Below are 72,089 nucleotides of genomic sequence, written 5' to 3' on the forward strand. Positions count from 1 at the left end.
GTTGATATTCTTAACGCCTGAATGAGGCGTTGATTCACGTGTCCGCCACACCAGGCGTAGATTATATGTTCGTCCCTTCTCCGAGCGTTAACTATATGAACGCCCCACAACGAGCGTATTCTTTAACAACGCCCCACAACGAGCGTAAACTATATCAACGCCTCTTCGGGACGAAGATTATATGAACGCTCCACATGCAAGCGTTCATTATACTTCCGCTCGACTAAAAATACTCCACTGCCTTAACGTCACACTCCAGACTACTCTCAAATTTGATCGTTTGTTTTGGTCTTTGATCTTTGGTTATGATCGTACCATTGTGGACGCTCTTAGTTACGGCTTACGCTTACCCCTTTCTCTTAAATCCGAGTCTCTCACATCAATACTTTTGGGGACTACTCAAAAAAAGTGGGGGACTACTTTGTGATACAAATGTCTACCCTATACTTATAAGGGATGTCCTAAAATGTGGAAATGACTAACCTACCCTTCACCTATATATAATCACCTCCTCCCATCACCACCACACATATATATATATATATATATATATAACCACCTCCTCCCATCACCACCGCCGCTCACCACCACCCACCTCGAACCACCGCCGCAGCCACCTCTATATATAGCTTAATTTAAATCATTAACAAAACAAAATCAAAATCAAAATTATAACAAACCCATTACTTATCATTTGTTAAAATTATAACATACCCATTCTTTTCAATTCGTTATTTGTTGAACAAATCGACAGAAATCATCAAAACCCATTGAAAATAGCAGTTACAGTAGATATTTCAGTTAGGAGAATTTTTTTTCTAACCCAAGAACTGGTAACCGAACTTCCAAAATAAGAACAGTTCGGTGTGCTCGCAACTCTTAGGCCAATATTTGTTTACCGAACTTACAAAATAAGAACAGTTCGGTTTGCTCGCAAAAAACTTTCTCATAACCGAACTCTATTTTTCCTTTGAAAGAATGAGTTCGGTTTTGTCGATAATTTCACTGGGTAACTGAACTGTTGAAATAGTTTGTAAACAAGTTTGTTCAGGTGAAGAAAAATGGCTACATCGAAATATGTTGTTGGGGCCATAAAATCTGAACAACTCTTGTTTACAAATATGAACAGTTCGGTTATGTAATTTCCAGCAATATATTTGGGCCTTACCGAACTCTGTATTTAGATTTTCTTTGTGAAAGTTCGTCCATGAAACTGAAAAACTCAACACAACCGAACTCAACAGTTCGGTTAGAAATGAATATACATATATTCTGCGACATTACCGAACATAAAGTTTGGTAACAAAGGTATTGATATCGACTAAACCGAACTACGCACTGTAAACTCTATAAAAATAGTTCGGTTACATGTTCTGGGGATTGCATAACCGAACTCTAAAAAACCACCATTAACATGTAGTTCAGTTACCTGCGTCTGCTAAATTTAGTAACCGAACTACACATTAAGAACAGTTCGATTACCTCGCAAGCTAAATTTGGTTACTGAAGTAGGTTGACGTAACCGAAGTTTTTCCAGAAATTTTGAGTTTGGCCAAATTTTTGCACAATTCAACCTACATTAATAAAATATGAGGTTGTGGCTGATAAAATCCATCATATGTTTGGTTAGGTTGAGTTTGGTGCAAAAAGCTTTCATCATCCAACAAATAACTCATTTCCAGATCATTAGAAGTATTGACAAATACACTATGAGGTGAAGGGGGTTCTGATTCTGAGGATGAGGTATCATCACATGAATCACTCAAATCATAGTTACTGAACTCAAAAAAAGATTTTTTGAGTTCACCCATCTTCTTCTTCATATTTCCTTCTTCTTCTTCTTCTTCTTATCTCTCAATAATAATGTTATAACAAAACAATCCCACTAAAACACTTTGTCGAACTAGCGAAACTTAGCTTTAATGGAGTTTTTTCATTCAGAAAAAAGTTCGGTTACCTCATAAAAAAAATTTCCCAGCCGAACTATTAATTCGGTTACGTCGCAACTTTTTTTCTTTTTTTTCCTAGCCGGACTTTTAGTTCGGTTACGTCGCAATTTTTTTTCCTAACCGAACTTTTCTCTGAAAAACTATATATTGAGTTCGGTTACATCGATTTTTTTTTCCCAGTCGAACTTTTAGTTCGGTTAGGTCGCAACTTTTTTCCTAGCCGAACTTTTCTCTGAAAGCAAAACCTCCATTAAAATGGAGTTCGGTTACCTGCGTCTTCTGAACTAAGTAACCGAACTCTACATACAGAACAGTTCGGTTACGTCGCAAGGCAGGTTAGGTAATCGAACCACTTTGACCTAGCCGAAATTTCTTCCTGAAATTTTCGATTTTTCCATTTTTTGCACAATTCAAGCTACATTGACTAAATCTGAGCAATACATGAATACCCATAACTTCATCTTCTGGTTGTGGTTGATAAAATCCATCATTTGGTTTGTCACATTGAGTTTTGGGAAGATTTTTTTGGGTTCTTTGTGCATCTTTTTGTCTTCTTCTTCTTCTTTCTCACAATAACTCTGATTCTAACAAACCTATCATATTATTAACTCACTAATCACTAACTAGTTATTAGACTAACACTAAGAAATCATTACATTAACACTAATTTGAGTTTCAAGGGCTTTTTTGGTATTAACAAAAAAATAGGATAAGGGGTGACCCAACTTTACTTCCACTATCCACCCATAGTAGTCCCCCCACATAAAGGGAGTAGTCCCTAAAAAATCATTCCAAAAAAATGGGCTAAGTGATGAGACCCCAGATTATGGGCCTCGAACCAAGCCTAGGTACTAAAATGTTCGATTCCGGCGTTCCCACATGTTGGCAAAACATTTAATTCTCATTTATCACATGGGGGCAAGACATTTCAATTTTACAGGATAGTTCCAGATTGGAGCAATACTGTGATGCAGAAGTTAATGGCTTTAGCAATTTGCGGCTTTGCTGAGCATTAAAGGTCATTTCATCTCTAGGTTGCCAGATGCTGGGTGCGGTTCACAACAAGAACTCGAGAAAAATTTGATACAGGGTACTATGGCACATAAAAGCCCATAATATCAATTTCCAGGGTAAAAGTTTCCATCTTCCACATACAAGTTACCCGGCGATTCAGATTGAAGTATATCTATTATGAGGTAGCTTCTGAAAAATTGACGCTCAAGGTTCTCCGCTAGGCCTATCGAGCAAATCAGAATTTCAGAAAACAGAATTACATCTGTAGTTATTATTTTCCTGTATATGGACATGGGATGTTAGCATACACTTCAAGTACCCAAACATGCCAAACGTAACAGTAAACAAATTAAAAGATATTGTCCAACTAAACGCAGTTAAATCACTTTGTATGAAAAGCAACACAAGCAAATCCTGTAACTTCACAATTCAAAGAAAACCCTAGCGGAAGAGCATTATTCAGACCCCTCCTATTATAGTTAACTACAGCATCATCACCAGAAACTTAAAAACCTTTACAATCAACCAATACATACATATATATAGATATATAAGTCAGTCAGATATAATACACATCTACTAATATTTACTAATTATTTTACAAGCATTAAGGAGCTACTTACAGGATGACCTTCCCTCCAAGTTGTACCACACATTTTTCAAGGGTATTCAATAGCCCTGTCCCGGGATAATAACAGTTGAACTCTGAGAACTCCTGGCATATGTTATTTTCCTTTCAAATGTCAGAAAGGTGCAAAAGTCATGATGTATTGTACAGTCGCAATTATATTTGCATGCGACTCTGCAAAGCGTTGGTGGTCCACTTGTTATGTTTCAGGCTCTTCAAGTTCTGCATGCCAAACAGAGATATTAGTAAATGAATTCAAAGCGTAAGAAGAGATAATAATAAACCATAGCAGAAAATCTTATTCGCTATGTGTGTGATTTTCTAAAGAAGAGAAACCCACCTTCGCCAAACATTTGTTCAAATCGAAGAACAATGTGTTTTCCGTAAGTGTATTTCTTCAATGCGTGAAGATGACTTCTTACTCGACTAAGCAATATTTCTCTTTGGGTATCCGTACATGTTTCAAGAACCTTCTGGACCACATAATTGGCGAACTGATCCTTCATCATAATCTAAGGAAAAAAAACGGAAAGAGAAGGAAAAATGTCAAAAGAAGAACAGAACTCCAAAGGTGCACCAATTACTATGTCATAAGCCATGCAAATCTAGTGCAGTTCGGGAAACTCCTAAATAGGCATTGGAAGCAGACTTAAGACCATCTACCTACAGAATACTAAAAGAGCTGCTAAATTAATTTTTGCAACTAATTTCGATTAGTAATATCCACAGGATATTTGGAGGACTCACAAACCAACATAAAAGGGATAAAAAGCAGATCAGTAGAGAAATTAAAAGGACAAGACCTAATTCCTTGTTTCGTTTAGTCAGATTAATAGGAACATATGCTCAGGATACAAGATTCAAGCATGACAAATGAGGTTTTTGATATACTATGGCCTTGCTGATAATTAGTAAAGTAAGTAAATCGGTTTGGTAAATTATGAAAGACCTACCAATAAATTGTCATTTCCTTCAGTCTGTCCAACGATCTCCTCAATCAATATATCTCTTTCAGCAGCATCACCATGCTCCAAGCACTTCTCGACAACATTAGACGCAAATTTATGCTGGCTCAGAGTGACAATTTGCCCTGCTAATTTGCTAATAATTTGGCTTCTTTCATGTGGCTTTCCTCTCTCCAGAATATGCTGCAAGTCAAGAGTTGTTTCAGATTTCAGCGTCAACAGAACCAAGATATGCCTGAGAGGATAGAAGAGAAATTCAAGATGATACAAAGGAAAATGATGCGAACCTGGGTGACATAGTTTCCATACTGGTCTTGTGCAAGGGCACAAGCAGATTCCAAAATCTCATCCACTATGATCTGGCTTTGCTGCTCATCAGTACAATGCTCCAGAACCCGCTATCCAAAACAAGAGATATGAAACAATTTCATGAGGACAGAAGAAATAAGACTGTAAAAACACACAGTACTGTTGAAAAGTGATACAGATGGGAAAGATGCGCAAAAGTATTTCGTTTCCACCTGAATAACACGACAACCATAAGGATGTGTAGATAGTGTTGCAACTTGATTACGAAATGCAGAAATTATGAATTCAATTTCGTCTGTTGGAACACACTCGATACATTTCTGTATAACATGATTCCCATTCTGATCACGCACACATCTTAAAACATTTCCATCAAGCTCATAAACAAGCTTAGTTTTTTGATCAAGCTCAATAACTTCAAGTGCCTGCATAATTACATACACCATGATTAATATTCTCATAAAAGATGCAATCGCCCATTGTCTGGCATCTTCAAAGCTAATATAATAACCAAAATCCTCTCCTCAATCGAGAAATATCTTTAGGCATCTGAAACAAGTACTAGTTCCAGATAGTCAGGTAGCAAGGGCCAAGGGGTATAATAATTAGTGTCAAAAACAGTATTCAGTTCAGGAGATCAAACATAGCCTTCACTAGAAAATAGCTGGAGCAATGACTGATGCTTTCGTTTCATGTCGTAATTAATATACAAAAGCGTTTCTGCAATACCAATACTCGTGTACGTACCTTTTGGATTACACGACATCCATACATCTGAAGACTTAAAGGCAAAATGTGCCCAATAAGTTTATTTGCAAGTTCCTTTCTCTGCTCAGCACTTCCATGCTCAAAAAACTGCATAAGTGAATTCCGAACACTATAATCAATAAAGCCCCCTAAAATTTGAAAATACCCATCCATTATGAAACTGAGTGCCTAATCTACTCAAAAAAGGTACCGAAGATACCAAAAGAGTGAACAGAAATTCTTAAAAACAAATGGAGAAAGCTCCAGATTAGCATTTCAGACCTTTTGAATAACATAATTTCCAAACACATCTGTCATTAGTTTAGAAGCATGGGGAAGAACTTCTTGAAAGACTGATGCCTTTTCTTCTGTACCACAGTTTTCTAACTTCTGCTGAATAAACCGACTTCCATGTTGATCAGCACTGCAGGCACCCATGTATGAAGAGTTATTGTGTGTATAAAACAAATGCTCCAACGATGTTATTTCAATGGGAAAAGAAAAACAGAGAAGAAAAGCTTAGGAGCTTGCCTGAACTCAACAATACGACCAGCAATATCAGAGAGCTCAAACTTTCGGGATTTACTGGATTTCAGCTCCTCAAGATAAGAGTATGTTTTGGGGTCATCAAACCTTTCAGCTCCCCTTTGCCCTGGCCAACCAGAAAATACTCCCTGATTTCTACTGGAACTAGGTGAAAACCGCATATCGTTCCTCCGTCCAGCAGGACTCATCCCACCCACTGGAGAACCTGGCATTACAGGACTAGGTAGAGGTGAAGTCGGGAATTGCATGAGAACACCCATGCTTGGAGGACTCCCATAATAATTTGGGCTAATGACCCCACTCTTTCTAGGATCTGGAATGCTTAAACCTCCATTTCTTTGATACAGGTTCTGCTGATCAGCAGTATATGCAGCAGCTGCAGTAGGTCCTCTAAGCGAATGGCTTCCAGTAAGCCCACCCCTGGTTGCCATCTGATCATACTGATCAGATCTTCTATATGCATCCTCAGGAGGATGCTGGATGTAATGCATATAAAGAGGATCACTGAAAGATGGCACTGTTAACCCTAATTGACCATATAACTTGTATGTGTCTTGCAAGTCGACTCCAGGAGCAATGCTTCCCCCTGTTGAACCCCAAGGAGTACGAGTATTAAAACCTGTCCCACCAGTAGTGTCAAAAGCCATAGGCATAGCATTATGCGGAGGGTATCCAGCTAAATATGGAGGGAAAAGTGCAGTGTTCAAAGCATATCCACCAAATGGTGGAGCGAACAAGCCTGAAGGTTGCATGTTTGGGTAAAATGGATTAGGTGAAGCCATGTAAGCTGTTGTAGTCGCATACAGGGATGGGCTAATGCCAGAAGGCTGGAATACAGGCTGGACATCAACAGAAGAGAACTTGGGTTGACCATGATACAGTTGCTCTGCACCATTGTACAGACTGTTCAAGCCCTGAGTTGCTATTTGAGACTGCATCCCTTGAACTTGATAGGAAGTACCACCTTGATGTGAATGATACTGAGGCTGATGCAAACTACTTTGCTGAGTATGCTGCCATCTTTGCTGATTTTTGTGGTCCTCCGCACTGGGTAGGTTAGATATACTAAAACCCTTCATTTCAGATTCAATAGAGCTAACAACTGATCCAATCGGACCACCAACCAACCTATCTTCTTCCGGAGAGGTACTATCTACACTACTAGACTCCCCTTTTGGGGCAGAGTGTGAGCTTCCACTCCTGTCGGGACTTATAGAAGTAGTTGATGTGTCACTAGTTGGTACCAGCCCTACTCCAGTTACACCTAAACTAGCTGAAACTACATCAGTGCCACCAGACTTAACATTCAACTCCACTAACTTAGTCTCAATAGAAGGGTCATGTGAGTCATGATCAGTTGACTCCTCTGTCCCTACAGGACCTGATGAGCGAGAAAGATTATATACAGGAGAAGGAGTACGGGGAAAGTCTTCCTGCAAAATGTGAAACATGATTTCAAATCATGGAGTACAAATTAAAATAGACATGAAGGCACAAGCTACTAGAAAAAGAAATTATGTAGCTCACTTGGTGCATGCGTCTTGCAGACAGGATAAATCTACTAAACCATAAGAAATAAAGTTGAAATGATTAATAGGTAAAACCCTGGCTGGGGTACTACGCGCACATTACGAGGAATAAGAAGACTAGCTTAAGATTAAGGTAAGTACCTGAATGAGATCAACCACGCTTTTATGGCGTGCTGACAAAGAAGTGGCGAACTCCCCTGAGAAGAAATCACTACATGGAGGCGACCTGTCGTCCTCAAGCTCCTCCTCCTTATGAGGAGAAAGTGCTCCTCCCGGTAAATGCAAGGATCCGTTTGCACTGTCATCTAAGGAAGTCAATTTCCGGTTATTTCCATAACCACCGATATGTCGTACTAGACGTCTGTTTTCCCTTGACACGAGAGGTGGAGGAAGTCTTGGATTCAAATTGACATTAGAAAAGTAATATGCCAAGTAAGCTGGATCAGCACGGAATTGTTCCTCCGATTCGAATTGTCCACTAACGTTACTCAAATTCCCCAAGCTTGCATCCAAATTGGGATTCTGCTGATTTATAAGATTCCCTATAGCTGCAAATGAACCCTCCATACTCGGAGGCGCACTTCCACTTCTATTAGGAACTGTTCCCTCCCTCCCATTTCCTCTATGACCTCTCAGAAGCATTCCTAACTCCTCAGCAGCCATATTATGCGATGTTGATGCAAACGAAGCCTCCTTAGACGGCCATTTAGTGTTTTCCACCATTCTCATAGGACTCTCGGTCGCCATACAAATATAAATTCTCTTTTCAATCTATCAACAATATACTGTCACACATTTCCTGAAATAGAAAAAAGGAATTTTATATCAAATTTCTATAAATAAACCTACATTCCACAATCATACTTACTGAAACAATCAACCCCACAATTCAATCACCAAATTACTAATCAGTAATCAATAAAAGAGCAGGAATTTCATACAAACAAACACTGAATTCTTCTCATGTATCATGACAATCACACACCCATAAATCCTACCAAAAATCATCATCAATTACTTACAGCAAACTCAAATTGAGTTAAAATACAAAAACCCAGACCCTAAAACATGATTCTAAACAAAACCCAGTACTTGAAATCAACAAAAACACTGAAAAACACAATCAAATTCAACAAAAGAAGCTCTGTAAAAGTATAAAAATTGAAACTTCATATCGTTTTCTTACCAATTATAGTTAGATGATGAAGATTCCTCTGAGCAGTAGTAGAAGAAGAAAATCGAAACCCTAGGGTCAGATGATGATGATGCAGACAAAGAGAGAAGAGAGTGTTTTGGTTTCTTCGCTCATCAAAGAAAGACTTGTTAAAACCCATTTCCTTGTCTCTCTAGTGTACAGTATTATACGAGCTCCTTAGTTTTGTTTGTTAATGACCGGAATACCCTTTGATTGACTATTTGACATTTCTGGTTTTGTGTAGGGGTAAAATTGTAAAGTTGGAAAATTAATCGGATATTAACTTGCGTGATTAGAGACTAAGAAGAAAGTTCTATAGGATGGGACAAGGGAAAATCCTAATAGTAAAAAGATGTACTGATATCGATGGTTAATTGCTTTTCTAATCAATTTTACTTTATTTATTAGTTAAAGTATTTTAATTTATTTTTTTAATGACATTATTCGTATTTAGAAATTAAAAAAACATAAAATTCGTCAATTTATCCAATAACGATAATTTTTGAGAAAAAAAAACATGTAAAATTTGACACAGTTTAAATGGACAAAAACGTAAAAATAACTAGGATGTAAAAAGTTTTTTTGTTTTTTTTGTATTTTGATAAACAAGGAACCTTTTCATTAATGGGATTTCAAGGTTACAATGAGTTAAGATCGAAAATAAGAGAATACAAAGTAACAAAAACGTACCGTAAGAGTACAATACCGAGAAATCCGACAAGATAAAGAGAAGGATTACCGGAGTAAGACAAATACAAGTATGAATATGATCCGATTAAATCAGAAGAAGAATGGTTTTTCTCGGAATTAAATTCTAACCATTTAGTTTGTTTTTCTTCTTTAGAAAGAAATGCTCCCAAAGTAGGACTGATTTGCTCAAATATCTTACAACTAGTGATGAAGCTTTCGTCGTCAAAAAGACCACCTATGAAGATTTCGTCGCCGGATAAGTTGATGATGAAGATTCCGTCGCCGGATATAATCAAGATGAAGATTTTGTCGTTGATGATGAAGATTCCGTCGCTATTTTTTAAGTTTACAACATGAATCCAGTTTCATTCTTGTTATTTTTTTGGTGTCCATTTGACCCGTACTAATTTTTACTCGTTCATTAGAACCATATCTTAAAAATATTTGGGCAAATAACTCATTTTTCATTAAAAAAAGGTATTTCAAATAATTGGTAGGAATATCCTTATCACCAGCCGAACACCAACACCTTTTTGTACGACAATATCTAATCTGTGAAAAAAAGAAATTACATTTCTTTGCGTTAACATCAAATTTATCTTGCAAAAATCCCTGATCGGGTGAAAAAATGGATCCAATTTTAACCTTTTCTCCCACTCTCATGGGAATTTCTTCCAGCTTTGGGATATGTAGATTTTAGGTTCTTACAACATCTGATTAAGATCAACGGTGGTAACACAGGCATATGCTATTTAATCCGATGAGTAATAATGCACTAACTCGGTGCTTAATTTAACAAACTAAAGTCAAAGTTGGTGAAATAGAATATATCGAGGCATTACGCTTTTAATGAAAATAACATTGACAAAAGTACCCTCACAGGCAAAATGAATTCTTCAGAACTAGAACCAACTTGGTTTGATTTAACCAAAGGGCATATATGTAACTAGAGGTAACAAAAGAGGTCATGATCGGACGGCATGAAACGTTCGTAGAGACACAAAGACAAATGTTTTTGAGGTGACAAGATAATGACCGTTAGATTGCATTGTTTGAACAACAACCAAAAGAACAAAGGAGGACCTCCTATAGGGAAGAAAGTAGGGCCCGGTTGATTACGTGGGAAGTTCTCATATCATCAGAGAAGAGGTGTCAAGAAGAAGAGAGGATTCTTGACGTTTTTAGGGTTCAAAGTTTCAATTTGGGGTTGAGTAGACGGCTGAACCCTAATTTTTGGAACTGAATTTTGTCGTGTACACTTTACGTTTTTTTGTTAGCATGCTACTAAAGCATGTTGCATGCACCAGGGACCATGGTCGGTCGTGATTAAGCATTCTGACATTTTCTGGGCAGGGTTCGAAAAACACAGGGTTGAGCCATTTTAGCTCAAATCGAGTGAGATTGCAACAATTCTTTGAAGGAAACAGATAGAAATTCGTAAAGCTGTAATTGGCCAGCAGGATAACTTTTTGTTTCATTTAATAGACTTAGACTTGGTGGGCTGAATTTAACAACTTAGTGGTCTAAGTTGCAGGATCAACGAACTAAATGCCCGCTAGACCATGGTTTTCATCCTCCGATTCCTCCCTCCCCCTCCAACGAACTAATTTGATAAGTTTTACCTCCTGTTTAAATACTTATTCTTATAGCATCCAATATATTGGGCAAGGCTTCCCTTACTGCCTTCATTTCTCTTTTGAAAGCTTCACATTCCAATTTTATTTCCTCAAACTGTTACTTGACGAGTTTCAAAGACCTTGAGTTATAATTTCCGACTGACGCCACAAAAACGATGAATACACGGTTCCACCAAGAATCCGATGTTTGATCAATGTATTTTCCTAAATCTTCAAAGTGGTTTGTGACTGTCAACCAAGCTCTCGCAATGCCGCAATTCTCTTCAGAAGTGTAGGGAGTAGTCATGGTGTTTCCTTTTTTTTTTCTTTTAGATGATAAATGAATGAGAATGAATGTGAAGGTTGAGAATTACGGTTTTGGTGAAGAAGGGTGAGATATGGGTCTCTATTTATAGAAATTCTAGAACCAACGGTCATTTTTTTTTGAATTTTTAACCGTTACCCGACTCAACCACTTTTGGTGAATTCAAAATTTACATTAACTGCTAAATGGGTCGTTACAAGATATACTAACAAAGTGACGATTCTTGCACATCAAAAAAGTTGTCTTTCTTTTATGTTTATTGGCTGACGACTCAACTCTCAAAGAGTCTCTGTTTTAAGTGACATTTACAGTCGTTAATATGACTTTCACCAAAAATGACGACTCATACCAAATATTTCAAACAAACATTAGAGTCGTTATTGGTATATCTAAAACTCCTGACGACCCTTGTTGGAAATATTTACTGAACAAATATTTGAACTCGTTTTATTGAATTGAAAAAAAACGTACATGTACTATGGAATAAAATAGGAAGAAAAGACATAAAATAGTTCAATACATTGCGCTTGAAAACCTAAACGAGTTTAATTATATGCGGCGAAGAGACTATAGCAGTCCTCGTGCAAATACTCATGACCGTATTTTAGTTCGTATTGGCTGCGACCCAAAGAGTACTGGAAAAACAATTTTTTTTATAAGTTAGTTTTGTTGAATACAAATAACCAAAGAAATAATTTTTGATTCACAAACTTACTCTATCCATTTGAGGTTCGTTGGGAAGAGCTTCAACCCGAGCTTTCAATTCGTCTCTCAACAATATGCATTCATTGTATAAATAATCATACATTTCCCTTATAAACAATACACATTCATTCTCAACAATACTCAAACTCACCCAAATCGAATACGCAAGAAAAAAAATGGTCGCTAAACTCATCGAGGACAAGCAACTCTATCTAAAAATGATCATGGAAGGAGATCCAAAAGTGAAAGAAAGGAAGTTTAAAGAGTTGGTTTCCAACATGAAATGGCGAAAGGGGTCGAAGACGGACGGTTATAAGTTTTGGATGCAAATGCCTGTTGGTTCCCAACTTTTAGCTGACACATTCACTTGTGTTCATGTATTCAGCAAAGGGTTCCCCGGTGACTCTTGTACGTATGTACCCTTAAGAACTAGGTGTGAGCCGGAGCTAAAGAAAAGAAGAATTGTAATGGCACATGTCAACATGAACCATTACATAGGCTTGAAGATAACCGAGGAATGTCCTTTTCCACGGGTGGGTTATGGTGACTGGGGAGAGTTCACAAAGGAGTGGACAAACCAGTACGAGTACGGTATGAACTTGTGGAATGCTTTGGACCCGATGTCGAATTACGTTGACATGTACGATGAAATGAAAGAATGAAGGAGTGTTTAATGGTTTGAACATGTTTATTTTGATCCTTGTATTTTGAAGCATATTTTTGGAAGATGGTTGTATATAGAACATCTACGTTTCTATTTTGAAGAATGCTTAGTGAATACAATGTCATTTATCTTTCCGCACAAATGTGTTTTACTATTTTATTTTTATTTTTGACCAACTGTAGTTATAGTTTAACGGCTAAACCGTAACGACCCAAACCTGCCATTATTTTTCAGTTAGAGTCGTTACTCCCGATACCCATAAACCGTAACGACTCTAAGGGTCCATAATAGGTTCTCTCTTGGATGTTTTTGTCACTTTGGGTCGTCAACTATTTAATCATACCAATAACGACCTAAACCACCAATTATTTTTTCACTAAGGGTTGTTACGGTTGAGATCCAAATACCTTACAACGGTCCATATTAGGTGACTCCTGGATGTTTTTGTCACTTTGGGTCATCAACTATTTAATCATACCAATAACGACCCAAACCACCAATTATTTTGTCAGTAAGGGTCGTTACGGTTGAGACCAAATCCCTTACAACTCAAATGGTCCATATTAGGTGATCTTCTGGATGTTTTTGTCACTTTGGGTCGTCAACTATTTAATCATACAAATAATGACCCACGGCTATTTCTGAATACACTTTTCCTAAAAAATTGAGTCGTTGGGATATTTTCTATATAAATATTCGATCATGAAGTAGGAAATACAACCGAAAACAATCAAAGTAAATCATTTTTTCAATGTCCGGTCCATCATCAAATAACAATTCAATTGAAAACATACTTAGAAGCTGCAAGCGGCCAACCAAATCAATATTGGAAATGGAAGAAGAAATATGCAAAAGAAGCATGCGACCTACTAAAAAACCATCCACTCCATAAACATATCCTATGAAGGAAGATAAAGAGATGCGCGAGGCTGAAAAACGAGGCAAAGAACAAGCACATCTCCGGGAAGTAATCAAGCAATTCGAGGAAGAGACCGAATGGGCTAAAAATTATTATATCGTCAAAGATCTTCCCGAAGAACATCAACATGAAAGCATATTTTTGGCTCAAGTTGGTTTGGGTCCTTTCGTCAATTACAACTAGAAACTACGCTATGATTATGAACCGTCCCACATTCGTGATAGGAGGATTCACGTTATGAGATTATCCACCACTTAGAACGAGTTTCTCGCGAGGAAAAAATGGGATAGGCGTGGGTCCCAGGCTACATATACCAAATAGAGAGGGGAGACATTTTATCACATCGAAGCCGTAGTGGTGATTCAATCTCGCTCCAGGAAAGTGAATAAAATGTAACTTGTTGAGTAAGATTTATGTTAGAATTGATGTATTGTAGTTTCAACTAAATAGAGTTTAAATTTACTCTGACTAAAGGAATTTTCTTTTTATTCTGAAAAAAGAGTCTTCAACATGTGTATTTATACAATAACTATCCTTGTTGTGGATTTCAAAAATTCCGACCGTTGGGGTTTCCTTCTACAAAATAAAACCCCCTCCTCTTGAGAAAATGGCCCAAAACATTCCATTTTCTACCAAAATACTAAAACTTTTAGTGGCAATGACGGAATGGGAACCGTATGAAGATTTGTGTCTCGTTAAGTCGTTTGTTAATATATTTCGTGAACGTCCGAATGAAATCTATTCCATGTTTTGGAAGAGATTTAAAGAGTTCTTTAACGGGGGAACCGGGAATCCCAATAATCGCAAGTGGAGAGACTTGGATTTTTGATTCAACTACATGAAAAGTTCAATGCGAGAGTATGTTAAAGTTGGGAATATGGTGTACGAACATCATCCACAAGCTCCTCTTAGGGAAAAAGTAAGTAATCCGATAATATTCATCGTTAAAAGTTTGCTTCGTTTCATTGAATATGATGTACAAACATCATACTAAAGTTTAATAATCCATTGAATTGCAGCTTGAACGTTTCAATGGGCTATGGAGAATTAGTAACGGGGAAATTAAGTTCATTTACCACGAAGAATATACCACGTTGTACCGACATGCTAGGAAGTTCATCGACGAACATTTGATGTGTCAAATTCTAGAATACCCATATTAACTCTTATGTAATACGAGATTGATGCAATGTTATTTTCTTGATGAAATCAAAGTCCATTCTCGTTCCAATTTAAAGTTTCAAAACTGAGTCGTCCACCTATATAATACATCGAATAACGACTTTATCCACCACACTAGAAGAGTCGTTACTCATCTCTATAATTAACTTAACGACTCCAAAAAAATTGGTTCACCTCCTGGATGTTTTTGTTACTTAGGGTCGTCATTCTTTTCCATATCACAGATAACACCTCTAGATACCCAAAAATGCAATTTACTGGATTTAATACACATATAGAGTCGTTAATCTACTATATGATCGACTTAACGACTCCATTATAGAAATTTTTGGTTCATCTACCGGATATTTTTGATACTTAGGGTCGTCCATGTTCTCCATATAAACATTAACGACTCTAACAAGGAAAATTAATATGTTTTCTCTGTATTTATTTTGGTCGTTAATATGCTATTTCACTTACATAACGACTCTAGAGGAGAAAAACTGGTTTGATCTTCTGGATATTTTGGTTCAATAGTGTTGTCACCTTTCTCCGTATAAAGAGTAACGACTCATTTTAAGAAAAATAATAAAAGACTCTCTGGGTAATTTTGAATGAGGGTCGTTAGTATGTTATATTAATAAGATGACGACACCTATGCTGGATCAATTGTGTGAAGATATATTATTTGATAACAATGACACAAATTGTTTAAAAAAAAACTACTAACATATTGAATAAAGAGACGATGTTTTAACAAACCATTCAATTAAGCAGTAAATAGTTGTATCAAACCATAACCAAACAAACAAACGTAAGTTGAAGTCTACAATAACTAAAGTCGTCCATCAACACATTAGAAGAACATATCCTCACTCAAGAATACGACCTCCACCTCGGCCTCGACCTCCACCTCGGCTTCGACCTCCACTCCGGCCTCGACCTCCATCTCGCCCTCCCTAACTTCCCTGACTTCCTTCACTAGATGATGTCCGGATTCTCTTACGATGTCCTTGAATTGCACCAGCTATTTGGGTATCAAAATCTTCTCTTTCCTCCGGGATTTCCTCACCTTGGCTTGCTTCACCCTGTTGAGCACGTTGTTGTCTCATTTGTTCTAGGGTTTTCTTGGGCCTCTTACTTTTCTTAGCCAATTCAGCAAACATTTTCTTCGCTTGTGGATTTTCAATGTGACTGCAATAATCAGCGTACTTAGGATGTCCCTCAGGTTCTACCATTTCTTCTTTGTCGGCCGAGCAACAAAATGCCTTGATAAAAATCTTCATTCGTTCCCTCTATTTGCATTCAAATACCAATTCTTATTAAATAACTTATATTTTTATGTTTATGAATAACACAATACTAAGAATAAATACTTACCACAAGCTTAAGAATGGTGGAATCATCTCTGGAGTCAGATGTAGAAGCCGATGAAGATGCCTTGTTGCTCCTTCGAGTGCCAGGAGGATCTATCCGGATGACCCGAGGGTAAGAGAAGCGTTCATACCATTCCAAGTAATCTTTTATGGACTCGTGACCTTCATTCACATGCTCCCAATAAGTGACATTTATCTTGCTATCATGCTTGTTCCCATCATCCCAATGCTCGTTCTTAGGTTCAGGTTCGTAAACAACCCTAAGTCTGATTCGTCAGACTCACATTTGTCTAACTTTTGCTTGAATCGAGGTTCATAATCCGGTACAGGTAAATTTTGAATATACCCAAGCTGACGCATGATTCTCATCGGATTATACATTGAAAAGCCGTAAGGGTAAAACATAGGGCCATTGCAATACACGACATCTTCCATTGCGCTCACCCTATCATTCTTATAAGGATCAAAGATTCCCTCTTCATCTGTGATGTTGTCCAATTTTTGGCGCATTTCTAACAAAGCATTTTGTTCCTTATCTTGACAGCCAGTGTACAAGTATCGAGTCCCTCTTGGTTTAGTTTTGTTGCATTCTAGGTTTATTTTGACGTCGGGATTCTCTTTGATCAATGAAGGGAAACGATCGTAAATCCACACCTATATTGACACCAAATAAAATAAAATAAAACAATCCGATATATATAAAAATATTCAAAGAACAAAAAAAAAATACAGACAAGTTTGTTTAATCCAATTACCTGGAGTAGAGCCGTATTGCCATGAACTTGAGAAGATCGTTTACGAGATGCAATTGATAACTGGAAATTCAAATGTGCTACCATGGCAGTCCCTCAAGAGTACTTGTTCACATCATCCAAAGGATCCAATAGCTGAAGAAGGTTGACACTCACCCGGTTACCCTTGCTTTCGAGAAATATAACCGACGCAAGTACGTACAAAAATACCCAGCCGCCGCATAACGACATTCCATATCAGAGAGACCATCAACTTTTTCTTTGATTAGTGTTCCGACAAACATCTCCCTAATATCAACGAGTTTGAATTCTTTCTTCGGGTATTTCTTGCCCTTCACGAAAAGGACATATGTCGTGTCTTGATCCAATCAAACAATTTCTCAGTCAATGCATAAATTTCTTCCCAAGTAAGCCTTTTCTTGAACTTGTCATTGGTGTATTTTCCTTCAACCAACAACCCTAATATATGATTTGCATCATCGTGTGTCAATGCCATTTCACCAAAAAGGAATTGGAATGTATGGGTTTCGTCGTAAAAGCTCTCACAGAAACTTGATACTGCAACCTTGTCATATGCAATCATAGAGTTCACAACAGTAGTATACATAACAGAGTTTTCAATAATCTCCTCGACTCTTTCACATTCATCTTTTAGATCCCACAAGGACAATTTCACATAAGAAGATTGCCGCCTGAAAAGACGTACAACATTCTTATGATCCTACAAAATAAAAAACAAGTAAATATAAAAAATAACGCGTAAAAAAGAACAGAACAATAAAAATAAGAAATGAAACCTCAAAAATAAAAATAGACCTCAAAAAAATCTAAATACAAGTCCCCTGCAGCGGCGCCAAAAATTGATGTAGTTTTACAGTGGTAAATAAAGTTGTCGTTCAATCAAACTTGTAAAATTCGTTTTAGACTTATATATAAAGGATTTTCACAAAATATCGAGAGAACTGGGACTCGGGTTTCCACCATTAATCACATTCAATTGGTTCGTATATTGATTCATAACGCTACTAGCACTTTATGGACTCTAATTCTTTGCCAAAGGTAGATTTTGCAAAGATTAATTGTAAATCATAAGCATGACGCATCAATAGCTATAAGTCTAAGCATATGTCGTCATACAAAATAACAACTAATTAATAAAAATCATAAATCAATGCAAAAAGTCATGAAGAATCTTTATAGTTACCAAGCAATTGTGAAACGTGGCTTCCTCCGTCGTCCCACTGTTGGGGTTTAGCTCATCATGCTCAAAACACACTTATAAGATAGAAGCATGGCTCAAAAGGTGTTTCTATTGAAGAGAAATAATAATACAGCGAATCTGCAACACTTGAGATCGTTACAGAAGACACCGTTACAAAAGGATAAGACTGCAGAAAGAACGATAGTCCGTTATTAAAGCAGAATCTGCGACTGTCTGTGTGCGTCCATGTTCTTCAGCTTCATCTTCTTCCTGCTGCTGCTGCAACTCCTTCGGCAGCTTGAATTTTCAGATCTGCAGCATCACAAAAACTTCCTCAAAACTCTCGACTGACCCTCCTGTAACTCCCACCAACATATATATACACCACAGGCGGAAAATATCACCGGAATATCTCTCTTTTCCTCCCTCGTAAGTTCGGACTTTTCTTCCCTTTTTTATCTTGTTTACGCGTCAACTGATTTGTATGAGACCCTGTCCGAAAATATAATAGAAATCCTAAGAGAATATTGTGAACACATAAATCACGAATCCATCTACGTGTTCACAAACAATATTCGCACACGTTCTAATTCTAAGATTGTGCGTCGTAAACGTAAAGGGGATGATTATATCGATTCATCGAATCAAAGCCTTCGAGCTTGTCATTGTCTAGTCGAGTATTATCATAAATAATGTTCGTATGAAGGAATAAACAGAGAATCAAGTATAAATGTAAAGCACGTGAAGTTCAACGATGAATGTAAAGTTCTGAAATGTAAATAAGACAAAGATTTATGTGGTTCGGCACCAAGGCCTACATCCACGGGACTGGTGTTTCACTATGTATTGAATGATTACAAAGATAGTCGAATGACTTTAGAGTATCCATAGGTCTGCGGGAGTAGGGAGATTACTTACTCTTCCTATTTCTCTCTCCTATATTTTCCTATAATTGCTCTCGATTGGTCGACCCCTTCTCTCTTAGTGGAGAGGGGTATTTATAGGGTTGGAACGTGGGTCCTACTTCTGAGGTGCCGTTGTAATCTTATCTTCTTGTGCTTTGTGCCCATTACGCAGAGGTCTTCGGCATATGCTGCGGCCTGAGCTTGAATACGAAGGGTTATCCTCGCCTCTTCCACGAGCTGATTGACACGTGTATATCTCTTTGGTATTTAATGCGGGTAGATGGATGTCTGCTCGTGTCAGAAAAGTGTCTCTTTGTCTGGTCACATCTGTGTCAGCCAGACTTCCTCTCAGCCGTTGATCTGGGATCTTCCTCGGGATTGGGTGTATTAACACCCAAGGGGTATTATCTGGTGCTCCTCTGGGCCATCATATCTCTGTGATCCTCTGTCCCTGACCGTCGGATCTGCTGACCGGTGGCATCTTCTGATGAGATGCTTGCTATCATGTTTTGATATCTTGTTGCATGCCTTCCACGTGTCTCTTTCTGTACACGTGGTGGATGATGAAAGGTGTACATACAAATATATCCTCTCTTTGTGCGCGCAACTTCCATATTCAGAATCAACCGCATCCCGAGACTTTCTAACCTCCGTTTTGCCGGGGATATATATATACTCCTTCTTTTCCCGAATCCAAGCTCCTTACCATTCCTGACTTGTCCCAACAGGTTAGTATAAATTCGTTCCCATGAAAAAATTCAATGATATCTCGCTGAATCCTTGTCCAAAGCCGATCCAAAATTCCGAGTACTCCCTTTCCTTGTTCGTCATGAACCGATTATCCAGCCAAATGTAGTCGATCCAAACACATGTACCATCCCTGTTTGATCAACTTGAGTCCAACCCAACACAAATCCGAGATTGAATCTCGTTAAATCTCTGCCAAATTCGAACCCTATATTATGCCCGTGAACTGTGAACTTTTCCCGCCAAAACTCAAAGTTCAAATGAAGAAGATGGGTTCCCCCTATCCGACAGTAGAGTCCCTTCACCAATTGGGGGCGGAAACAATAATTTCTGGGGTGCAAATAGCCATGGGGTGACTCTTATCAATTGGGTACCCCTTATCCAAACTGAGAGTCCGAATAGTATGTGTCCTCCGGGGTGCTTTTATCAACTTTTCGAGCCGATTTCTCCAAAAACGTTTATTGTCCATAAATACCTACAAAGACACAAAATACCAAAAGAAGTACAAAAATGGGTACTAACAATATATATAATTGAGAACAAAATAGACACATAAATGCGTTTATCACCTACAAAAGAAAAAACAAGTAAATATATAAAAAAAAAAGATAACATCAACAGATCAAATATAAAAGCAAAGTTGAGATTGTTACAATTGTTTCATAAATGGTACGAGCCCAGTTGCCCTTATATCCAAATATAACTTCGCAGCCATCTCTAGGTTCTCCTCTGGATTTACCACCACGAAGACGTTCCAGTAGCAAATGTGTGGCGGAAATGTGTCTCGCGCTCTCTGCAACTGGCTTTCCATCATTCCGTCTCAACGGTTTCGCCTGCTCTTCCACTATCTCCTCATCATCACCACCAACACCCTTACCATCATTACCTTCATCATCCTCTTTCTCCTCCTCCTCATCATCAACACCACCAACACCCTTACCATCATTAACTTCATCCTCCTCCTCCTCATCATTATCATCATCATCACCACCACTACCACTACCACCACCACAACCTAGGCCAGAACTACCATTACCACCACCATTACCATCGTCACTATCGTCATCATCATCATGAATCTCTTCTTGTTCCTTAATTTCTTCTCAATCGCTTCCGAAAACAGATACAACGGGGGTGAAAGAAGGTGACGAATACGATGAATCATTATTTGGGTCTCTTGGTTTGTTGATAGACAAGGGTACCTCATTCGGCTTTTTTCCTCAGAATGGACCGGCATTTAAGTATCTTGTGTGTCGGGGAGGTCTGGAAGGAGGAGTAGGAATGTGTTTCTTGTCTTTCTTTTTACTACAATGGTATATACACAAAAAAAAAACAAATAAGTTAAGTATTTCATGCTATCAGAACAAGGGTCGTCACCCTATTCTTTAAAACAAAAACAACTCTCATAGAGAATATGACGACTCTAACAAATAATATGACGACCCTTTCAATATTTTGGATAGTGAGTATTTTTGTTTTGCAACTAGGGTCGTCATCTGTTACTATATATGGGTAACGACTCTAATATAAACCAAAAGAGTTCAATGACGACTCGAATAGATATATTGACGACACTTCCAATAATTAAGGCAGGGAGACTGTTCATAACAGAATTAGGGTCGTCAATAGATTCGATTATAGAGGTAACGACCCAAATTTAGGGTAAAATTTTGTAGTAGCAAAATTAGGGTCGTTATCTAAAACTTCATATAGCTTAATGATTTTTCATACAGTATACATGCATATGAAGAATCGTTAGGGTTTAAGAAAACACAGAGTAACGACCCATTCACTGAAACTGAAAAAATTCGGTTCCAAAACTCAATTTCACAATCAAAACCTAAGAATAAATCAAAACAAAGGTGGGTCTTAGTTCACTTACTTTCTAATCGGCACCATTTCTTCTTCTAATTCCTCCCGGCTTGATACTGCAACCTTGGTTTTGAGATTAATCTTCAATTTGGGTTTCTCTACCAATTTAGGGTTAACAAACTTTCCTTTGTACTCATTGGTTCGAGCCATGTTTGTAGAAGAAGTTAATCGTCGATTAAAGTTTTTCATATCGACGATTACGACGATGAATCTACGGAGATTTTTTTTTCTTTTTTGTGTCGTTAATGGAGGAGATGGAGAGAAGTCGTGTGGGAGAGGAAGGGGAAGGGAGGAGTTTTCTGATTTTGGTTTTAATGAATTGGAGGCCTAATGTTTAGGGTTTATAGGTTTTAAAGCAGAAAGGGTAAAATGATATTTTCACCATCTTTTGGACCCCCAATATTTTTTGGTGTGGGTATAAATTGGCCAGGGCCCCTAATTGTTTTTTGGGACCCCAATTAAACGATGTTTTGGAAGTGTAGAAATGAAGTGAAATCAAATCCATGTACCAGAGTCCAGACATTGGGCCCTATTCAATTTGTTTTCCGTATCTTATACGCACTGCTTTACACTGTTGTGGTACACAACATGTTGCCAACATTTGAAACACTAGTACTATTTTTGTTGAGGTTTTAACTGTACATGAGAAGAAAATAAAAAAATTGGACCAACTTAAGTTTTGTTGTTTGTTCAACTCGATAACAATAAAAATTGCATTCCATGCACCGCTATAGCTGTTTATTTTGCAATATTACTGTGGTACACTGGTAAAAATGTTGGGCAATAATAACAACGAGCGGAGTTATTCGAAACTCATCACCATGAGGTAACTCATCATTGGAACGAGAGATTTTTTTTCTTCTTTCTTTTCCAAGCTAACTCAGCTTGTAGATAGTAATCTTTGATAAATGTTTTCGGGATTTAAGCCTTGCGAAAAAAAAATGGGATATACGAAGATGTACCCTATTGAAATATCCCAAAGATAAACGTACCCAGTTTTTTTGACATTTACAAATTTATCCACGTCATCAACTTTTCTTCCATTTTGGTTAAGTTCCACTATAATTTACTTATTTACCCTTTACTCGTTGCCATGTTAAGCTTCACATTATTTTTTGGGTTCGTCCTGCTCGGTTTAAGATCGTTTCACCATTTTCAGGTTCGCTACAATATAACCCAAAGAGGTTCATCATTTCCAAGTTTAGGTTTAGCATTTTTAGTTCAGGGTTCATCATTCTCAAATTCAGGGTCATGGTAGGTTCAGGGTTCATCATTCCCAAATTCAGGGTTTAAGGGTTTGCGTTTTCCATTTCCAAGTTCAGGGTTCGTGGATTTTATTTCAGGGTTTATCGTTGCCAAATTCAGGGTTCAAGGTTTTTAGTTCAGGGTTCATGGCTTTTAGTTCGAGGTTCAGGGTTTTTAGTTGGTGAAAAATCGACCTTGTACAAAAGAGATGTGGTTCATAGTAAAGAAGATTTCTTTAATGTTTGATAGGTGAGATAACTGCCACCTTGCACTTAACTAGATGAAATCCGTTTTTTCCCAAAATAAATAAATAATGAGACCATTTGTAAAGTTCAAAAAACAGGGTACATTTGAAAAGCCAAAAAAAAACAAGGATACATCTGAATTTCACACTAGAAAAAAATGCATAACATACCTTGCATAATGTTTATCAAAATTGCACCGCATGTGGAACTATAACTTTGACAAAGATGTCTTATTGCAGTATTCTGGTGGTAAAACTGTGCAGGCACTCTTCATGAACTCAATATCATTTTCTAAGACTCGCAATATCTCAAAAGGCAGGCAAATGTTGATAGTTATAATCCTTTCAAACTGGACCGGGATCGGTTGTAATCTTCCCCTCGTACTTGAGGTTGCTCCCTGATCGACTTGCGAGTGGTGGACCCCAGCCGAAATGGGTGCCATAGAGATCAAATCTTGTCGAGCCAAGCACTGACAAGTTAGTTGGTGATATCAAGTCAAAAATTGACGGCAGCACAGGATTTTGCACCCATGACTCCCAACCACGTCTAATCTCAACATTGTTGCAAGTCTCAACCGCTTGTTTCAGTAACAAAGCTCCAAATTTTGGACCTTTCTCAAGCAAGTCTCCTGCCTTAACAGTTGCAACCGCAATCTCAATTGAGTTGCCAAAGTAACCATTGCGTAAAGGTGGATCTATTCTATGCCTGGTACTAATTGCGAGCTGCTGAGACTAGTATGATTTTCCGAACATGAGCCAATACAGCTTGTACCGCTGAAACACTAGTATGATTTTCGGAGTTTGACGTCGGCTTTGGGTTTTGCAATTTTCTCTGGTGTGAAATGAAATAATCTTTGCCTTAATAGTGGATCTGGAACATACCTTTCTACAAAAAGTTTGTCAATGGATGAAAAGGGTAGATGAATGGGGAAATTGGTATTTTTGGGCAACCAACGAGGCTCTGCATTAATTGGAGGAAGTGAGCTGATATGACCAGTTATGCGTCTAGAAATCTGAGACCATAAATTGATGAGATACCAATTTACGTCTCTAAGCAACCAGAGATCACTTGGGTTTAATTCTATCCTTTGGTCAGTTGTATCCTTCTTCTGTGTTGCTGGTAGGATGGTGCTTGTCGAAAAATGGCGAACCTTGTTGGATGTAATATTCATTCTCGGTTCAACTGTACACCGGGACATATATCTACTCACAACCTGTTATGTATTGGATTATGAGTACATGAAAGTGATACAAAATGCAACACTTATGTTATGACTTATGATATTGATTAGAGTCATTTAACATTGAAATCACCAATTAATCAAACAATTTGCCATCAAAATATTCAACTTATGACTCCAAAATTTCCATATCAGTGACTTATTTGAAGGAGCATGCAGGCTGCAGCCGTCTGGATGTATGTCTCATTAGCTAGTTGATTGCGGAAGTTGGATATGGTTAATGATTTGACAAGTAATGCCAAAAGTTGATTAGCTAGTTGTTTGTGAGAATGATTCGAATTGTGCAGTTTTTAGATTTTAGTATCAATGAATAACTCGGTGACTTATTCCATTAAAAAAAAAAGAATAAAAGGGAAGCATTTGCGAATTGCAAATTAAAGAGGTTAGGTAGTATAATTCCACTTCCAACTTTATAAAGATCTTTAGTTAAAGTGATTTGACTGAAAATCAAGGGCTGTTAGGGCTCTCTTCAACCTGCTCATGACTAGATTGATCGGTTTCGGGTCAAATAGGAAGAACTATAAAATTAACCTACACCTAATAGCTTAAGCTGCTCTCCCCATTTTTTCGCTGACTCATCATGCAAAAGGTACGTCGTTAGAGGGTGAACTGACAAGAACTAGATTGTAGTCAGGAAATTCTACAACACATCCCTATTAATATGATGATAATAATTTCCAGATCTAATCATTTTTATCACCTAATCAATAATGTAAATTTTAAAAATGTAAATAGACACAAGAATTTTTAACATGATCCGATCAATGTGATTTACATCCATAGTTCTTCATTATGATTGTTGGAATTACATGAGTGTTATATTTAGAATCTCCATTAATGGGTTTTTGGGTAGAGTTCTAGATCTAGTTTTGGGTGATGAGGGAAGAAGATGAATACCAAAGTTAAGGTTTACCTCCCTTTGCAAATGTGTCCTTCCTTTCCTTTCTCCTGACTTTCTCTTTATATATGTATTTACATAGTGGATGACAACTAATAAAGCCCTTATTTTCGGATCTGACATGCGTCAACGACGCACACTCATATTGATATTTCTCGCACGTGTTCTTCATTTCTGCACGACTCTTTATGCTTTTAGTGTGACTTTGTGACGTCATCTTTGATAACCTTTGTGCGATCGGCTTCGCTTGACGGTGAAATGACTATTTCGCTTAATAACAAGGTGTGCGACATTTTGTCCCTACATAGATATCTTTAACTTCCCATATCTTTGCGGTGGTTTTGAAAGTGAAAAATGAAGAGAAGTCAAATAAATGTTCCAGACATTGGACCCTATTCAAGATGTTTTTTCTATCTTTGCACATTGCTTGTAGTACAAACCTTGTTGCTAGCTTTTGAAACACTGGTGCTGTATTGAAAAATAGTGGAATAGGGCAATGAATTGGATTAGGTATTTTATTTCTTGAAAATTTTAAAACAGCAGCGATAAACAGAATTAGAGCTTCAGTCTTTCAGAAAGACATTTGAGGAAGTTAACTGCAACGTACATAGTAGACGGAATATAAAGATATGATCTTGAAATATAAAGTTAACTGTAAAGTACATACTAAGACGAAATAGAAAAATCTGATTTGCTGATCATCATTTCAAGACCTTGCCGAAACCTGTAAAGATTCTGCTTTTGCTATGATCCAATCCTTTCGACCTTCCAGAAACACTGTCAATTCATCGCGGTTCGGAAGGCTTTCTTTGATGACAGGAACTTCCAAAAACTTACATTTCCATGAGTGCAAGCGAGGAAATGTTTCGGCATCAAAAATCTTCAGTTTCGCAATGTCTTCAATAATTTCCAACCAGTACGCTAACACTCCAAATGCTATATCTGTTAATCCAATATTGTCGCCACCGAAGAATGCGTTGTCCCCAATATTGCTTTGTTCTTCTAATGTCTTCAACATATTGTGGCAATCTTCCTTGGCTTTTTCTTGTCCTTTGCCTCCAAATAGCAGCCACATGCATAAGCTCTGTATATTGAGAGACTAATTAATCAGTGAAATTTCAATGAACAACTTATGTGCATGAAAATTTTAAGGGAAAAAAAGGATGAAATCATGAAATTTATGTTATTACCTTTTCCTCAACAAATTTAGTCCAAAACCGAGCAACGGATCTCTCGTAAGGATCATTCGGACGCAACGGGTTGATCTCTGGCCACGTCTCATCGATGTATTCAAGAATGATCATCGACTCTGAAATAGGTTTTCCTCCATGAACAAGAACTGGGATTCTCTTGTGAACTGGGTTGGATTGTAAGAGTAAATCACTCTTGTTTGAGAGATCTTCTCTTATGAATTCATATTTTATGCCCTTGAGTTTCAGAGCAATTTCTACTCTTGAATTGAACGGACTTGGTGATGCTCCGATGAACTTTACTTCTATTTCCATGGTTAGAGAGAGAGATATTTTGGATGGATGCTGTTCACTCATTGGATTTTATAATAATGATTCGCTTGGGCACCAAGGTGTATAATTTGTTGGACTTTTGTTAGATACTTTCGCTTGGGCACCAAGCTGTGAAATGTTGACCGACTTTTTGAACCACGTCCTTTGACCAAAAATTTGTCTAGTGTAACTAGGGCTGTCAATGGGTACCCATTACCCTGATCCGGAACCGGACTTGGTATATTAGGGTCCGGTTCCGGATCCTAAAATTGGACCCATTAGCTACTTAGGATCCAGCGGGTAATTATCCGATTGGACCCGAATTTAAACGGGTCCAAACAGGTAATACCCATTAGGTACCCGCGGGTATCGGGTACCCGTTTATTCATTCTTTTATTCATGTTTTTAGCAAAATTATAAGTATTTTTTTCTAGTTTTAGCTTTGATATTTTACTCATTTAAATTTTTTCTCTTACATTTAATCTTTATTTAGTACATTCATAAGAAATAATAATATTTTTTTTATAAAAATTACTTAAATCCAAGCTAAAAAGAGAAATATATTAAGTTTTTGAGATTTTTTAAATAGTTTTCTTTAGACCCAATGGGTACCCGGAACGGACGAGTACCCGGATATTTAAACGGGTCCGGTTCTGGATCCACAAATTTAGGAACCGGATCCGACCTTTATAGGTAGGGTCCGGGTCCTGGTCTAGTGATACCTGGGAGGATCCGAACCCGTTGACACCCCTAAGTGTAACCCATTGAATCAAAGGTCCCATGTATGTGACCTATAATATAAATCCGCATCATTATGGTCCGAATTTGTAACCTGATTTACCTTTATTTGATCACCCAAAATTCACTGTGGTCGCGGGAAATTTTTTCACCAAGTTCCAAAACTTACAAATGTATGACCAAAATTTTGGTACGGGGGATCGTGATCCTATTTGCTTGGTTGATCAAAATCTAACTTATTGTCATGTCATCCAAAATTCCTACCTGATAAAAAATCTGTCTTTGGACCAAAATCTACCATGTGTCAAAACATGCATAGTTCCTTGAAATTTACATATGACATTGAGTTTATCATTATGACGAAAAATAAAAAAAATAAAGTCGAGTATATATCATGATAGTGTGACCAAAATGCATGCCTTTGGGCCCAAAATCTATATAAACCCTATTTTATATCATGTAAAGTACAAATTGTCATGGCTGCTAATTGAGTTACTATTTCGTTTGGGGTATATCAATCCCTTATTAATCTGTTTACGCTGGGGGAGGAGGTGAATTCGAGTATGGAGAATTTATATTTTCCGAAAATCACAGAGGTGGAAAGATTGTGGCTTGAACGTCAGTTTACTGAAGATTAAGTTTTGGAGGCGGTTAGGAAAATGGGGTGTAACAAAGCACCCGGGCCAGATGGATTTACTGTTGAATTTTTCAAGAGTTGCTGGAGCACTTTAAAGGAAGAATTCATGGGGTTAGTTAACGACTTCCACGGGCTTGGCTCAATAGACTGGCGTTTTAATTGTTCTTTTATCACACTTATTCCAAAAAAGGAGGACTCTTGCACTCCTAAAGATTATAGGCCTCTAAATCTTATTGGTATGGTGTATAAGATTATTTCAAAAATTCTCGCAGTTCGTTTGAAGACGGTGATGCCAGGGATGGTATCTGATTTCCAGGGGGATTTTATTCATGGTAAACAAATTCTAGATGGTGTTTTAATTGCGAATGAATGTGTTGATAGCAGGTTAAAGGCAAGGAAACCTGGAATTCTGTGTAAGATTGATATGGAGAAAGTTTTCGATAATGTTAATTGGAATGCCTTGTTCACAATCCTACAGAAGCATGAATTTGGAGGTAAGTGGATTTCTTGGATTAAATGGTGTGTAACTACTACTCATCTTTCTGTCCTCGTGAATGGTGGCTCTACAGAAAAATGACACTTTCAAGTTTGTCGATCCAAGCCTTATTTGGAGTAATTGGGATACTCTAATGTGTATGTAATTGACCTTGGTTTTGGTCTTTCTTTTTTAATATAACTTTCTCTTTCAAAAAAAATAAAAAATAAAAATCCCTTATCACATCAACCATGGCTAGGTTCTTCTGTAAGTGAAGACCACTACAAATTGGTACCAGAGCTATTGCAATCCTGTGAAAAAAATTTCTTTCTTCTTTAATTTTCTAATAGCTAATAGAGAGAGCTGGTTAGACGAAATATCTAAACGTCTGGATGAACTCATTCTCAAATAGATTGAATCTTCAACCAACCAAGCAAATTTTTATTTGAAACAAGATGAACTAGTAAACCAGTAGAAAGAACTCATTACGCAACAAAAAGACTTAGTTCAATCGATTGTCACCTTAGATCAAAAATACAAAGATCTTTTACAACAAGTTACCGAAAACCACAAACAACCAATTGAAGAATATTTACAGAGGATGTCTTTTTTGTTCAGTGGAATTCCAAGGTGAACATCGTATAGATCCAAATACAGGAATATTGGGGTCAGTTCCTGTTGGTTCTTTTCGCACTCCTCCCGTTCACTACCATGGAAAAACCAGTGGGTTTCAACGGTATTCCTAATAGTTAGTATTGTTCCAAACCAAAGATAGAGTTTCCAAGATTCAACGACGATAGACCACGAGCGTGGATCGGAAAATGTAAAAAGTATTTTCATATGCACACCATGGATGACGAACAAAAGGTAAACTTAGCTTCTATTATGGTAGCCTAATTTCGTCACTTTCCTAAAGATTATTTTACTTCTAGTTTTATTACTGGCCTTAAAGAAGAATTACGGATGCATGTTCAGATGTTTTCAACCACAACATTGGATCAAGCTATATATCTAGCTCGTATGTAAGAAGCATTATTGGCAAAAACTGGTAAGAAGAAAAAAAATCCTTTAAAACCCGCCCCTTTATTTGTGACTTCATCCACCAACAATAAAACCTCGTCTTCTTCTGTCAATCCAAATCTCAATATTAAACCCGTCACTCCCACCAATTCACATAATCAAAAAATTATCATATGCTGACATGAGAACTTGTAGGGAGAAAGGATTATGTTATAACTGCGTTGAATTTTATACTACTGGTCATAAATATACTCGACAACGACTATTCATGTTGGTTGCTGATGAGGAGGATGTCATTATCCCAGAAGAAAGTTCTCCAGAAAATTCACCAACAAACCTCAACACTGAGGAGGAGATTGAAATCTTTTTACATGCTCTGGCTGGTAACGTATCTCATACCACTATTAAAATTCATGGGGTCATCAAGAAGAGACCCATTACTATTCTCATCGATAGTGGTAGCACCGACATTTTTTTGGAACCTGAGGTATCCAAGCGGTGTGGTTGTGTCATTGAGCCAACAACTCCACTTCAAGTGGCTGTAACTAATGGTCATAAATTATTAAGTCATGAAAGATACCCATCTCTACTATGACACATGTTGGGCAAATTTTTTTAATTTAATGTGGAAATACTTGCTCTAGGTGGTTGTAACATGGTACTTGGGTGGATTGGATGAAAGAGATAAGTCCAGTCATGTTTTATTTTAATATAAAATTACATTATCTTTCACTAGCAAGCGTGACAACATTATACTTCAGGATCACACTGACACTGCTAAAGCCTCCATGATGTCAGTCAGTGTTGCTCACAATTTTTTAAGAATAATAAGCATTGGATGATAGGTCAGTTCTTCTCTATCTATATTACTCCTCTTACCATTACTACTCCTCCACAAATAACTATACTTCTGTTTTTACTGAACTCACCTCTCTACCCCCTTCAACAGCACATGACCACCACATCCCACTTAAACCACTTTCAACACCACCTAACCAAAGGCCATACAAAATCCATTATATTCAAAAATAAGTTGTTGAAACACTAGTGCAAGAAATGCTAGTCTCAGGGGTTATCCAACCTAGCAACAATCCTTTTCCATCACCAATTCCTTTAGTTAATTAAAAAGAAAGATGGCAGTTGGAGATTTTGTGTAGATTATAGGAAGTTGAATGCTCTAATAATAAAAGAAAAATTTCCCATACCACTTATAGAAGTTATTGGATGAACTCAATGGAGCTAAATTCTTTACAAAGATTGATCTAAGAGCATGATATCATCAAATTAGAGTTTTTCCTGCTGATACTCATAAAACTGCTTTTAAGACACGTCTAGGTCATTTTGAATTCTTAGTAATTCCCTTTGGTTTAACTAATGCACCAGCCTTTTTTCAGGCACTTTATGAATGATTTTTTTAAAACTTATTTGAGGAATTTCATTCTGGATTTCTTTGATGATATCCTTATATATAGTCTTGATATACAATCTCACTTATAACACCTGGAGTTTACTCTTCAACTTCTCCAACAACACTCTTTATTTGCAAATCTTAGAAAATGTTCTTTTGTACAAATTCAGATTGAGTATTTGGGTCACATTATCACTAGGGATAGAATCCCTGCTGATCCAAAAAAGATTGCATGCATGTTAAAATGACCAGTTCCAACTACACTCAAAGCCTTAAGGGGATTTCTAGGTCCTACTGGTTATTACACAATATTCATTCAAAATTATGGCCTTATCTCCAAGCCCTTTACTGAGCTCTTAAAGAAGAATAAATTCCAATGGACCTCTGCAACACAAACAACATTTGATCAATTAAAAGTAGTTGTCACTACTACTTCTGTCTTAATATTTCCTGACTTCTCACAATATTTTGAGCTTGAAATTGATGCATGTGATAATGGGGTTGAAGAAGATCTTATGAAGAATAAAAGACCAATTGCTTACTTTAACAAAGGCAGGATGGTTAGGTTTGCTGCTCTTTCCACTTATGAAAAAGAATTATTGGTTGTGGTCATGGCAGATTCCAAGTGGAGACCTTATCTTTTAAGTAGTAAGTTCACAATTTCCACTGACCACCAAAGTCTCAAGTATTTCATGGAGCAAAAACTACATTCTTTTTTACCAAAAAAAAATGGTTATCTAAGATACTTGGTTATGATTATGAAGTATGTTACAAGAAGGGAAGTAAAAATAGGGTGGTTGATGTAGTCTCTAGAGGTCAACTTCTCATTGCCTCATGCAATGCTATCTCTCAACTGCAACCAGCTTGAATTCAGGAGGTCATATAGAGCTATATTTATGACACTTTAGCGCTTTATATAATTCCCAAGTTACTTCTTACTCCCACAACAGTTCCTTCTTATACACTGGAATAAGGGGTGCTTAAATACAATGGCAGAATTTATATTGGCTCTACTGGAATTTGAGAACTCAAATATTGGAAACCATTCATTCCTCATCTATAGGTGGGCACTCTGGCACTCAAGATAGTTATGAGATGGCTAAACTGTATTTTTATTGGGTGGGTCTCAAAAAAGAATTATTCCGGTACATCAAAGAATATGACATTTGTGAGCAACATAAGAGCTCAAACTCTCTTTCATGGTGGTCTTTTCCAACCATTACATGTTCCAGACCAGGCATGGAAACACATAAGCATGGATTTCATTATTGGACTCCCAAAATCTGAGGGCAGGTGGTAATATTGGTTATAGTGGATAGATTCATTAAATATAATCATTTTCTACCATTGAGTCATCCATTTACTGCTTCATCCGTGGCTAAGTTATTCTTGGAAAACATCTATAAACTACATGGCCTTCCTATCTCCCTTTTATCAGATAGGGATAACATTTTCCTCAATAATTTTTGGCAGGAATTGTTCAACTAGTTGGGCACAACGCTACATTTAAGTACTCATCTCACCCACAGTTTGATGCGCAAACAAAAAGAGTTAATGCTTGTGTGGAAAACTATCTGAGGTGCATGACTAGCTACAGACCATCCAAATGGGCCACTTGGATTCCACTTGCAGAATGGTTGTTCAACTCGACTTATCATACCAGTCTAAAGGTTACACCTTTTGAGGCCTTATATGGATATCCACCACCTCAGTTTGGGATATCTATTTCACACACTATGTATAGCTTTTCTGCTGAAGAGTATCTACTGAAGAGACAGTTTTTGAGTGATTTACTGAAATATGCATTGGTGGAAGCTCAACATAGGATGAAACAACAAGATGACAAGAAAAGAGTGGAAAGATCGTTTCAAGTAAGGGATTAGGTATATCTCAGATTGCAGCCTTACATGCAAACCTCAGTCCGACTTAGAAGAAACCTCTAGTTAGCAGCAAAAAATTTTGGACCACTCCAGGTGGTAGAGATGATTGGAAGTGTATATTATAAACTGTAATTGCCACCCAATTCAAGGATTCATCATGTTTTTCATGTATCTCAATTAAATCTCAAGTTGGGTGCTGGCATTCTTCCTCAAACTTCCCTGCCATCCACTGATAAAGAAGTTTATCTGAAGGTTACTCCATTGCAGGTGCTAGATACAAGAAAACTCATGAAGTACAACCAACCTATTGACCATGTTTTGGTTCATTAGGCATAATCCACACCAGATGAAGCTACTTGGGAAGATACGCTGACTCTACAACACCAATTTCCTATGCTGATTCTTGTGGACAAGAATCTTGTGGAGTAATGGGAAGTTGTTATGTCCCTTCATGGGGCACCTTTTTTTTAGCCCTTAGTTTAGCCATGGTGTTTTTTTTTTTTTTTTGTTAATTCTTCTGCACGTTTCTGTCCTTTTATTCTCTCCTGGTTGTTGTTTTGTGGCATGAATTACTGAGTAAAGCTTTTATTCTTTCCTTCTGTCAATCTGTCTATAACCTTATCTGTTCTTCCTACTCTCATCTCAACCCCTAATCCTTCTCTTCAGTTGCTCCTATGATCCTTTTATTTTCATCTCTTCTCTTTCTTTCACGTGAACCATTGGTAGGACCTTTTGTCAGCGAAGACCACTACAGTCTCCTAAAAAGAATATGGAAGTTTGGACATGAAAAATAAACCAAATCACAAACAAAATGCAATTTGAAAATAAAAATGGGTATGCGAGAAGAAAAAAAGGTGAGCACACGGATTTCGAACAAAATGGGCATGGTAGTAATTTCGAGCAGTGCTATTCCGGACAACTTTAGCTTCGAAACCGTTAGATCATTATGTCCCACGTCTAAACCTAGATCGGGAAACCTTGAACCCTAGGGAAATATGGTGGGTCCTGAACTGAATGGGTGTGTTATATGGTGGTCCCGGGAAAGCGTATAAAATTGAAGCGAAATGAAACGGGCCTACAGTAATACCGCAAGTGCACGGTCGTCAGTTGTAGCTCGTGCAAGTACGGGTCGATCCACAGAGACTGGGTGTGTTTTGGAGTTTTCAAGCTATTTTGGGCTCCTAAATTGTTGTTGGTTAACTATGAAGCCTTTTGGGCTTTGGGTACCTTTGGATTATAGGCTTGTTTGACAATGAAGTGAACTGAGCTTGGGCTCAGTTGGTCTTGAAGTGCACTAGCCTTGGCCTTTGAAGTGCACTGGGCTTTGAGTGTCAATGGGAATGAACTGGGCTTTAGCTTTAGCCTATCAGTAAACTAGGCTTTGGAGAGAACTGTAGACTGGGCTCAATGATCTTGAAGTGCTCTTGGGCTCAGTGGTTTTGAAATGAATTAAACTGGGGTTTTGATGTGAGCTAAGCTTTGATTGAGTTGGGCTTTCACAGTGAACTGGGCCTGTCTTTAACCTTAAGAGTTTACAGTGGGCTTAAAGCAGAAGAGAAGTGACAGAGCTGAGAGCAAAGTGGGCAGTAACAAGAGAGCAGTGAACAAGAATGGTAAAGAAAGACAGTGAGCAAACAGAAAGTGACAGTGAGGAAGTAACAAAGTGAAACAATGTATGTACAAGGCCAACATGAGAGGGTATTTACAGGGTAATGACAAGAGAGGACTGGTACCGTGGACAGCACAGGCAAAGGAAGAGAGGCACAACAGCAGCAGTAGGGTAATGCAGGCTGGGCAGGGAAGCAAAACAGGGCAGAACAAGGAAAAACAGGGAAATATATCAAAGGGAAAGTGGACAATGGCAATGGAGATAGTGTCATTATATACAATGTGGCAATATATACAATGATAAAACAACAGTGATCTACATGTGCATATTAACAATGGCATGGCAGTGATAAATCAAAGGCAATGGCCAAGGTCCAAAGGCAAAGGAAGAACAAGGCACAAAACAGTTATAAAAAACAGCTACAAAAACAGTGATAAGAAGCCACAAAAACAGATAGATAACAAAGAAGAACAGGAAAGATGCTAAGCAGTGGCTATTTTTGGTTAAATCCTTGTCCCTAATGGAGCTAGGTGGAGGTTCTAGCCTGCCTATGTTCCAGGGCATACATAAATGGAATGGAAGGAGAAGAAGCTTGTCCAACTGTTTTACTCCTAGCATTGACTGTCTTTTAACAGCATAATCAATCACAAGCAACAGTGGACACTAAATTCCTCCATTTCTCAATCAGCTCAATTTACATGAATTCTAACCTAAACTTCCACCACTAACAGTGAACAACAAGTGATAAGAAAGGCACAAAACAGCAAACAACAAAGGAGATAAACAGTGAAGCAAAGACAATAAAATGACAGTGTAATAAACCAAGGCCTAAGCCAAGGGCAGTGATGTGAAGAAAACAGTGAAGTAGAAATAAGAAAACAATGAAGACAAGAGGATGATCACTAGGACATTGAATCCACCATTAACCTAAGGGATATTCTAATCACAGCTAAAATAATTACCAAAGTGCTAATTGTCTGATTAAAGCACAACTAGTCTAAGGGCTTAGCAACACTGAACATGAGCTGCACATGATGAAGACTATCTCAGCTGGTTCATAATTTCATCTAGTCCTAGCATTTGGGATTCAGAACATACATAACAAAAACAGTACAGAACATTACATCAAATGGAGAAACTGAACAATACACAGAACATGGAAAAATATGGATAGCAAAACATGGATAGCAAAACATGAATTGAAACAAGATAAACTAAAACTGAATTTGGAATTAAAATTGAAAATTAAAATTAAATCTACAAATACAAAACAGGGAAGAAAAATCTACCCAAGAGGAACTGGCTAGTCCAGCCCTCATGGGGATACACTGGCCAGTCCAGAGATATCCTTCATCCTCTACACCATGATCTATTTATACTTCAAAAGCCCCAATAATTTACAAACCCTAAAATTAAAATTAGGTATTTTCAATTCCGAAATTGCTCACCAAATCCGCTGAATTGGTGGTGACCCATGCCTCTTCTCTTCTCTCTCGATCATTCTCTGCCCTCAATTTCAATCTATAGCCTCATCTATTTCATCAACTCTTCACGCCTAGGGTTCCAGCGAGAAAAAGGGGTGATGGGATGATGTAATAGATGGCTAGAGAGTAGGGGGATGTATATGTGATTGAGACAGAGGAGTTGGTGGTAGAGATGGTGGTGACAGGAGCGATGGATGATGGAGTTGCACTCGGGAAAGGTGGTAGCAGGTCGGGAGAAAGAAGAAGAAAGAAGGAGGAGAAATGATTTGGGTTAGGGTTCTCTCTTTTGGGGTATAGGGTAATTAATGTTTGGGTGTGAGGCAGTTTCATCAAATTTCGATGTCTTGCGATGCTTAGCCGTGGGGTGTGGAGATGAATATTGATCTAACGGCTAAAAGTGAAGAAGCTGGCAGCGACCGTTGGATGCAGATATACAACGAAACTAACGGCGCCAGATGGAGTTAGGTGCTGTAGTGTTAGACAGGAGCTTCCGATTTCAATGAACGACGATGAAGCGACCATTGGATGATGAGATGGATCCAATCCGACGGCTGAAGATGGAGGCGGGTTTGGATATAGGAAATGGGTTTGGGTGAGGGTTTTGGGCCTTGGGTATGCCAAGCCCATATCTTCTTTAAGAACAATTCTTCCTTCTTGAGCCCATTCCTAGCTTTTTGGACTTGTGCGCACCATTCTTTGCGGCTTCCTTGCGTAATTTCTCCCGGCTTTTCACTACTTTTCTGCTCTTTTCGCTCCGCTATTCATCCAAACTTTATTTATTACCTAAAAATGCAAAATTAATTAATAAAAATATTTATTCTTGAAAACAATGAAAATACAGAATATGGGATAAAATGTAGAATTAATGCCACGAGCAGAGAGACTAACGGCTCTGAAAGAGAGAAAGACCCATCCTGGGATTGGGACAAAAGATGAGTTAAATGCCAAGAAAAATATATAGAAATATGCACTTTTTAGCACTCATCAAATACCCCCAAACCTGAATTTTACTTGTCCTCAAGTAAAACAAAACTAAGGAAATCCTAACTATACCACTGTCGCTGGTCTCTCGAATGCATTTAGCATATGCACTAAGCCTTTTAAACCACTAAGTGTCCCTAGTGGACGAGTGAAGTCTCGTGAAGGTTTCCTTAGAACGTACCTACAAAGTTCTAGGTCAAAATATAAGCTCAGATTCCATCAAATGTGACATGTGCAAGACAGTTTAAGCTCACAACAAAATGGAGATGTCAATCTAGCTATCTAAGGCACAATCCTAGCACTGATAACAAAAAAAGACATGTGATAAGAGTGTAAAGTGTATCTACACATGTGTCTAGAATGACCTGAAGTTATGATTACTAATCACCAAGAGATAGTTTTTAGGCTAAGAACCGAATTCTAAGCCAAGCTAGCTATCCGGCTTTACGAGAATTGTGAATGTTCACCCAATGAGTTGGTGATATTTCAGTTTACCCGCGTTATACATCGATGGCGCACCCTCCTTTCTTATTACAAGACTATTTACAACAAAAAGATGACTCTTTACATGACTCTTATTTACATTGATTACTCTCTTTTATTTTTGGAACAAGAGAGAATATTGTCTTTAACATGACAAAACATGGAATAAATAAATACTTGATTTTTTTTTTTTTTGATAGAAATAACTTTGATCTTTACAACATAGTGACACTTTTGATACATGAACAAAAAGAAAAACATAATTACATGACTCTTAGCAAGAGGTGGCCCTTATCGAATGCATCCGGTCAAATTCTATGGTTGCTTTTCTTAACGTATCCTCCAACTTCTATCCCAGCCAACCAAAGAACAAGCTAGTCAAGTCTCATTCAGTATTTTAAAGTGATTGGCAATCTAACTTCCTATAAAGCACCTTGAAGATCGAGGCTATACATGTATTGGTAGATCGTGCGCGTGTAAATTTCTTATCACTATGTGAATTGTGCTAGAATCAGGGTGCCTAAATATCTAGACTAAGACTCCTAATAATTACATATTTGCACAAGAGTCAACATTTCAAGGTAAATGAGCTCCATTTTTTATGATTTTTTAATTAATTAATTAATTTTTTTTTTTTCAATTTTTTTAATTTTTTTCAAAAAGAAGGAGTTCTTGTTTTCAATTATGGCATATTATCGTGGTATCTACTCTATACCCCCAAACCTAAACTAAACATTGTCCTCAATGTTTCAAAAGATGTAAAGAATTATAATACCACATATGGAGAGGATTATGCTGAGTAGAGAAAAAGGAAAGAGAATACCCGATTTCGGCGAAAGCAAAATTAAAACTCCGTTATCCAAGGCAAAACTCCAACATATTCAGAGTCACAATGGATGAGCACAAAATATATACAAAAGGAAATTTAACTAACACATTATCTACAAGAAAATTTGGTTTTTAATGGGATTGGACTTTTTGGGAAAAATTTGGTTTTGTCGGGAGACATTTGGTTTTGATGGGAAAAAGAAAAATTTTGGTTTTTAGGGAAACATTTGGAAAACTTTGGTTTTTATGGGAGAAAAACATTTGGTTTTTAATGGGATAAGGAGACCAAGCCCACTGTTGGGTTTTGCGAAGCCCAGCTGCGTTTTTGAAAAACAGGCCCACTGCTGGTGAGTAAAGCTCACTGTTGGTTTTGTGTTTGCTTTGGCTCAGCTGGTTTGAAAACGTTTGGTGAAACTGAGTCCAAAATCTCGGCCTAGAATTTGGGTACCCGGCCCACTAACGAGTTAACCTAGCGTGATCGGTTACAAGCTCAGCTGGGTTTAAAAACCCAGAATACAAAATATCAGTCCAAATTAAACAAGCTCACAAAAATTAAATACAAGCCCACAAATTAAACAAACAAGCCCACAAAAATTAATTACAAACCCAACAGAAAATAAAAAGCCCAAAAATTGGCTTTAATATTACAAGCGCACAATTAAAAATTGGAAGCCCACAATTCGGGTTCTCTTAAATGGGTTACCTTTTAAGCACAGCCCAACTGCTCTGATATTGTTGCAAAAACCCAGTTGGGCTTTGGTTCTTTTCCTTGGTGGCGTCCCAGCAGAGGAAAAACTGGTTCAGAACAGCAGGTCCAACAGCAAATGAAGTGAAGCAGATGCAGATGCAAATGCTATGCAGTGAAATGCAAAAATAGCTAATAAAACTACTAGAGAAACAAACCCGAGTCCCCGGCAGCGGCGCCAAAAACTTGGTGGGCCCGGGAAAGCGTATAAAATTGAAGCGAAATGAAACGGGCCTACAGTAATACCGCAAGTGCACGGTCGTCAGTTGTAGCTCGTGCAAGTACGGGTCGATCCACAGAGACTGGGTGTGTTTTGGAGTTTTCTAGCTATTTTGGGCTCCTAAATTGTTGTTGGTTAACTATGAAGCCTTTTGGGCTTTGGGTACCTTTGGATTATAGGCTTGTTTGACAATGAAGTGAACTGAGCTTGGGCTCAGTTGGTCTTGAAGTGCACTAACCTTGGCCTTTGAAGTGCACTGGGCTTTGAGTGTCAATGGGAATGAACTGGGCTTTAGCTTTAGCCTATCAGTAAACTAGGCTTTGAAGAGAACTGTAGACTGGGCTCAATGATCTTGAAGTGCTCTTGGGCTCAGTGGTTTTGAAATGAATTAAACTGGGGTTTTGATGTGAGCTAAGCTTTGATTGAGTTGGGCTTTCACAGTGAACTGGGCCTGTCTTTAACCTTAAGAGTTTACAGTGGGCTTAAAGCAGAAGAGAAGTGACAGATCTGAGAGCAAAGTGGGCAGTAACAAGAGAGCAGTGAACAAGAATGGTAAAGAAAGACAGTGAGCAAACAGAAAGTGACAGTGAGGAAGTAACAAAGTGAAACAATGTATGTACAAGGCCAACATGAGAGGGTATTTACAGGGTAATGACAAGAGAGGACAACGTACTCTCTTGTCATTACCCTGTAAATACCAAAGGAAGAGAGTCACAACAGCAGCAGTAGGGTAATGCAGGCTGGGCAGGGAAGCAAAACAGGGCAGAACAAGGCAAAACAGGGCAATATATCAAAGGGAAAGTGGACAATGGCAATGGAGATAGTGTCATTATATACAATGTGGCAATATATACAATGATAAAACAACAGTGATCTACATGTGCATATTAACAATGGCATGGCAGTGATAAATCAAAGGCAATGGCCAAGGGCCAAAGGCAAAGGAAGAACAAGGCACAAAACAGTTATAAAAAACAGCTATAAAAACAGTGATAAGAAGCCACAAAAACAGATAGATAACAAAGAAGAACAGGAAAGATGCTAAGCAGTGGCTGTTTTTGGTTAAATCCTTGTCCCTAATGGATCTAGGTGGAGGTTCTAGCCTGCCTATGTTCCAGGGCATACATAAATGGAATGTAAGGAGAAGAAGCTTGTCCAACTGTTTTACTCCTAGCATTGACTGTCTTTTAATAGCACAATCAATCACAAGCAACAGTGGACACTAAATTCCTCCATTTCTCAATCAGCTCAATTTACATGAATTCTAACCTAAACTTCCACCACTAACAGTGAACAACAAGTGATAAGAAAAGCACAAAACAGCAAACAACAAAGGAGATAAACAGTGAAGCAAAGACAATAAAATGACAGTGTAATAAACAAAGGCCTAAGCCAAGGGCAGTGATGTGAAGAAAACAGTGAAGTAGAAATAAGAAAACAATGAAGACAAGAGGATGATCACTAGGACGTTGAATCCACCATTAACCTAAGGGATATTCTAATCACGGCTAAAATAATTGCCAAAGTGCTAATTGGCTGATTAAAGCACAACTAGTCTAAGAGCTTAGCAACACTGAACATGAGCTGCACATGATGAAGACTATCTCAGCTGGTTCATAATTTCATCTAGTCCTAGCATTTGGGATTCAGAACATACATAACAGAAACAGTACAGAACATTACATCAAATGGAGAAACTGAACAATACACAGAACATGGAAAAATATGGATAGCAAAACATGGATAGCAAACACATGAATTGAAACAAGATAAACTAAAACTGAATTTGGAATTAAAATTGAAAATTAAAATTAAATCTACAAATACAAAACAGGGAAGAAAAATCTACCCAAGAGGAACTGGCTAGTCCATCCCTCATGGGGATACACTGGCTAGTCCAGAGATATCCTTCATCCTCTACACCATGAGCTATTTATACTTCAAAAGCCCCAATAATTTACAAACCCTAAAATTAAAATTAGGTATTTTCAATTCCGAAATTGCTCACCAAATCCGCTGAATTGGTGGTGACCCATGCCTTTTCTCTTCTCTCTCGATCATTCTCTGCCCTCAATTTCAATCTATAGCCTCATCTATTTCATCAACTCTTCACGCCTAGGGTTCCAGCGAGAAAAAGGGGTGATGGGCTGATGTAATAGATGGCTAGAGAGTAGGGGGATGTATAGGTGATTGAGACAAAGGAGTTGGTGGTAGAGATGGTGGTGACAGGAGCGATGGATGATGGAGTTGCAGTCGGGAAAGGTGGTAGCAGGTCGGGAGAAAGAAGAAGAAAGAAGGAGGAGAAATGATTTGGGTTAGGGTTCTCTCTTTTGGGGTATAGGGTAATTAATGTTTGGGTGTGAGGCAGTTTCATCAAATTTCGATGTCTTGCGATGCTTAGCCGTGGGGTGTAGAGATGAATATTGATCTAACGACTAAAAGTGAAGAGGCTGGCAGCGACCGTTGGATGCAGATATACAACGAAACTAACGGCGCCAGATGGAGTTAGGTGCTGTAGTGTTAGACAGGAGCTTCCGATTTCGATGAACGACGATGAAGCGACCATTGGATGATGAGATGGATCCAATCCGACGGCTGAAGATGGAGGCGGGTTTGGATATAGGAAATGGGTTTGGGTGAGGGTTTTGGGCCTTGGGTATGCCAAGCCCATATCTTCTTTAAGAACAATTCTTCCTTCTTGAGCCCATTCCTAGCTTTTTGGACTTGTGCGCACCATTCTTTGCGGCTTCCTTGCGTAATTTCTCCCGGCTTTTCACTACTTTTCTGCTCTTTTCGCTCCGCTATTCATCCAAACTTTATTTATTACCTAAAAATGCAAAATTAATTAATAAAAATATTTATTCTTGAAAACAATGAAAATACAGAATATAGGATAAAATGTAGAATTAATGCACAAAAGATGAGTTAAATGCCAAGAAAAATATATACAAATATGCACTTTTTAGCACTCATCATTATATACCGAATCTAACCTATTTATTTGATCATCCAACACCTTAAAAGTCACTTGAGCCGGAAGTCATCCCGCACGATTGTAGCATTTCCGCTAAACCGAACCAGTGCTGACCATGCTCAGGCCTAAGCACGCGACTCAAAATAAATCCGTATTTGAATCGAGAACCCAAGCCCAATTTCAATCAAAATCCAGAACCTTTCTTCTTCTTCTTTCTGTGCAAGTCATACAGTAGTGTCATAAAACAAAACCCTAGTTCTCCTTCTTTCTACCTCAAAATCAATGGCAGAAGACAAAGAAGCTCTAGTTCTAGTTGCAAGGAAACCTAGTTTTGGGCTTCCGACTGGTTGTCCATCATGTTTACCTGCTTACTTTTATCTTCGATTTGCACAAGTTAATTTCCAGCTTCAATCCAATCTTACTTATCCCGATTCAGGTATGAAATCCTTACAAATTCCACTTTCTTCATTGATTTGATAGTTATATTCACATTATAATTGATGAAATAAGTACCTAATTAGGATTATTTGGATTGATTGTCTAATGGGTTTTTGTTTTTGCTCATTTAAACTGTAAACTGAACTGAGTTTTTCCAAAATTAGGGTTTTTGAGAATTAGCTTAATAGTAGATAAACGATAGAAAGTTATGATTTCGAATTTAGGGTAATTGATTAGCCAAGATGTATATGAGGGTAATTTAGTAGTATGAGGAAGGAATTGATTAGCCAAGATGTGTATGGGGGCAGTGGCGGGGAGCTTCTGCCCTGATAGCTCCACCACTTTGTATGGCTCAATTTGAAGAATGGATTGAAAGTTATTAGCAGCTAGGAATTGCATCGAACTTCGTAGTAGTAGAAATCTGACATTCTTGATGATATTGCAATGCCATCTCGTTACGAGCTTCACTGCTGCTGTTTAATGCTAGCTATTGTGCCTTTTCAAGTTGTTGAATATTTTAAAGAAAAAAAATGGCATTCAATGTATCCTAAAGAAATATTCAAAACGATGGTTGGGTTGATTTTGGTGTTTTGCTTAACAGTCTTTTCCTAGGTTGTGTGATTTTAGTGTCGTGTCTGGCTTCTTGTTCGCTCAATGATGTGATGCTGATTTTTAAATTTTTGTAGATCAAATACCTTATGTTGAATGTGGGGATTATGTGGCCTTCAACAATGAGAAAGGTGGAGTTATTGAAAGTTTAAAGGAGGATGGTGTTGTTGATTTAGATTCAGGACTTCCCAGCCACAGTGTGCCAGAATGGTTGGCAATGAAAGCAATGATTAGCACATGGCTTGCAGATGCTGTTAGTTTTGAGCTTTGGGCAGGATCCGATAGAAATTCCGCGGATACAATATATTACTCTGATCTTCCCTGGCCTATCGGAAAGGTTCTCCACTTAATACAAACCTCTAAGGCAAAGCAGCTACTTGAAATTACAAAGGCTAATGCTGAAAGAAGAGAAACTGAGGTACCTTTCACTCTGCTGCTCTCTTCATTAAATTTCTGCAACCATATTGAATTAGATACTTAAATTGTTCGTAAGGTGTTAGAAACAAGCCCCATTATCTAACAGAGCTATGTGACAGATCTATAGGAAAGCCACCCTTGCATATCAAGCACTATCAACACTACTAGGCGAGCAAACTTTTTTCTTTGAGAACAGGTGATGCTCCATTCTGGGTCAGTTTTCTTATTATGAAATGTTCGATTAGTGGATTTCCTTACAGAAGTCTATTGCTAGTAGCTACTGTGAACATTTCATTATTGACCTGTTTTGTCGTCTGTGTACAGGCCAACAAGCCTGGATGCTGTTTTCCTTGGGCATGCACTTTTCACTCTTCAAGCTTTACCAGTGAGTTCTACTTCTATTTTAATATTCTGGTGATATCATGGTTGTGCATTCTGACAATGTACTGTCAAGCTGTGCATTTGGAGTGTTTTCAAGCATTTTTTTTTCCCTTTCAAGTCAATAAGAGTAAGAGATAGCTAGTTTGGGAGTTTCCCAACGTAGCTCCTCTGAGAAATTTTGGACTTCAGCTTTGGTCTAAATTTCCTTCGAGTTGGAGAATAATATTTGCAACTTGTCTGAGATGAAGCCTGTTTTCTCATTGCCCCAGAAATAAGTTTCTGGCTATTGTAATATATAACTTCTGGCTTTAATGATCTTAATTGCCTGTTATTCTGTCTGTCTTTCTTGATTGACTGGATTTGGTCAAACACTTAAAGTACCATGCTTGATTTTGATGTACTCTCTTATGTATGTATGTCTCTGTGACAATAGGAGACATCTTTTTTGAGAAGCAAGCTCTTGGAGCATAGGAATCTTGTAAGATACTGCGAGGATCTAAAGGGGAAGTATTTGAAAGCAGGCCCATCATCTTCTTCAACTATCCCTAAGTCCCCTTTTGAAACATCATCATCTTCGACGCCAAAAAGAGGAACCCGATCAAATTGGAGTAAGAGATACATTATTTGATTTATTTCTCCTTTTATTTTATTTTTATATTAACCGGATAATATTCAGATAAATCTGCATTAGATATCAACTTTTTTAACACCATTATGGTTATAACCTTCAGTTACTTATATTTTCTGAATATTGTATTTTGCCAGGTGCAAAGCCAAAAAGCAAACCCAAGAAAGAAAAGACAGAAGAAGAGAAAACATTCAGAAGAAGAGCCAAATACTTCCTCGCAACTCAATTTGTTGCTGTTCTGGTCTTTCTGTCTCTCCTTGGTCCTGGTGGTTCTGAATCTGAGATGGATGGTGATGATATGGAGTATGACGACTAAAAGCAATTACAGTTTTCCACCATACCAACCTTGTTGTGACAGAAACCAGTTTTTCCTTTTGATTTACCTGTCACTGAGTAAAAGCTTTACTACCAGTTTTGATATTTTTCAGTGAGATGAAACTCATGTATGGTCTTGAGTTGTGGATGCAGGCATTCACTGTCTAACCCTGCATTTCTTCATAGACATGGTGAAATTTTTGATATAACATTTTAGTACAAATTCCAGTTTGGTCTGTCAATAAATAAAAACACAATTACAAAATTTATGTATTTACTTTAGAATGTGTTTAATCTGACAGCATGGTTGCAGTCTTGCAGGATATTAAGGTTTCCGTTCGGTGATCGAGTTCACTGAATGATGAATTCCAGTGCACTCGAATGCCAAGAAAGACTGAGAAACAAAGTGCAAACTAGGCTGAAATCACCAGTTAAATTGATCTTGACTTTGATGCTAACTATAAATCACATTTACAGTAATTGATAATTTAACTAAGCAGCTAAAAGAAGATAAAAATTTTTTTAGCCCCGGTGAATTAAACCCCAATACTTCTTGTTCCTTGCTGATTAGTTTTTGCAACAATCTCCCATTGGTTAACCAGCTCGGCATATCCATCTGCTGAGCAAATGGCAAATTCTGACAAAGAACTGATTGCAACAGACATACCAGCACATAACACATTCATGGCTACCTCAGCTGTCCTTTCCGCAGTCATAAAAACTTCTTCTTCTTCTTCTCCACCTACTTCCATAATCTCCAGATCTCTACACGAGTCGGGCAAGAACCCAACGCCACCAAATCGTTTTGATCCTACTGGAGTCCCGATACCGACATATCGCTTAGATCCTCCTGGAGTCCCGGCATATCGTTTTGATCCTCCCGGAGTCCCGACACCGACAAATCTTTTTGATCCTCCTGAACCTGGACTCCGTCTGAAATCATCCTTTAATTGCTGTGTATATAATGATCCCATCCCTGCTGCAAAGAGATCTATTCCACGATTCGCACCTACCACAGCCTGCACTGGGCCTTCCTGCATAGCATCTAGGAATCTAGACCACTGAATGCAGATTCCAAATATTGCTGGTGCCCCACTTGAACGACGAGGAGAGATTGGTAGCTTTGATGTATCAGTATCACACTGCATACATCGTAGTAGCCAGTCTTTTAGTGCATTGACGTAGGATCGCTGAGCAGTGACCCATGACTCAAAGCTAGCTTTCCAGTTAAGGAGTTCTATCTCCAGATTTACAGCAGATTGCGCGAGTCGGTGTGGCTCATTAAATATGTCTCTTGGCTTACGTGATGTAAGTTTTGACGGCGAACTGGCTAACAATAGTTTGGCTTCATCAAGCGTTCGTTTTTGTGCTTGGTGACATGCGGCCATTACTTTCCACATCCTCGCTAACCTGTAAAGCGTTGTACCCTGTTAGTTTACAGCTCAGGTTCAGACGATAAGCTCGAAATGTTCAATTAGAGGTGGATATAAAACCATATTATTTGTTATGTTTGAGAGCGTTCTTGAACGGAAAATATCTGATTTGTAAAACAGAAAATAAAATGATAGATATACTGATAAAAGTAAACGAATTGAAAACTTACCCTTGTACCAATTCTACAAGTTGTGGTTGCAGTTCTTCATCCCTTAAGGTTTCGATCCTTTTTGCTACTGCTTCAACCGAATGTATTGAAACCTTGATTTGGGTATGAAGATCTCTAATGGCTGCTCTTGTTTTGTCACATACATTAGGATCTTCTCCTTTCACATCTTGGCTCCTTAGTTGCATACATTTTTTCTCGTATGCTATCCGTATACGTTCACCTGACTGATCAATAGGCAAAAACCCAAAAAACAACATCAGATTGACTGTGTCCTGCTGCACTCTATGAATCCAAAACCTTACCTATTTTTATAAGAAACCTTAGGAGAACATGAATGTACCTTGACTTCACCATAGAGTTTCTTCTCCCAAGCATACAATCTGTCTAACGTTGACTGGTGACTCCCCGATATCATACAGGACTCTTCTGAGAATTCACTACTACTATCACAACCGTCATCCCTTGAGCTTGAAGAACTAAGGAAGAATCTTGAAGATGATGAGCGAGATGAGGAAGCAGAACGTATCAACGCTACAGGATTCAACATTTTCATAGCTACACACCAACACGAAACAAAGATGATATAAGGTTTCACACAATAACACACATGATGAACAAGCATAAAAACACAAATGCAATTTAGTTGGGATCAAATACCTGTCACCTCATTAGATGTTGAAGCGTACTGAACTTTGCTAGCCTCCAACATGGTCGAAAGTTCAGTCATGGAATTGCAGACTATCATAAATTGACTTTCTATATCCTTGATTACCTCTGCCATACTAGTAGGAGGTCTTCTATTCACGTAGACAGTATAACCCGGTGTTTCTTCATTCGTTTCTCGACTGCCCACAGCATTATCTTTATTTCCACTTCCAACTCCTACTGCACTCTGAGCTTCCTCTCCTCCAACACTCTTGGTGAACTGAGATGTTAGTCCTTTTACTTCTTCATGGTCACAACATATATCAGTATCGGCTTCACTGTCAGATTCATCATCGTCACAATCTTCAATGACAATTGTCTCATCAACATTATTCAAATCAATCTTAATTTTTTCGCCTCTAATTTCAAACTCTTCACCTTCATCTTCAGCTCCCTCTTCTTCTAAATCCGGAATACCTTCTTCTTCTCGCACTTGTCTAATACCTGAAATCTCATCATCCATGGCAGAATGGTCTAAACTCTCCCGAGTTGGGTATCCATAAGTATCTAAAGATGTAAATGGGTTCCAAAAAAAGTCCCATTGTGAATTCTGAGGTGATTGAGGAGGAAAACTAGGCCTTCTATTAGGAGACGGAGTATAATATGAAGACACATTCATGTCTGGAGGAGATTGCATAGAAAAGAACCCATCGATTCCGTAATGATTCATCGGTGGAAAAGACTCAATTCTCACAGTCTCAGGTGAATGAGGTCTTTCCTCTACAGAAACTGCTGAATTCCCACCTGATCTAAAGTAATTCACTCTAAACGTCGTATTAGTCTCCGACCCAATTTCGGCTCTTGAATAAGATTTTGAAGGCATTGAGATGATACCAGGGCTGCTACTTTTCTTTACCGGAGTAGTAAACGAATCAATAAAAAGCTCACGAGGCTCGTCACCTTCTACATAATTCCTAAGTGCAGCTGACACCCGTTTCAAAGACTGAATATATGCATTATGACCTGATGCAAACTTAATCCTTTGTTCTACTGCTTGTTGTATAAATTTTCTTCTATCTTTACATAACTTAACCGCTTCTTCGTTCTCTAATTTCGACGATGCACATCCCATTGCGCTCGTATATAAATATACCTCTATATATCAATTCTTTTTCTCTATGAACCTATTAAGATGTCTTAAGGCTTAACTCAAAACTGAAATAACTTACTGAAAAGTGTGAATTCCTTACCACCAACGCCGCCACAACCACCGCCACCACCACTACATTCATAAAACTACTGTGAACCGGTTCAAAACAGAAACAAAGGAAAGCATTAACTCATGAACAGTAAAAGTAGAATTGCTGAATCATGTGAATAATTACAAGTACAAAAAAAAATAAAAAGATGCTGTTTCTAGTTTCTTTGAGGCATTATACCAAACATCTAGCGTGAGCTAAGAAATTCTTCAGTGTTCTTTTCTTTGTTCTCAAGTCTATTAAAAGTAATGGAGAATCTTTTCAGTTTCAATCAAAAATTCTCCCAAAAATAAAACAAATCTAATTATAGAAAGTTCACTGTGTTTTGGATCAAATCAGAACTGTACACCAAAAACCCATGTTATTAAACCCGGAATTTTACAGTAATTAGTTCTGGAAACCAGCAAAAATAAAAAAACAGAGAATTTTCCAGAAAGAGGAAGCTGGAAGAAAAAGACACAGATTAGATTTAAAAACCAAAACCCAGCTTCTAAAACACAGTAAATTTCGTATTTTTGACAGATTATCAGAAATATAGTAAGAACAATCATAGGAAAAACAAGAGAATTCTAAGAACAGAGGTGAGACCTTGTTTGAGATAATCAAAGAGAAACAATACATGTTCATGAAAATGGTTTTCTTAATTGTGTCAATTAGAGGGAGAGTAAGAAGGAGAACTGACCTGTGATGGTAGGCAAGAAGCTTAAGCTGAAGAAGGAGAAAATGGAGATTGATGAGAGAGAGACGATGGAGAAAAAGAAGCAACGGTCAAAATCTTTAAGGCGGAGGAGGAAGAAGGAGAAAAAAACAATAAAGTTTAAAAAGTGAGAAATTAATGGAAGAAGAATGTGAATATAATATTGTTTTGGTCGTTATTTTGTTTGACCTGAAATTTTTATTTAATATCGTGAATGCCATTGGGTTCTTTCTAGCGGCCCAGTTTTAAAATGACCGAAAAACCCTCATTTGAGGTATACAGGAACAGGATAATTTTGGGGCATACATAATAAGATAAAAAGTGGGTTGGAAATAGTATTTCTAGGGTATTCCTTATCCAACCTATCTTCATATATGTGAAAATACCCTTATGTGATTAGTGTTAAATTAGTGTTAATTTGATTAATTAGTTATTAATGACTATAGTTTGTTTAGTGTTAATTTAGGATAATAATTTTCTTTTTAAAGATAGTTAGTGATTTATTTTAGAAAAAGAAGAAGGAGGAAAGAAGAAGAAGAGGAGGAAAAAAACCTTTTTTTTTCTTTGTGATCTTTGTGATTATTGAGAGATGTGTGTACAAATTCGAGTGAGGAAGGTGAATCTTCATCACGTAAATCTAAGAAAATACATATCAATTACGATGGAGATCCAGACATGGGTCATTTGTTGGATTATGAAAACGATATTACCCAAACTCAACTTTTTTCTCAAGCTCAAGATGATGCCTTTATGGAGCCAAATCCCGAAGATGAGTACATGGATGAGGAACCCAATGCTAATAATACACAGGTATGGTTGTAGACATTGTTTAATTTCCGTTTTGTAGCTTGATTTCACCAAAAGTTATGATTTTTGCAACTAGTTCGGCGCAACAGAGTTAAGTTCGGCAGATAATATGTATCCCGAACCATAATAAATAAGAACAGTTCGATTTCCGCGATTGAGATATATATACGCCGAATTGTCATTCAATTATTTTCGCGCCAAATAATATTTAGGGTTCGGCTTAAATATGATGTGGTAATATAAGTCGAACCTTATACAAAACAAATATATGAGTTACAGTGTAATGTTCGGCTTACACGTGATCCAGCCGAACATTAATTTTTGTTTTCATAAATTTCAAGTCTTGTGGTTCGGCTTATAATATTAGTGCCCAATAAGCCGAATCCATGTTTGACAAGTAGTTCATCTTTCTAGGTAAAGCACGAATTAGCCGAACCTGTAGCTCGGATTTCATAGAGTACTTCTTGTGAGCCGAACCTGACCCAAAACCTGTGTGATATTGTTGTAGATTGTTCCTGAAATGGAAACTATGGAGGATCAACCACCGCCCGTTGATGTCATTCATGAAGATACTAAAGATCACTTCCAAACTGACTTGGTAAGTAACGTAGTTTATGTTTTTATTAATTTTCAAGTATGTTGTATGCAAAATCATTAATAAAACTTAAGTTTTGTACTTGTGGACATGTAGACGTGGAAAACTAAAGAAGAAGTTGTTAAATGGGTTGAGGAACATGCTTGGAAAATCAATTGCGTCCTAGTTAAAGGTAGATAAAGTCGAAAGAAGCGGGTTGAGATGATTTGTGAGAGGGGTGGGAAGAAAGTAAGCAAGAAGAAAAAAGGTGAGCCATATGTTGGGAAGACCGGGAAGAAATATAAGACTAAAACAAGAAAGATAAATTGTCCCTTCAAGATCGTCTTAAATTGGAACATAAATGAAAGAGTTTTCACAATGAATAAAGATATGGATTGCCGTCATAATCACCACGTCCAAAGGATCTTCATGGACATTATACAGTCGGAAGACTCAAAGCTCATGAATATGCGGAGGTAGATAAAATGACACGAGCACGAATGTCACCCTCTAAAATTCTTAGCAAATTGAAGGCGGATGATAATAATAACAAGACTACGTTGCAACAAATCTATAACGCGAGAAGTACTTTGAGAAGAAAGGATTTGCAAGGCAAGTTGTTGATGCAACAATTATTGTGGTTGGCGCAAAAGAAGAACTATGCATGCCAAAAGAAATTGGATGATTTCGTCCATGTGATGCACCTTTTTATTGCCCATCCGGAATTCTTAAAGTTTTTGTTATGCTTCCCACAAGTTCTCATATTGGATTGCACTTATAAGACCAATAAGTATGAGATGCCCTTGATGAACGTTGTTGGTCATACGTCAACCAAGTCAACTTTCACCGTTGCTTTTTGTTTTTTGGATGATGAGTTGAAATAAAGCTATGTTTGGGAATTGGAACAAATGAAGTTAATCTTCCGGGAGGATGCTCTTCCAAAGGTCATGGTAACCGACCAAGAGGCGGTATTGATGTTTTCTATAAGGAAGGTATTTCCGAACGCGCAAAACTTTCTTTGTACCTTTCATGTATGGAATAATGTTAGGAAGAAATGCCAAGGGATAATCCAACCACCCAAGCTGAAAGAGCTAGAAAAGATTGTTGCATTACCGGATGGAGAACGAGAAGTGAAGAATAAATAATTCAAGAAAGCATATGAGGCTAATGAAAGGATGTGGGCATGTTTCTCCAATGAATGGGATGCTTTGACTTGATCTATCACCGAAGAAGTGTATGAAGAAAATGTTGCAAAACTCATTGCGAATTGGGGCGTCAAATACCCGGAACTCATTATATATTTACGCAAGCAATTCTTGGATACCAGCGCACATATATTTGTTAGTGCATTTAAAAACCACCACAAGCACTTCGACAACCAAGCTACAAGTATGGTAGAGTCGTCTCACTATCGTTTGAAGAGGAATCTATTTGGGTACGTGGACACGTTCGTCACGGTGTTTGACGCAATTTAAGACTATTTCATGAGTGATGTTATACGAATTAGAACGTTATTCGAAAAAAGTCTAATGATGAAGCATGATGATTTACCGGATGATAAGTGGCTCCGGGGACTAACCCATAGGGTCTCTCATTTTTGCATCAAACTTATAATGAAGGAAGTGGATTTGATGGACAAAATGGATGCTAACTCCCAAGAAGAGTGTGTTTGTAAAATGAGGGAAAGCATGGGATTTCCGTGTCGGCATGAACTACTTCTGTACAAGGATTGTCTTATACCTTTTGAGGATATTGATCCTCATTGGAAACAATTGAGTTGTGATCCTATGCCCGACGAGGACGGTGATGTAGATATTTGGGACACACCTTATGGCAAAAGGTTGGACGAAATGTATCGTGGGATGTTGCGACCTCAAAAAAAAATCTTATGGCACAACATGATGCCAATCCTCTATCCCCACACCCAACAAGGTATATTAGAACCGGAAAAGGGGACACAAAAAGGTAGGCCACCCACGAAAGAAACCCAAAACGTGCAGAGAGAAAAAGCTTATGCTCTTTCCAAAAAACCCACACCTACCACAAGGGATCTATGCGGGGTCGAGTACCATGATGCAAAGTACGAAGAAGATAAGAAGGCAATAGAGAAGTTAGACAATATGGATGAATTGAAGCTATCAAAGAAACGTGGTCGACCGAGCAAGGATAAAGGTGAAACAAGTAACAAAGAAGTTAAGAATAGTGGTCCTCTATGTCCTCCCCCATTGGAAGGAGACGTAAATCTTAAGGGTAAGATGTTTCCATCTCAACAAATGGAAACAACAAAGACCACTCCGGTGCCCAAGCAAAAGGAGAAAAAAACCATATATGCGGAAGGGAAATGAAGGGTCCTAAAAAACATAGTTTGGGGAAGTATTTGAGACCTTCTAATATGATTTACAAAAACTACTTGGAGAACCTACCCGAAGCCATTCATGAGTTTATTACATCCATGGACGATGTCGAAGGGGATGGAAATTGTGGTTTCCATGTCACCACGGAAAAACTAGGACCTTTTAATGATGGGAACCAACAGGTTTCCCAAGGGGACGAAGTAAATTATATTCGTTAAAGATTGTTACAAACTCTACGCCGAAACAGGGACTTCTACAAGTCAATGATGCGAGGTGGCGGAGACCATGGGTTCGCACAAGAGTTCATTAGTTTTGAACGGCGTTTACATGGGTATGCCGTCATCACAAGTGATCAGTGGATGCAAATTTCGATATGTGGGTTTTTAATCGCGGAAACATTTAATTGGTTGTTCATTCTTTTGCGAGGGCCGGAAGTTGTTACACCTACGCGCCGCCAAAAAAGCCTTGCAATGAGAGTGTGAAACATAGAAGACTTGTTATTGCATTTGTTCAAGGCTGTCATTATATCATTCTTAAGCTTAGACCCGGTTTCCCAGTACCTCCATTGTGTCCTTTAGCCGTTTGACCTGTTTTTAAAGAAAATTACTCAATGGATTGGTGTGCAAATTACTCTACGGTTATGGAGCTTTGGAGAAGTTTGCATCCATCTCTTCCATATGGACTAGTGTGTCAAATGGATGATGAGGATGATGAAGAAGATTATTTTGAGGATGATGAAGAAGATGTTTTTGAAGATAACGAAGAAAATGTTGTAAGGTTAGGATCACCCTAGTACTTAATCTAATACATAGGGTGGATATATATATATATATATATATAATTTTTTTCATTTTGTTTTCATTGGATGCCTAGGTTGATATGAGATTATGAATGCTACATAATGTATCCTAAAGCGCATCTTATGAATTGAATATATTTTGTGGTTTTTTAACTTGTTTCTTGGTGCAAAGATTTGAAGAAAATGAACTTTTAGTGTATGGTTCGGCTAACCCGTAAAATATATTTGAGCCGATCCTTTCATATAAAAAAATTAATTCCCAAGTGTCAAGGTTCGGCTTAAATAAGACCATTATTGTGAGCCGAACTAAAATGAAGAACATTTTGGCAACATACAGTGTAATGTTCGGCTTATTAGGGAGTATAACTAATAAGTCGATCCTGTATAGGCACCCCAGGTGTCATGGTTCGGCTTACATATGAGGATTTTTTTGTGCCGAATTAGAATGTTGATAATTATCCCAACACACAGTGTAAGGTTCGGTTTATCCGTTATATTCAATAATAAGCCGTTCCTGAGAAGATTTCAAAAATGTTACGGTTCGGCTTATATGTAATTTAATTATACAGCCGAACCATATTAGTTGAACCTGCAAATGAGATTAAATTACCTAAATTGTTTGAAATCATAAAATCACCATTACAAATTAACCATTATAAAATCACTAACCATAACAAAGTAACAATTACAAGAATTTATTAACCAAAACGATTTATGACAAACTTCCCAAGGATGTTGTAGTGAGCTTGGTATTTGAATTTTTTTCCTTTCCATCTTCGTCATTCCTCTAGAGCTCGAACAACAATCTCATCATTTGTTTCACCTTTAAGCCGATATCGATTGAAAATCCGAACCATAGCTATGAAGTCCCTAACTTTATTTTTAATTGTTTCGATTCGACAAAACAATGATGCCTTATCCCGGTTGTTAGGATTATCTGTTTCATTGGTGAAGGATTCATGAATTCTGACCAAGTAGTACATACTCATTAGACCCTCTACCCATCGCTCGACAACCTTCTCCCGATAGTATGTTACATAATGTTTGAAAAGACATAAATCTTCTTCTAGAGTATATTTAGGACTAGACGCTGCCATTTTGTGCTTTGATAATGAGAAATCCTATGTGGCTATGTATATGCTTGAAGGATTGTACTATTTGTAACGGCTATATTTTCAAATGTTGTTTAAATATATCTGGTTCAGCTAATACGAACCTTTTATATTACAAGCCTTACTGCACTTAACATACCATCTCCAACGACTAGTTTTTAAAATTTGAATTACATTGGTGTTCGGCAGACATACATTTTCATTTAAAAGCCGAACCTGCAAAGTTTTCAACCATCTAGTGTATCTCGGCGCAAAGGTCTCTAATAAATCTCGGAATTCTTCTCTTCATCCATTTGTAACATATTCCGAGCTCGTATCTTCTCCTCCATGACGTATATCCCAAAGGCTTTGCATTCTAGCTTCCTAAATAAAAAAGATTGAGAAGTTAGTTTTATAAAAAGAAAACTAAACAACTCTATAATGAAACATTAAGCTTTTGGATTACTCACTTTTCTTCATTAGTTTCGCTGGGATGATGTTGATTAACCCATACTAATACTCTGATGTAATCTTTCATCATATAACGGATTTGTCAGAATCTTTCGGCTAATTCGGAATACGTACGATGTTTAGGATTTACATCTAACCGAAAATAGAATTCTTTCACTTTTTTCCAAAACATTGAATAATGCACATCAGGATGTTCACCATAAATACGATAAGTCCAAATGAAAGCTCTAACAAACAACTTATCATCTTCTACGGTGAATGGTTCCATGAATTAGTTTAGACGGAAACAATGAGTTATGCATACCCAATGCTACGAATAGAACACTATATATAGAAAAAGGCACAACGGATATATTTTTTTGGAAAAAGCAAGAAAAACGCCGTTGTATTTTACAGAAATCAGTGTAATGTTCGGCTCAAATTAACGATTTCCTTATGAACCGAACCTGTTGAATTAAAATTTCGGCTTATTCGTGTTTAGTATAATGAGCCGAAGCAACTGCGTAAACCAAAATTGTTGCAAGGCAACGAGTTCGGAAACTACGAAAATTGTAATTTGGGCCGAACCATATTCCTTTAAGTTGTTTCGAACCAAACATATAAAACCATTGAAAATTACATTAAAACATTTGATTCAAGGTACTAAACCAAACAAGTGTATTTAACAAAACATAACAAACTAAATGTACTTCACGACTCATAACAAAGAATGTGTGCTTAACGACTCATAACAAAACATAAAAAACTAAGTGTACTTCAAGACACATCCAAACTTATAGTTCACTGACCACGATCTCTTTTCCCTTTGTACACTCGTCCTCTTCACCAGTTGGACCGCCCCTAGCATCTTGACTTGAGCCTTCACCTTCTTGCCGTGGCCTCTTGCCCGTTGGCCTTTTTCCTGGTTTATTCGGTCACTTTCCTTTGTTTATGACTGCAACACACTGGTTGTACCAATCCTATTGCTCCTCCACTGTCATTTTAGTTTTGCAAGAAATTATTTTATTCAAATTTCTCAACAACTCCTTACTCGCCGCAACCTGGTTCCACTTAAAGGTCAAAGAACTTTAATATTTAAGAAGTAACACTTAAACAAGTAAAAAATTGAAGACATCGCTTACCATTGTTTTATATGCCTTTTGAATGTCAACGACCTTGGACTTCTTTTTGGAAATCTTTGCCTTCTCTCTGTCATCTACAACTTGACTTTCTCTATTGATAATAAACGGATGTAAAATTTCATTATACCAATCCATATAGCCTGGCTCAACTTGTGGAGGACCATCACCCAAAATATGCAAGTGGTTCTTATTTAACTTGTTGGCATCCAACTTTCTCTAGTACTCTAAGGTTGGTTCTGGATTATATTGGGGGCACCACGAAGAGGTGGTGCTTTTAGTCCCATTGGACCCAATGGCAACAACGTGAACTTATCGTTAACCACATGGAGCGTTTGGACAGATCCTAATTGACGTAGTACGCGACGAGGATCATATATTACAAAACCACCTGGATAAAATAAAGGTCCATAGTACATACCTATCGGCACACGATTATCTTGAACAACATAATATTCTTGGACATCTGTCAAATATGGGTCAAATACGACATCACTCCCATCCAAAGTATCTAATTTCCCTCTCAGATTAATAAACACATCTCTATTATTTCTTTTCTTGGTTTCCTCAAAATCATATCTATTCGTTGTTGGCGTTGTTTTATCCAAACTTTCATGTACTCTGGCCAATTTCAATTCTGGGTAATGGTCATATACCCACACCTACATAAATAATTCAAAATTTCTCAAAATATCCTCAAACAAAGAAACTGAATTCCTATTGTACATAAATAATTCAAGATTTCTAAATATTTCTCAAAATATCATCTAAACTACGAAAGTTCGGCACACAATGAAAACTTCAACAACAGAAAGATCGGCTTACAAATATGCATTGTTTTAACCCGAACTTTACACTGAACAACCAAATTTTTTTTTTTGAAATAAGAAAAAGTTGAACAACAAATTCAAATTTAATGAAGATTATTACCTGAAGCATAGTGAAATTTCCTCCAATGTTTGTACTTGCCAACCTAGATGCTTGTGCGAGTTGATTGAGTAGGTAGGAAAGTGACGCTGTCCCCCAAGCATAACTATTAACCGAGTGAACATCCTTAAAAAATTGGAGATATTGAACACTCACCTTGTTCCCAAAAAGGCCTGGAAAAATATCTCTTCCAAGAGTGTACAACATATATGTTGTTGAAGTTTGAATCACTAACTCCTCAGTCATCACCAACTTTCCATCTTTAACGTCTCCGCTGTTTTCTCAAAATAGGTTTTCAACCTCAACAACTTGAACTTCTTGTTTTTCTTGTTTTTCTTGTTGGGTGCACCTTTATCATCATGGGTAGAAGTAACATCTCTCACAGAACAACAAAACTCTAGTTCTGTTTTTGATCTTGGCCCACCTAGAGTTTCCTTCGCCAACTTATACAACTCATCCAAACTCATATTATAAAACGCTGCATCCACGCTTTCGTCTGTGACACTAAGGCCCGTAATCTTATACGCGTCGTCAGGAGTGATTGTCATCTCGCCAAAGGTGAGATGAAATGTGTAAGTCTCAGGACAAAATCTCTCGACAAAGGCGGAGGCTATCACTCTATCACATTCCTGATGACCATATCGAATGGAAGGTCATAAACCAGAGGCTTGCACTACAGCAATCACCTCAGGAACCTCTTTAAAAAAATACCAATGTGCAGCCCTTAGATGTCTCAAAAATCTAACCGCATGACAATGGTCAGGAGTCTCATATATCCTCTTAGCGCAAGACTCTTTGTAACCAATCAAGACTTTACCTCCATCGGCTGGAAGACCGTGTGGTAAACCATCCTCTCGTGCATCTATTACATCATCATCATAAGGAATGTGAAACCCAACAACACGAGGTGTAACATCTTTCTTCTCTGGTTGTTGTTGTTCTTCCACTTCAGGTTGATCTTCCACATCTGGTTGATCTTCCCGATTTTCATTTTACCCTTTTGGTTCCTATACATAGTACAAAAACATAAATAAGTATAATCCTACAGAATACACATCATATCCTTAAAAAAAAGGTTACAGAACCAAGTTCGGCTTATACGAACGCCAAACGTATCTGCCGAACCTACGAAATTCAAAGATCGGCGATGATTTAAATTAGTCGAACTGTTCTTCAGTTAAAAGTTCGGCAGCTAGTAAATTACACCCTATGAGCCGAACCTTCCTATGTGTTCTGAAAAAACCTAGGTTTTTTGAATTAAACTTAATCTAACAATACAGTAAAATGCTTTAATCAACAAATTAAATGGTTGGGTTTGTATGAAATACCTTCTAATCCTTATTTCCGGGGTTTCTTCTTCACTTGATTCAACTTCTTTGTCAATTTCAGTTTGAACTCCTTTTAACGGTTGGTTGTCTTCAATTGACGGATTAGAAGAAGATTTGGACCGCCTACCAATTTCTTTTTGTTTTCCACTAGCGATTTTATAGTTGTCTTTAATCAACGATCAAATTTTTATGAATCGACGATTAATTTCGGCGGTGAAATATGATTTTAACCGTTTTTCTCAGACTTGGTTTGAATAGAGAAGAGGAGAAGAACCGAACATGTTATTTTGATGTTCCTTATGGTTTGACCCTAATGAGAATTTTTTGCTTTTATATCAACTTAAGGGTAGTATAGTAATTTACAAGTTTCTAGAATATTCTAATACTTTCCAAATAGTTAGGCTCTTGATAAATTCTCATTTTTAGCCGAACATGATTCCTTGGGTAATTATCGAGTGCCAGCAATCTGCTTCGGCTCTATACTAAGATGTAACTTAGTGTCGAACTTATTACTAAGAGAACTGACGAATTCACCAACGTAGTTCGGCTATTACGCGTTAAACACTTATAATCCGAGCTTTTTACTTAGAACATTTAGGAATGTCAGAAAATGGTTCGGCTAATACGTATTACATAGTTATAAGCCGAACCTTATACTGTAACTTACGTATCGCAGTGCACTCAAAGCATAACATTTCACTTAAACATAAAACCATAACATTGTAGTTAAACATCGAAAGATTGTACCAAAAACCAAACACATAACATTGTTTTCTTCAAGTAAATAAAATTGTGCGAAATTCAAAGATTACTTAAAAACCAAACCATAAAAACCTAGTGTACTTCAACTTGCACCAGCACGACCTTTTTTACCACTACTTCCACTCGCACCTTCACCTTTGTTGATTACTCCATCCCAACGGCTGTACACATATTCTTGCTTATCCACCGCCATCTCCACTTTGCAATCAATTTTCTTCTTAATAGTCTTCAACACGTCATTACCCCAGCCACCTAATAAAATTGAACATAAAATTTAGTTACAACATATAAGCAAACACGTACAAAAATATTGAAAACAACTTTAAAAGTATGCACTCAATATAGCATAGTTCGGTAAGACTTCGAAACATCTTCAACCATGCTCTTTGTGTTCTTCCTCGTCTTCGGCTCCACTTCCTTTTGTGTTTGCTTTCCCCTATTACCATCTACCAAAGCTTGACCCTCCCAATTAATGATTAAGGGATGTGAAATTTGGTTATACAAATCTATATAAGCCGGGTCAACTTCACAAGGATCGTCACGCAACTCTTCTAAGTCAACCCAACTTAATTTGTTATCTTCCAATTTATCCCAAAAATCAATGGTAGGATCGGGATCATATTCGGCATTCCATGAACTTTCCGTACTCTTTGTACCCTTAGAACCCTTGGGCAACAACTTGAACTTTGATTCCTCTAGTACCAGAATCGTTTGGATATATCCGTATTGACGGAGTACTCGACGGGTATCAAACACTGTGAAACCTTCGGGGTAAAACAATGGCCCATAATACATCCCCAATAGCATTTCTTCATCCTCAACAACTTCATCATCTTCTTCGTCCTTTTTGTATGGTTGAAATACAACTTGTTCAGCAGTCAAAGAGTCTAACTTTTCTCTCAAAACTATCAATATTTCCTTTTTATTCCTCTTCTTATTTTCCTTGAAACTCCATTTGTACGAGGTAGGGAATGTATCTACCCACTTGTCATCTTCCTTGGAAAGATTCAATTCCGGGAAATGGTCATATATCCATACTTACACCAACAATATTAAAAAAAAAACCCAAAACTTATTTATTAGGATCAGTAGAATTGGATAATGAAGGTTGCCAACTTTGGGAAACAGAAGCAAGTTCGGCTTATGTTTAAATATGAGTTAAAAGCCGAACCACCCAGTTCGGCTTATTAAATTAAAAATGGAACAGCCAAACCTTTTGAAAAGCAGGTCTGGCATAAAATAAAATCAAAAAATGTAAGCCGATTTTGTCTTAAAAATGGAAATACAATGTGTAAACTTACCTGAAGCATTGTGAAATAACCTACAATGTTTTTACTTGTTAACCTAGACGCAGTTCCAAGTTGCTCGAATAGGAAAGAAAGGGCCGCGGTTCCCCAACAGTACTTGTGGAAGCTTTTCAAATCCTTATCAATTGAAGGTATTGAGCATTACACTTGTTTCCACTGTTATCGGGAAATATAACACTTCCTGAAGTATACAACAAATACGCGGTAGCAGTGCGCGTAGATGTGACCTCGTCCATAACCAAGTTTCCGCTTGAAATTTTCTCTTTCATGTCTCCAAAATACTTTTTCAAAGTGGTGAACTTGATTTTCTTCAACTTCTTTGTGCTAGAATCCACAAACTTCACCTCTTTAGCAGCGCAGGCAAACTCCAATTATGTCTTGTCTTTTGTCCAACCAAGAGTTTCCTCAGCCAGTACATACAACTCATCCCAAGTCATTTCATAAAACGCTGAGTTCACATTTTTCCCATGGACTCTAAGACCACTAATCTTCTGTGCATCATCTGGAGTAATTGACATCTCGTCAAAGGGGAGATGAAATGTGCAAGTCTCCGGATTAAATCTCTCACAAAAGGCTTAGTTTTTAACTGCATCAAATTCCTCTTGTGCATAGAAAATAGCAGGCCATAAACCAGAGCCTTATACTAAATCCACCACCTCAGGAGCCTCTTTGAAAATATCCCAATGTGCGGCGATTTGGTGTCTAAGTACGCGAACTGCATCCCTGTGATCCGGAGTCTCATAATTATCTTCGCCCATGACTCCTTGTAGCCAATCAACACTCTTCTACCATCTTCAGGGAGACCATGGGGCAAACCATCCCTGCGAGGACGTATCATATTATCTGGACGAGGAATGTGCTTACATGTCTCCCTTGATGTTATAACTCTCTTGTTCTTGTTCTAGTTCTTCTTCTTCTTGACCTTCCTCACCAACGTCTTCCTCATTGTCATCCTCTTGTTCTACAGGAAAAGAGCAAGTCGTGTCAATTCCCCTTTTCCCTGCATGTAAGTTCTTTGTGCTACCACCTCGAGGTTTGGGGGTTTTTGAGTTAGAAGGAGTCACTTCCATTGTTCTCATTTTAAGCTTGGCTTTGAATTTTCCCGGATGGGTGCTAAAAAAAATGACAAACCTTAATTAGTTTTCCAAATTAAATATATATGATTTTACTACATAATGTGATAACTCACCTATAAGTGGACAAGTTTACATGAAACTATTGGCCATACACAGAGTAAAGTTCGGCACATTCGATATTTATCAAAATGAGCCGAACAATGTTCTCAATAGTGTTAGCCATGGTCAGAGAAAAGTTTGGCACATTCGATATTTATCAAAATGAGCCGAATAATGTGCTCAACAGTGTTAGCCATGGTCAGAGCAAAGTTCGGCACATTCGATATTTATCACCATGAGCCAAAAAATGCACCCAACAGTGATACATCGGTTATTAAATAATATAATTCAAGTTCGGCTGATTATCATAAAAAAATTATAAGCCGAAGTTGGTGGTTCGGCTCATTCGATATTTAAAATATAACAAGTTTGTAGCTGAACTGTTCTTTGTCTGTAGAAAAAAAAAAGTTTGGCGGCTAAATTGCAGCCGAACTCTACATTGGAACTACCAAATCCTAGAGGAATCATCGATTACATGTCATAAATCAACGAAATACGCAAAAACAAGCAATGGGTTTGTGTTAAATACCTTTCTATGTGCAATTTTAAAGAATCAGCCTCTATTTATCCCTCTCAAACACCAATCGATCCACTATCCTCTACATCTCCATCTTTTCCAAAAACCCTAGATTGTGATGCTACAGATGAAAAACCAGGATTCAACACCGTATTTCTAGGGCATCGCTTAACACGAGGTGTCATTGATGTGTTTAATCTATAACTTAATCGAACAAAGAAACTTTCAGATTTTTTTTTCCAGTTTTTGGAGAAGAAGATGGGAAGAAGAGGGAGCAAGAGAAGTGTTTTTGGTTTTAAAAAATTTTAATTTCTTTTTCAAGTAACCGTTATTAGGGTTAATTAGTGGGTAATAATTAATTAGTGGGTGGGTAGTTAATTAGGGGATGGGTTAATTAGTGAGAGAATTTTATGATTAGAATTTAATTTAGTGGAAGGGTATTAATATAAATTTAAACTATGCAGGGGTATTATAGTAGCTTAAGTATCATTAGGACACCCCTTATAAACTATCATTGGACGGAATAATAAGTCTGTATGCCCCAAAATTATCTTGTATGCCCCAAATGAGGGTTCTTCATAAAAGAGGATAACTCCTCAAACTTATACAGTTAACAAAAACGTCTTCTTCTGATGAAGTCGTTTGTGTTCATGACATTTACATTCCAATTTTGGATGTCTAAATAGTTCATAATGGCTAAGAGACTTTCACCTTTCCAACTATTTTGGATAGTGAATCTATTACAAAAACTGACAACAGCGCTGCCCAAATGATATTGAATCTACTTGTTAATACAAAAACCATAGCTTTAAAATTTATATCAAAGTTTGAGTTGTTTCTAAAGTCCGAACTTTGTTTGAATCTTCTTTCTCTAGCTTTAGCATATATTCCTATCAGCAACTGGAGAGTGGGTTACGAATCACTTTGAAAAATGATATGGTAGCCACTCATTTCCACTTCCCATTGAAAAATCGCCTCCGCCCCTGCTACTTCTAACTGTTCTCTAGTGGTACAATTTCTCCAACTACCCCTAGCTTCGATAGTTCTTCCTGCAAAATCAATCATTGTTAGTCCAACTCCTGAACTAGTCATAGGTTCATGCATGGATAAAGCTACGTTTATTTTTATTGCCATGTAATCTAAGTTTCCATGGGGTTGGAAGCTAGTAACAATCAATGAGTCATCATTTAGCGGATTATAATACAAATTTTGCATGATGTCGTATTCTTTTCTATTAACCCACATATAACTATTTATGAATTTAACTATCTTCCTTGTTGTTAAAGTACTATTTTGAATTTCCTTTTTGAATACACGATTACATCTTGCTTTCCAAACATGCGATGTTACAATACTACAAAAAACCTTCCGTTCAATTACATTGTTTTCTCGATCTACTTGAGTAAACCAACCATTTAACCAATCATGAAAAGTATTAGCATTTTGCATTACATTGTCAATATCAAAATTTAGATGCACCCATACATGTTTTGTGAAATTGCATTTCATGAATAAATGAGTAAGAGATTCATTCTCTACATTACAAAGTTTGCAACAAACATCTATTTATGGTATTATGGCAGCAACTCTCACACTATTTGGGAGTATAGAGTGTGCTACCTTCCAGATAAAGGTTTTGATTGAAGGAGTTATTTTCATTTCCCAAATTCTGTTCCACTGAATGTTAGTTTCTCCTTTACAATTAATATTGATATATAAAAACTTAACGGTAAAGATACATGTGTTGCTTAGCGTACAGCGAGGAATATCTGGTAAACCATTGTTCGGAATTTGTATCTTGCTTATCTTGTCTACAGTAATTCTGTCGAAACAGCCTGCTAGTTTTGTCATATCCCAAGTTTTATTTGCTGTAATCAAATGGCATACTTTAGTGGTACCTACATTCCCTGTCCTAGTACTGTTAGTGGTTGGTTTAACATCTGGGATCCAATAGTCGTCCCATATATCTATATTTTCTCCATTTCCCAACTCCCAAAAACAATGTTTCTTTAAGTAAGATACTCCTAATAGTATACCTTTCCATATCCAGCTATCACTTTGGTTTGGAACAATGTTTATATGAAAAATATCACACAAAGGATAGTACTTAGCTTTAAGACTTTTAGCCATTAGAGAATCAATATTTTCATGCAGTCTCCATCCTATCTTAGCAAGCATTATTATATCAAAAATTTCCATGTTTGGGAAGCCTAAACCTCCTTCCTCCAAATATTTGCACATATTATTCCAACCTATAAGACAAATACCTTTTTTACCTTTATCATTCAGTTCATTTTCATCTCTCCCCCACCAATAGTTTCTTTGCAACTTATTTATATCATTACAAATCTTAACAGGTATTCAAAAACAATTCATTTGGTAAACACAAATAGAAGAAGAAACATTTTTTTATCATTACACCTCTACCAGTAGGGTTTAGAAGCGTACCTTTCCATCCTATCAATCTGTTTTTCATTTTTTCCGTTAGGGGTTCAAAACATTTTATTTTTGAAGTATAAGTAAATAAATGTGATCCTAGGTATTTATCATTTATAGGTATTTCATTTACTCCTAGTATCTGCATCACACTATTCTTGAGAGTAGGATCAGTTTTAGAGCTAAAAAAGACCCCTGATTTAGCTAGATTGATTAACTGACCGGAGGTCTCCCCAAAATCCTTAAACAATTTAACAAGATTATTACTTGACAGATTATCAGCTTCACAAAATATAATACATAAGTGACAAATTGAGGGAGCAATGTTTGTTATTTTTATTCCTTTTATTAAGCCTTGGTCTTCGGCATGTATAAGGGTTCTAGAAAGTGCCTCCATGCAAAACAGAAAAAGGTATGGAGATAAAAGTTGCTTTTATTAAGCTGCTTTTTGACTCCCGACAGCGGAAAATCAAAAGATAAAAGTTAGTTTGGGTACACAATTCTGGGAAAATTTCTCGAAACACAAAGGTCAACTTTTTATGAAGCAAAAATATTTTGATTCTCACTTTTTATTTTTTGTAGATCTTTTTTGAATGTTTTCTCTTTCGTTTTATTGAATTTTTTCTCTTTCGTCTTTATTACCAAGAGGTAAATGGTCTACCGCTTGGGTTCGTTTTATTACCCAATAACAAAAGATTTGTCATTTAATCATCCTTTTCGCACCTTCGGATAAATGAGTGTTTGTATGAGTTATGGGAGCCTTCTACATTCTCTTAATAACATCAGAATTTTTCATTTTTTTGTGCTAGACTATATCATTTTAAGTGAGTGTCTCGAGTCATAGCCCTTGATTTTAGGCCAGGCACTATGGTTACTGTCACAACTTTAAGTGTTCCAAGCAATTTTTCGCTAAAATATAATCCGGCAATACAGTGGTTCAATGATTTCTTATCACCCACTCGTATTTCAGCCTTATAAGTTTGCACCTATGCAAACAGCCAACTTCACTGAGTTATGCAACAGAAGATTTAACTTAGATATTCTCTACCAGCAATGTATCTCATACTATAAAGAGGTTCCTTCCCTGTTTATGCTTCACATAATTAGGAAGTAGTTTCGAATCAACAGAATACCAAGGAAAACATATAATCCAACAAACTCACTTTTATTATCTTAATGGGAAGTTACAAAAATTTTCCAACTAATGGACTTACAATCTTATTCTCTAAACCTAACAAAAAATTACTCTCTACCGCAATGTGTTTCCTCAACACTTTAACAACTCTCATTCGCAAGGGTTATCTGGCTATTTATAATGCCAATAACCAAGGACAATCCGTAGGCAACATAGTTGCACGCCCTATGAACATCCATCTGTCCATAGGAAGTTCCCTAACCGACATAGTTCACTTTTTAACTGCTAACTTTAGTGCTGGCGTATAGAATGACGCCACACTTGTCTCAAACGGTTAGGTTATGCCAAACTCGGTATAAAGTGGTTTTATAACCGTCTCTAACTTGCGATTCACTTTGGCATGCGTGTGATGCACACACACTCGCAACTGACAGCTTGAACTCAAATCTGACAATCATTGTGCTGCGCTGAACTTTGACCCGTGCCAATGTTCGACAATAATTGTGATTTACTCACTCTTGGCCTACGCCCAGTATCCGGAAATGGTTGCGCTTCATTCAACTTGTACTTCTGCTAAAGTATCTGGCAATGGTTTCGCTTCATTCATCCCGATAATGCACTTAGCTTATCTGGATGCCAACACCCAAATATCATGCCAACTGAGTCTTGTTTGTCTTAGTTCAACTTCATGCTTCATATGCATCACTTGCATCCTTTTTGGCGAGCAATAATCACCAATGGTGCATTTGGAAACGCTATTGTTACATTTGCATTGTCCAAGACTTGGAATGATTCCAAAGTCATCTCATGACTTTGTATTTCATCCTTTATTCTTTCCTTGAGCTGGGATAACTCTGAATAATGATATGCAATTCTATCGCGTTTTATTGCATTTTCTAAGTAGCCTTTCTTGTCTCAGCCATGATGGCGCTACATCGTCGGACTGTGCAGCTCCATCTGCCAGGCAACAACTTCAGTGTTGCAAAATGATTGTGCTCCACTGTAGAGGCATGTTATAGTTACTCACTTTGTTTGGCTATAGTTTCAACACAACCAAGCCAAAACCTATTAAAATTAATCTTCCTATTGGAGGGATGCATTTCCTAACTAATATGAGTGAACCTGTAAGAGCCGTAAAATAAGAAACTTAGTTTCCTCAAAAAAATAAATTAATCAAATTATATTTTATTGGATTTTAATAAATATTTATTATAATAAAATAATATTTAAAGGAAAAAAATGGAGATATAATAAATAAACAATGAGCTAGAAATAAAAGAGGTAAAACAAAAATTTTAGGAATACAAATAAGTAAAATTCAGAAAATCCAATAGAAATACTCAGTCTCTATCAAAAAAGCATACGAAAAATGAGTTTCAAATTTTTCTATTTGATTTTACTGTATCTGAGTTTCTGAAAGGCTTCGCCTAGCTAGAATGGAGATAAATGCATTTCCCCTCACCGGTCAAACTAAGCGGATTCGCCACATTACATGCAATATATAAGAGAAAAACCATGGTGATTAGGATTGATTATAATTGAGTTATATTCAAGATGAAAGACCTACCATAGTGATGGGAAAAAAAGCTAAAAAATATCAAAGATTGACATTTTTTAGAAAAATATCACTACACAATGACAAAAAAGCCAGAAACAATACACAACGACAAAACGATTTGGTATAACCAAATGAAAAAGTGGGGGTACAACAACCTCACCCAATATGTATATTAGCAATCTGTATGGACTAACTCCAATATACTTTTAAGAGAATCAACTAGACAGTCAGACTCAATCTTAATGAAAAGTATATCAAAGAGTTATATCTCAATTTCTCGATTCATTTCATACTCAAGCAAATTAAAATCTGCGAGCATGATCGAATACAAGAGAAATTAACTTGAACGGTACCAAAGACCAATGTTCAAGGATCAATCAATTTCAATCAACAACCAAAGGTTGAATTTACCAATTGATCGATTCAACGCACAACCTGTGATATTTCAATTATATAAAAAAATATAATGCGGAAAATAAATAACACAGACACCAGAAGTTTTGTTAACAAGGAAACCACAAATGCAGAAAAATCAAGGGACCTAGTCCAGATTGAACACACACCGTATTAAGCCGCTACATACACTATCCTGGTAAAAACTAACTTAACTCCAATCAATCTCACACTGATCCAAGGTACAGTTGCGCTCCTTACGTCTCTGATCCCAGCAGGATAGTACACACTTGATTCCCTTAGTTGATCTCACCCACAACTAATAGTTACTACGACCCAAAGTCGAAGATTTTAATAAAAAAATATGTATCACACAGAAAAGTATATAGGAATAGATAAATCTGTCTCCCATAGAAATACCTACGAGTTTTGTTCCGTCTTTTGATAAATCAAGGTGGACAGGAACCAATTGATATACCAGACTTATATTCCCGAAGAACAACCTAGAAATATCAATCACCTCACAATAATCTTAATCGAATAGCGAAACAAGATATTGTGGAATCACAAACGATGGGACGAAGGTGTTTGTGGCTACTTTTCTATCTTGCCTATCGGAGAAATTAATCTCAAGTCAATCTTATGATTTCACTCAATCACAATAGAAACAGTAAGATCTAATCACGCAACTACAGAGAAAATAGTTGGGTCTTGCTTCACAATCCCAATGAAGTCTTCAAGTCGTTAACCTACAGGGTCGCGGTAGAAAACTAAGGTGTAGGGATAATCTACTCTAGCTTATACAACTAGTGTCACACAGGAGGTGTGGAATTAGGTTTCCCAGTTGATAGATTTCTCCTTTATATAGTCTCCAAATCAGGGTTTGCAATCTAAGTCACCTTGGAAACAAAGGATTTAATATTCACCGTTAGATGAAAAACTAATTAGATTCAAGCTAATATCTTTCAACTATTAGATCGAACTTAGCTTGTTATACACAAATAAAATGCACGTTCATTTATGTTTGTGTAACCATACCTAAACGTGCACACCTAGTTGGTTCAACAGTAGTTAACCAATGGTTAGCTATATGAGCGCTTTCATATCAACCTTATTTATCTTCACCATAACTAGTTCAAATGACTCAAAATAAAAAGTTAGAGAGTTGTTGAATTTCTTAGATCTCATAGAAGTATATAAGACACAATGGAAACAAAAAAGATTTTTATTCAGTCGAATCGATTCATGAACATTATAGCCACGGTTTGCTAATATGCATTCCTTAGTTTATATATGTTTTAGTTCAAGAATAAACCGTTTTTTTAAAATAACCCACTCAAGTATGCATACCGGTACGCATACTTAAGTACCCGAATTGAGTTTGTTTTCAGTTCATAAACTCCAGCAGAAATTCACGAGATGTGAACTTCCGGTAGTACGCGTACGGGTACACGAACTTAGCTTCCGGACTTCCTGAACTAGTAAAGTATACATACTTTAGTTCAAGGATTTTGGACTTACACAAGTATGAGTTCACATAAAATGTTTATATCCATTAAAGGTTATATATTCTAAACTCTCATTTCAATCATTTAAACATTCTTAGAGGATGTTAAATAGAGGTTATTCACACACTATTTTTCATCAACGTGATTTTTAAGATATTGAAACAATCATCATGACTTTTGTCATATGTAAAGATGAACTTAGCCAAAGCGAAAGTTTACCAACACATACTTAGAGAAATAGATAAGCGAGATAAACTCGGCTCGAAATAGCAAATGTGTATAATCGAAGTCTATATAGCAATACGACTTTTGTCTTAAGATAGGAGATAGAGTAGATAGACTTTTGAGTGATATATAAGTTCAAGTCTCCACACTTTCTATCCTAGTCCGAGACTTATCTATAAGTAGACTAGAAATGGAGACTTATAGTTTTGGAAACTAAACTTGACAAACAAGCTTGAGATAGAAACACTTGCGAATTCGACCGAGCAGTGCTCTAACAGCAAGTGCAACGTGTAATAGGACAAAAAAATGCACTTATACAATAATATGTAGTAGAGCTGCAGGCACAACATAACACAACCCAGTAAAATACGAGTCCAACATGTTATGTATCGTGCTGTGTCGTGTCAGAAATTAAGGCATATCGTAATGTTGTTGTACTTGAAGAATGTTGTGGTGTGCTAGGAAGATAATCGTGTGCTACCTTTATGTGTTATGCCTTGTACATTTATTTTATATTTTATAGTGAGCCAAAACAATTGTAGCCCCTTCATAAATGGAAATCGTCGACAAAAAACTCAATTCATAAAATAACGAAAATTAGATTCCTGTAATAAGGGGAGGATCAACGTAATCGGTCTTCCAAACCTATTATTTTGAATCTAAATTTTCATCCAAACCTAATCTTACTTTCTTGTTACTCCTAGCAAAAGTTTGCTTCTCCTTTCACGGTGGATTGGATTAGGATTTATATGGGCATTTGGCAATCCAAAAAACTTTTAGTTATTCGATTAGTATATGTAAGGAATCACTAAGTATCCATGCTATTCAAATATGATTTACTTATATTCCAAAATATCATAAGTATTCAATTCATTTAAGGTTTCTTAAAATAGTTGATGTGCAAGATATATAAGGACTCTTATTCATTTAATCTCCACCCAGACCACAAGAGCTTCATGAGTTCTTGTGCACAGTTTTTTTTTTCATTTCTATTTTCTTATTATCGCAGCATGCTATGTTTTTCCGCCTCCACATCACCACCACCAACCGGTACCACCACCAACAAGAACAACCATTGACCACCAACATGGACCACCAATAACCGACACCACCACACACAACCGTTGACCACTGACACCCACCACAACCACCACATACACCAACCACCACATACACCAACCACCACTGCCTCAACTTATGGAAGGTTTTTTTTTTTGAAAGGGAAGCAAGATGACCTTGATTTTTTCCGATTATATTACAATTTGATTATATAAATCTGAATTAATCCTAAAAAAACGGGTACCTAGCTCAGCTGGTCACCCCCGTTTCCGAAAGACTCATGCGCTCCAAGAGTCCCCAATAGCGTAATATTGCAGGAATTAACATGGAAGGTAGAGTTAGTTTGTCCCCCTTGTGACACAATCTCAACCTCCATCCGCTTTGATTCCCTTGGCTAGATTACCCATGAGACTCGCTGGTAAGCTAATACATCAACCTGTTCAATTAATATAGTACAATTCCAACTAGTTAATGTAAATAATCCTAATTTATTGTAATCCAAAATTATATATATCTATATGAATCTACCGGATTCTTTTAAGAAACATTATAAATCCATTATATTCAAATAAATTAATAATTTTATCCAATACACCCGTGTTAGTCCAGTTTTTGCCTCCACCCCTATATACAGTTGTAATAAGTCGAATCTATCTCTACCTCGTCCAATAAGCCAATCTTCCGTCTAAAATATGTGTGACATGATTTATGTCGGCTTATCCCCATACCACGCTTTTCCAGTTAAATTTAGGTTCACGAGGGCCAATGCACCAGCGAATGGGTTCTCTCTGGTCAAAGACTTAACCAAAGCGTCATAGTATACCTAGTTTTGTACTACCAGTCAACACAATGTTGCTGGCACGATGGACAACCCAGCATGCAGCAAACCATGCATGGCTAGCTGTGGTTCAAACTACAAACAGCATACAAACATGCACCAAAAACATGTTCGACTTTGGCAGGCTAGCAAATTTGTTTGTTCCCAGAACAAGGCTCTCCCCACAGCAGAAAAGTTTCTTGGCAATAAACTGTAAATTTTTGGAGATTTTGGTAATTTGATATATTGCAGATTAAAAAGAAGAAACTATGAGGAAACATCTGATAATGTAAAAGCAAACAATCA

The 72,089-nt window shown here is 37.3% G+C and overlaps 5 protein-coding genes across 6 annotated transcripts; 1 reads left to right on the forward strand and 4 right to left on the reverse strand.

The window, feature by feature from the left end:
* Nucleotides 1-3,322: 3,322 nt before the first annotated feature.
* On the reverse strand, nt 3,323-9,012 carry LOC113342737 (pumilio homolog 5-like). Its single transcript, XM_026587183.1, has 10 exons — nt 8,874-9,012; nt 7,829-8,486; nt 6,144-7,591; nt 5,895-6,036; nt 5,613-5,720; nt 5,078-5,290; nt 4,844-4,954; nt 4,545-4,739; nt 3,932-4,103; nt 3,323-3,813 (listed from the first exon to the last, which is right to left on the reverse strand). Exons 2-10 carry the CDS (start codon nt 8,432-8,434, stop codon nt 3,791-3,793), a joined length of 3,018 nt encoding a protein of 1,005 aa, XP_026442968.1. The 5' UTR covers nt 8,435-8,486; nt 8,874-9,012; the 3' UTR covers nt 3,323-3,790.
* Nucleotides 9,013-23,652: 14,640 nt separating this feature from the next.
* Nucleotides 23,653-24,479, reverse strand: LOC113342755 (BAHD acyltransferase DCR-like). Its single transcript, XM_026587194.1, has 2 exons — nt 24,190-24,479; nt 23,653-24,013 (listed from the first exon to the last, which is right to left on the reverse strand). Exons 1-2 carry the CDS (start codon nt 24,477-24,479, stop codon nt 23,653-23,655), a joined length of 651 nt encoding a protein of 216 aa, XP_026442979.1.
* A 1,456-nt stretch (nt 24,480-25,935) lies between these two features.
* Nucleotides 25,936-26,997, reverse strand: LOC113342784 (probable glutathione S-transferase). The gene is made up of 2 exons (XM_026587212.1): nt 26,637-26,997; nt 25,936-26,530 (listed from the first exon to the last, which is right to left on the reverse strand). Exons 1-2 carry the CDS (start codon nt 26,991-26,993, stop codon nt 26,153-26,155), a joined length of 735 nt encoding a protein of 244 aa, XP_026442997.1. The 5' UTR covers nt 26,994-26,997; the 3' UTR covers nt 25,936-26,152.
* Nucleotides 26,998-42,640: 15,643 nt separating this feature from the next.
* Nucleotides 42,641-45,483, forward strand: LOC113342750 (mitochondrial outer membrane import complex protein METAXIN-like). Its single transcript, XM_026587191.1, has 6 exons — nt 42,641-42,866; nt 43,555-43,895; nt 44,014-44,090; nt 44,219-44,279; nt 44,709-44,883; nt 45,041-45,483. Exons 1-6 carry the CDS (start codon nt 42,713-42,715, stop codon nt 45,217-45,219), a joined length of 987 nt encoding a protein of 328 aa, XP_026442976.1. The 5' UTR covers nt 42,641-42,712; the 3' UTR covers nt 45,220-45,483.
* Nucleotides 45,484-45,637: 154 nt separating this feature from the next.
* LOC113342749 (nitrate regulatory gene2 protein-like) lies at nt 45,638-49,534 on the reverse strand. 2 transcript variants are annotated; one of them, XM_026587190.1, is made up of 5 exons: nt 49,408-49,534; nt 47,479-48,762; nt 47,162-47,376; nt 46,822-47,045; nt 45,638-46,628 (listed from the first exon to the last, which is right to left on the reverse strand). In XM_026587190.1, exons 2-5 carry the CDS (start codon nt 48,596-48,598, stop codon nt 45,755-45,757), a joined length of 2,433 nt encoding a protein of 810 aa, XP_026442975.1. In that variant the 5' UTR covers nt 48,599-48,762; nt 49,408-49,534; the 3' UTR covers nt 45,638-45,754. The 2 variants fall into 2 exon arrangements, with proteins under 2 accessions (XP_026442975.1, XP_026442974.1); XM_026587189.1 differs by having other exon boundaries at nt 47,479-48,765.
* Between the last annotated feature and the right edge of the window lie 22,555 nt (nt 49,535-72,089).

This window comes from Papaver somniferum, unplaced genomic scaffold (genome assembly GCF_003573695.1).
Source record: "Papaver somniferum cultivar HN1 unplaced genomic scaffold, ASM357369v1 unplaced-scaffold_47, whole genome shotgun sequence".
Taxonomy (NCBI): Eukaryota; Viridiplantae; Streptophyta; class Magnoliopsida; order Ranunculales; family Papaveraceae; genus Papaver; species Papaver somniferum.

What these genes read in the sequence shown, in the direction of transcription:
- LOC113342737 (XM_026587183.1), bottom strand. Translation starts at nt 8,434, where the DNA reads ATGGCGACCGAGAGTCCTATGAGAATGGTGGAAAACACTAAATGGCCG. An exon ending in GGTCGTATTGTTGAGTTCAG is followed by an intron (nt 6,037 to 6,143) that starts GCAAGCTCCTAA and finishes GGGTGCCTGCAG; the next exon opens with TGCTGATCAACATGGAAGTC. An exon ending in AAGGAAATGACAATTTATTG is followed by an intron (nt 4,104 to 4,544) that starts GTAGGTCTTTCA and finishes TTTTTTCCTTAG; the next exon opens with ATTATGATGAAGGATCAGTT.
- LOC113342750 (XM_026587191.1), top strand. Translation starts at nt 42,713, where the DNA reads ATGGCAGAAGACAAAGAAGCTCTAGTTCTAGTTGCAAGGAAACCTAGT. An exon ending in TCACTCTTCAAGCTTTACCA is followed by an intron (nt 44,280 to 44,708) that starts GTGAGTTCTACT and finishes CTGTGACAATAG; the next exon opens with GAGACATCTTTTTTGAGAAG. An exon ending in AGGAACCCGATCAAATTGGA is followed by an intron (nt 44,884 to 45,040) that starts GTAAGAGATACA and finishes GTATTTTGCCAG; the next exon opens with GTGCAAAGCCAAAAAGCAAA.
- LOC113342749 (XM_026587190.1), bottom strand. Translation starts at nt 48,598, where the DNA reads ATGGGATGTGCATCGTCGAAATTAGAGAACGAAGAAGCGGTTAAGTTA. An exon ending in AACATCTAATGAGGTGACAG is followed by an intron (nt 47,377 to 47,478) that starts GTATTTGATCCC and finishes GTTGGTGTGTAG; the next exon opens with CTATGAAAATGTTGAATCCT. An exon ending in AACTCTATGGTGAAGTCAAG is followed by an intron (nt 47,046 to 47,161) that starts GTACATTCATGT and finishes CCTATTGATCAG; the next exon opens with TCAGGTGAACGTATACGGAT.
- LOC113342755 (XM_026587194.1), bottom strand. Translation starts at nt 24,479, where the DNA reads ATGAATATTACATCCAACAAGGTTCGCCATTTTTCGACAAGCACCATC. An exon ending in GACAAACTTTTTGTAGAAAG is followed by an intron (nt 24,014 to 24,189) that starts GTATGTTCCAGA and finishes AATTAGTACCAG; the next exon opens with GCATAGAATAGATCCACCTT.
- LOC113342784 (XM_026587212.1), bottom strand. Translation starts at nt 26,993, where the DNA reads ATGAGTGAACAGCATCCATCCAAAATATCTCTCTCTCTAACCATGGAA. An exon ending in CTAAATTTGTTGAGGAAAAG is followed by an intron (nt 26,531 to 26,636) that starts GTAATAACATAA and finishes CTCAATATACAG; the next exon opens with AGCTTATGCATGTGGCTGCT.